Source organism: Erinaceus europaeus, chromosome 3 (genome assembly GCF_950295315.1).
Source record: "Erinaceus europaeus chromosome 3, mEriEur2.1, whole genome shotgun sequence".
Taxonomy (NCBI): Eukaryota; Metazoa; Chordata; class Mammalia; order Eulipotyphla; family Erinaceidae; genus Erinaceus; species Erinaceus europaeus.
Genome location: NC_080164.1, coordinates 179,014,996 through 179,087,084, shown reverse-complemented (window position 1 = coordinate 179,087,084; position 72,089 = coordinate 179,014,996). Strand labels below are relative to the sequence as shown.

The window sequence follows — 72,089 nt, the reverse complement described above, 5'->3', positions numbered from 1 at the left end:
CCATTCTGTTGAATGTCATATATACTAAAGTGCTTCATTTGTTTGTTTATTTATTTTTCATCTAGGCTTATTGTTGGAACTCTGTGCCAGCACTACAGAGCCACAACTCCTGGTATCCAATTTCCTTTTCTTTTCTTATCTCTTCTTTTTTTTTTCTTTATTGTATAGGACAGAGAGAAATTGAGAGGGGAGGGAGAGATAGAGAGGGAGACAGAGATACACCTGCAGACCTAATTAAGGCTTGTTAAATGACCCATCCCCCCCCCACACACACACCTTTTATTCTCCATACAAAGAGTTGTAGAATTTTGTACCTTGTAGAATGTGTGAACATTTTCAAAATAAAATCTCCCTGAACACTTGAGAAACTGGAGCACAGAAAAGTTAAAGATAACTTGGATGTGATACAGCTAATTGTGTCTAAACACAAGTAAGATAGACAGTGGAAAAACCTTCTAAACAGGCACTGAACTATTTCTTGGTGAGTTGTGATCTCTGGAAGGAGAAGGCTTTCAAACAGTGGTGAACTGTAGCTTGGGGAGTATGTGTGTGTGTGTGTGTGTGTGTGTGTGTGTGTGTGTGTGTAGCATTTGATGTTCAAATGTATAACAAGAGAGCTATATTTGACCTTCTTGCCATTTTCGACATATAATTTCTATTGATTTTCTCAAAGTTGAGAGTGATAGATCTTTTGTTATGTTAATGATGTGACTTCTGAAAGCACCTAAGGCTGAGGCCTGGTTGCCAGGGAAGCAACTAGGCTATTAGAGGATTGAAACTCTCAACCTCACTCCTAACTTTTGGAGATTCAATCTATTCTTCATGGTCAGTGAGGTAATTAGTCATGCCTTTGGAACCCAAAAGAACCCGATTTCCTGTGTAGTATCAGTTTGATCCTTGGATGCTATTTCAGTTCTTTAGAAGTGATATAATCTTTGTGCTGCTGAAAACTTGGCTCTTACTGAAATCTCTCTCTCATGCTGAAGAGTTCAATGCTCCATCTACTGCACCATCTCCTGGTCTCTCTCTCTCTCTCTCTCTGTCTTTCCTTCCCTCCCTCTCCATTTCTTCCTCTCTCCCTCTCTGTATTATGATATAGAGATAACTGACTTTTGGAACCAGACCTATAGGTTTACAGCTCTAATTTCTGCTACTTGAGCCTCATGTCCTTGAGGAACTTAGTTAACATTCTTGCGCTGCCCTACCTTTATTCCTTAAATGTGGAGGACCAGAGTGTGTCTGTCAAGTAACTACCTAGAACAACTCCATGTCTCACTGTTTATCTGCACAGTGAATCTTCGCAGTCTACTTCTGTGCTGTGTGCATGCGGCCTGTGTAATAAATTTCCATAGTTTGTGGGCCCCAGAAGCACAGTGTGAGAAGAAAGAAAGCTTAAAAATATAGTGAATAAATGTGTGGGACTATAACATATATTGATATCATGAGATGAAGACTGGGGTATGGGTAGATAGCATAATGGCCATGCAAAGATACTCTCCTGTCTGAGCCTCCAAAGTCCCAGATTCAATCCCCCTGCACTACCACTGTAAACCAGAGCTGAGCAGTACTCTGGTAAAACAAACCAAAAAAGATTGATGAAATAGAGACTGAATTAGGATCTTTGTTTGCAATGTGCTCATTCTTTTACTCATTCACCAGTAGATATTTCTGAGCATAAGTAGACTATGCTGGGTGGCACAGCAGAAAGAGAAAGACAAGTCATGAGTTAGTCCCTCGTTTTTGTCTGAGTTTGTGGTTCTCAACTTGGGGTGAACACTCCCACTCTTGCCGACTGTTTCTTTGTAAAATTTAGGCTTAAGAACACCATTCTTGGATGTTGTCTTTTAAACCCCTTTGGGCACTAGGCTGGAAGCAAGATATTAGATCAAGATGCTCAGGGAGTTAAAGCGAGAGGCTGCTTGGTGTGTGAATGGTGCTATTAGCCACACTCTGCTGGGGTTCTTTGGTGGACTTGGGAGTTGGCTCTAGTGCTGTGGTGGGCATAGTTGTCTTGGATCTCAAGGAACATCTTCGCATTCTGGGCTCTTATATTTGAAAAAATCTCCAGATCCCAAAATATGCAATTCATGTTTGAAATTGTCACCCAAGCTGCAAATAGCAGCCAGAAGCATCTTTAAATAATGACAAATTAGGGAGTCGGGCTGTAGCACAGCGGGTTAAGCACAGGTGGCGCAAAGCACAAGGACTGGCATAAGGATCCTGGTTCGAACCCCGGCTCCCCACCAGCAGGGGAGTCCCTTCACAGGCGGTGAAGCAGGTCTGCAGGTGTCTATCTTTCTCTCCTCCTCTCTGTCTTCCCCTCCTCTCTCCATTTCTCTCTGTCTTATCCAACAACAATAATAACTACAACAATAAAAAAAACAACAAGGACAACAAAAGGGAATAAATAAATAAAATAAATATTTTAAAAAAAATTTTAAAAAAATAATGACAAATTAGGAGCTAGAAATATAGTATTATTATTATGCAAATAAACAAAGAATAACTTCCATGCTTAAGACATCATAATTCCCTGGTTCAATCCCCAACACCACCATAAGTCAGAGCTGGGAATTTATTTAAAAAAATAATAATGATGCATCAAGATTGTGGTAAGACCCTTATTTAAAATCGTTCTCCAAGCACATGGTAGAGAGTCCAGTGTGAGTAGGAGGTGTGTCTCAGTGGGGGGAGCATGGAATTTTCATGAGTGTGGCCCCAAGTTCAACCTCTTACAGTGTGTATGCCAGAATGAAGCTCAAGTTCTTTATTTTACTTTCATAATAATTAATTCATTATTTTTGAAAAGAAAGTGCAAGATGATGTTTTCAATGGAAATATTTTGACAGCCATCTCTGAGACAAGAGCTGGAGTTATAATAGTCCATTTCACTGAAAGTGAGATAGGAAAGCATCCTGGTGAATGGATTATCACTCTGGGAAAGAGGATTTAGTTACAACTCTGGCACTCTGAAGAACCTTGTAGAATATGCCTCAGAAGTGTCCCATCTAGGGATGAAGAATCTGAAAATTGACTCCACATAAAGCACACGTGTTGGAAAGTACAACTTCCCAGGTTCAAATTCCCAGACCCCATCTGCAAAGGGGGATCCCATGAGCAGTGAAGCAGTGTTGCAAGTCTTTCACTCTCTCTCTCTCTCTTTCCTTATTAATTTCTCTTTGTCTATCCAATAAATAAAATAAAATATTATTACATTTTGAAGTGTAATATGCTTTCAATCAAAATCACACAGCCACTTAAAACAAACAAACAAAAAGAAAAGAAGAAGAAGAAGGAGGAGGAGGAGAAGGAGAAGGAGAAGGAGAAGGAGAAGGAGAAGGAGAAGGAGAAGGAGAAGGAGAAGGAGAAGGAGAAGGAGAAGAAGAAATCTCCACAGATAGAGGCTTCCATGCATATAGGTGAACCTTGTCTCTATCTAGGGCAACCCTTAGGTGAAAATCAGGCTTTTATGCTAAGGTTCTCCTTATAAGAATGTGAAGTCCATTGTGATAGCAGGTGGAAGCAGCCCTGGGCCAAAGGTATATGAGGAAGGTGAGTCAGGCTCCCTATGGATTACAAGGCCCGCCTCCTGAGACCTCTATTCTCCTACCCCTTTCTATTTCATGATCTTCAATGAAGATGCCAGATAAACCCTTGTATCAGATCCTTTGCTAGTATTTTACCTTTACCATACCAGAAACCAACTGAGATAATTGAACTGTGTGCTTTCACAACTCAGGTGTCCAAGAGGTCAAGATCAACATTTGGACAGGACTGGATCCTCAGAGAATTCTCTTCTTGTTCATAAATGACCATCTTATTCCTTTGTTCTAACATGGTCTTCCTTCCTACCAGTGACTGAAGTGACTGTTTCTTTCCCTCTTATTATAAAGAAATCATTTATATTGGACTAGAGCCTAGAATCATGATTTCATGCTAACTTGATTCTTGATTACTTTTTTTTTTTGTCTCTAGGCTTATTGCTTTGGTCCAGTACCTACACTACAGACTTTTACCTGATGGCCATTTTTGTTTTTGCTTTGTTTTGTTTTGTTATTTAGGACAGAGAAAAATTGAGAAATGGAGAGGTAGAGAGGGGGAAGAGGGCAAGATACCTGCAGACATACTTCACTGCTTATGAGGCATCCCAACAGCCAGGCACTTGAACCTGGTCCTTGCACTTAGTACTATGTGCTCTTAACTGGGTGCCCAACTGCCCAGTCTCCACTAATTACTTTTTAAAGATGATTTCTAAATATATTGCCACATTCTAAGATGCTAGGAATTTGGACTTCAACATGTGAAATTTGGGGGGAACAACTCAATCTGTAACTTTGTAGTATTTTTGAACACTAATTCTTCATATATTTCCATATCTCACTCCTTATATTATTGTGATTCATATATCCTTCTGGGGAGTAGTGGCTGGAATAACTTGACTTTGTTGTTAAAATAGCAATTATGAATAAAAAATTTCTTTGGGATTCAGAAGATCAAAATTCTCTTTGGGTGGGAGGTCTGGCTTCTGTAATTGCTTCTCCACTGGACATGGACTTTGGGAGGTCGATCCATATCCACAGCCTGTTTCTATCTTTCCCTTGCTGGGTAGGACTATGGAGAGGTGGGATTACAGGACACATTAGTGAGGTTATCTTCCCAGAGAAGTCAGGATAGAATCACAATAGCATCTGCAATTTGGTGGCTGAAAGGCAGTAAGATATAAAGCTTGACAGATTGTTTAATTACAGGAACCAGAAAGTAGGAATAGATCAGATGAAATTAAGTGTAAAGAAACTAAGAAGTCTATTTTAGATATGTTTCAAGGGGCCCATGGTTAAAGTAGATTTTTCTTGACCTTGATATTAGTATATGCAGGTGGACTAAAAGAATTGTCTGGGAATATGGTATCAGAGTTGAGAATAGGACTAGAAAGCTGGGTTAGGGCAGAAAGTAGCTCCAAAACTTGAAGAAAATATATAAATACATTAACTTATTTACCCCCTTGATCTGACCTAGAATCCATATATATTCATATTTAGCACAGAAGTCTGTGTATCCTGAGTTCCTGTCAGTTTCAGCTCATGGTATTTGGTCACAGCTAGGAACAATCGAGGCTGTACTCATTTCTGGACCAGTTTTCCTTGAGTGGCAGAGTAAGATGGCCCAACCTCCCTTTGAAAAGTGGGGCAGTCTCTCTACCATTGCTACTTTATAGTGAGAGCAAGCTCTGGAAGAGGCCCACAAGAGATTTTATGATGACATTCCTGATAGGAGTGACCAGTGATAGTGGAAAGAGGGATCCATTAGGGTCTCTTCTCTTTCTCCCTCTTTAGTCATTGATATCCGAGGCATTTATCCATATTGTCATACCTCTTTCTTTCTTAATATAAAGTGATATTTAATGAAACAAAAATTTTGTTTGTAGATGTATCCTAATGGCTTTGAGAATCTTTCTTAACTTTCCTCCTCTGTTCTTACTATTCTGAAACTTGCAATCAGCTCACAAACAGTTTTGATCACAAAATCCATGGAAGTTGAACTTCTTTGTTTCCACTCTGAATACCTATGAACCCAAAACCTTCCAGATACTTGATGTACATGCTGAAAATGTGAGTGCATAGAATTGTTAATATTCCAGCAAGATTACTTATTACCCTATGTTACTATTTTCATAAGAGCTCACATGAGAAATCTCTTTCAGAGTTTAGTAGCAGGATTAAAAATGTAATTTTATCCCATGAGGAATATATTCTTTGCTGTTATTCCTACAAAGGATGTTTTTACAGTCCTACAAAGAGGACTATGTTGAATTTTCTTCTGTTCCCTGACTATAAGGAATCACAAAGTTAAATCTGGCCCATAATTAAAACAGCAGATTCAAAGGTGGTTCAAAGTTTCCCCTTTTCATCTTTGTTTCATATTAAGTTTGTGTTTTGATGTTTTAGAATTCATTTATATTTTCTCACCTTTTCAAGTCATTTTCAATTTATTTCAGAAAGAAGCATTATATATACTATAAAATGTTGGATTCTATCTGCTTAATAGATACTGAACAGTTACAATGAAAAGGGAAGATGGATGGGGTGTAGAACCCACATAGGTATGTTGGGATTAGAACTCTCATAGATCCCTCACTCCACCATCACTGGTCACTTCCATCGGGAAAATCATTGTAAGTTCTCTTGTGGCCCTTTCTAAAACTTCTCTCTCACTGTATATCAGCAATGGTTGGGACTGCCTCATTAGGTAAACTTACTGTGCCACTGAAGAAAGACTGATCCTGAAAGGAGAGAAGTCTGAAATGCTCTTATTTGTGACCATAGACTGAGAGGAACTTGGTGGTTACATAGGCTTCTGTGCTCAATATGAATATACATGGACCCTCGATCAGATCGATGGAGATAGCAGTTGATAGTATTTATATACTTTCCTCATGTTTGGGAGCTACTCTCAGCCCTAATTCAGCTTTCTATTCCTATTTTTAACTCTGATACCATCTTCCCAGACAATCCTTTGCGTCTACGAGCATGTTATCTGTCAGGTTCAGGCAAAAGTTACTAAGGTCATGGGCCCCTTGGAACATTCCTAAATAGACTTCCTTCTTTTTTCCACCCCAAGATACCTAATCTCACCTGCTCTATTACCTACTTTCTGGCTCGTGTTCGTTAAACAATTTGTCCTGCTTTATATCTTACCACCTTTTAGACATCAAGTTGCAGATGCTACTGTGATTCCATCCTGACTTCTCTGGACAGAAAACCTCACCACTGTGTCCCAAAGTCTCACCTCTCCAGAGCTCTACCCAACTAAGGAAAGAGAAACAATCTGATTTATGGATGCCAATGTCCATGTCTAGTGGAGAAGTAATTATAGAAGCCAGACCTTCCACCTTCTCCACTCCACAAATAATTGTGTTCCATATTTCCAGAGGGATAAAGAATAGGGAAGCTTCCAATGGAGGGGATGGGTCATGGAGCTCTGATGGTGGGAACTGTGTGGAGTTGTACTCTTGCTATCTTACAATATTGTTTATTATTAAATGACTATTAAAAAAAACAAAACTAGAAGAAATGAGACAGATATATCTGCCCACAGCACTCAATTTCCATACTGTGCTGTGTAACAAGCAGAGCAGTGTAGGGTCAAAGCAGAACTTTGCAGTGAGCTTGGAAAGATAGACAGGCAGACACTGGAGTGGAGGATATCTCTGTCCATCATATCATTAAGAATCTAGTCTTTAGAAATCCATTTGTAAATCAAATGCAAATTAAGGCCAATCATCCCACTTGGAAGTCAGTCTTTTGAAAAATACAAATGTCTGCATCCTTCCTAGGCATTTGTTGTTATTGTTATTTCTTAATCTGTCTATATATCCCACCAGAGTAATACAATTTCATTGCCAGATGGAAGTCTAGCTCAGAAATTCTATACCTGGGATACCAGGAAATCTGTTCTACCACGGGAATTTCATCAAAATGTGCTCTTTTCAATAATTCCCAGTTTTCTCTGGATTTTTAAATGTGTATATGACACTGAATCTTCCACTTCTCACCCTTTCTCTGATTTAAATATTTGTGCTTGAACAGATCACTGCTAAACTCTGACTGTTGGTGGAACTAGGGACCGAACCTGGGACTTCTTCCTTACAGGTCATGAGCATTCTCATAGAGCTTCCTCATTATGTTTAGAAAGGTTCACAAGAACATATCTCCTTGTCCATAGGTGAGAAAGATGAAGTTCAAAGGAATAAAATGACCTTCCTAAAGTCAAAAGGTCAAGTTGGTGGTGAAGCTATTTCTAAGAAGCAGCCTAGTCTCCTGTCTCTGGGACAGGCACTTGTTGCTATTAAAGTACAAGACTATCTCCATGTATGAAGTTTGGCTCCTTCGGTTATAGTGAGATCTTGCCACTCTGTGAGATTCTGCTATTTAGGACAATGGATTAGCCCTTGTCCCAAGCCTTGAAACAGCTCAGAGGACCTCTGTCATCCAGAAATGTCTTAGCCATCATGAACTGTTCTCATGGTGACTTATAAACAGTATAATGCACTCATTATAAACATTACAGAATCTGAAAGTCTAAATCAGAATGCTAATGTGGATAGGTTAAGGTTTATCTCCTGAAAAAAAAAAAAAGAACTGAAGAAAAAAGAAAGCTCTCTGGGACTTTGATAATATCACCAATTCCATTCACAATGCTTTGCCTTAGTGACCGGGCATCTCCTAAAAGTACCCCCATCTCGTGTGTCTAGGGTTCTAACACATGAACTTTGCAGAGACAGAGATGTTAAGTCCATAGTAAGGAACTTCTTTGGGGATATTCTTTTATCTTTTTATTGGGTGCTCAGTGGTTTAAGACTCAGTTTTTGACATATGCATACAATTTTTACCTCTGATATGTAGTGGTCTAACTTCACCTGTCTGCTTGTTTCAATGTATTTGTTCTTACATTTGTTGAAGAAACTCTCCTGTGTCTTGGCTACAGTTGTTTGGGGATTTTTTTTTATTCAGAGAAATAAAATTTATGTTCATAGGATATTTGAGAAACAAATTATTTTCTCTACTTTGAAAGCTTATATTTCCTCTGACAACATCAGCTTGTCAAGATAGCAGGGGAAAGCTCAGTTATCAGCACCCGTGATAATGGAGATGTAATGACTAAAATAATAATACTAGTAATAATAATAATAAAAGTGTATTTCACCAAAGTAAAAGACTCTGCGGTGGGGGTGTTCAGGTCCTGAAGCATGATGACAAAGGACGACCTAGTGGGGGTTGAACCATCATGTGAAAAATTGAGAAATGTTACACATGTACAAACATTTATTTTACTGTTGACTGTAAACCATTAATTCTCCAATAAAGAACTTTAAGGAAAATGATGTTTTTACAGTCATAATTTGAACATGTTCAACAGAAGGAAATTTTTTCCATGAATTTCTGTTTAAGAGAGATACAATTTTTACAAATGAGAGTTTCCCCATGAGGAAGAGAACCATGTTTCTCTTTAAACTGGGTTTGAGTGACCCTCTTCCATATTTTCAGCTCAAGTGAGGTGAGGGACTTGGGGATACTATTGGATTAAAGGTGAAATCAAAATTCAGATTTTCTAAAACTCATATTCACTGTCAGCAGAAGCAAAGGCAGGTGGAGTTTTATGTCCTCTTATAGCTTTTCAACACAATGCCATGGTTGGAAAATTTAAGAGACATTATTTGAGCTTAATTTACATGCTTACCTTGGGGAATGATGAACTGCCTTGAGATGTTCTTAAGCTTCGATTTGCATTTGTGCCCCTGAGCTAACAGATATGACAAATGAAGAGGGATTTGGGACTTTTGCCAAGTTCTCTGGGGTATTAGTTTGAACACTGATGAGACGGTGTGATAGTTTTCAACTCAATAAGTTACGTGTTACCTACCTATCACCTATCTATCTATCTATCATCTATTTATCTATAATCTATCACTAAATCTTTCATCTATCTATAGATAGATCTATCGATCTATACCATCTATTATTTATGATGTACCTACCTACCTCTATCATTTCTCTTTCACCTATCATCTATCTTCTTTTACTCAGCTAATATTCTCCAAGTATCTATGAGGTAGATACAGTTATTATCTTTGAATTACCAATAAGAACCTGAAACACAGGAAGGTCAAACCTGACAAGGTCACTGAGAAGTATCACTGTCTGCATGCATGTTGGAAAATAGGTGATGAAATCAGGGTTTGTTTCTGACACTGTCTAAAAGATGAGGAAGTTACAAAGAGACTGTTATACCTGAGGCTCCCATATCCCAGGTTCAGTGCCAGAGCTAAGTAGTATTCTAGTAAAATAATAAAAATAAATAATAAAACAAAGCTATAAAGAAAATGTAGCATAGTCTGCCTCTACACACAGTGTCTATAATATACAGCTAATGATGTCTTGGGGTGTTATTTTTAAGAGGAATTTGTAGACCTTTTCTAGCATACATGATATGCTATAAGTCAGATAGGTGAACAGTAACCTTCATATTTTTTAAATTTTATTTATTCCCTTTTTTTGCCCTTGTTGTTTTATTGTTGTAGTTATTATTGTTGTTGTCGTTGTTGGATAGGACAAAGAGAAATGGAGAGAGGAGGGGAAGACAGAGGGGGGAGAGAAAGACAGACACCTGCAGACCTGCTTCACCACCTGTGAAGCGACTCCCCTGAAGGTGGGGTGCCGGGGTTCAAACTGGGATCCTTATGCTGGTCCTTGTGCTTTGCGCCACCTGCGCTTAACCCACTGTGCTACAGCCCAACTCCCATCCTTCATATTTTTTAAGGTCTTAGCAGAAGGAACAAGAAACAGATACCTTGGCTGCCTCATTGTCATTTGCTGCAGCCAAGGACTGGTCCTCTGTCATGTTCACCTGCCACTTCTGAGCTGAGACCATGCAGCACAGCCATCCTTTCTGAATTTTCTGGTCTGTGCCTTTGCAATCAGCTGCCCCAAGCAATTCCTTTTTTTCCAGCCTCCTTTCCCCAGACTCTATTAAGTTTCTGGAAGCGTAAAAGCAGCTAAACCATTACCTGAACTGAACTTGAACTCTAAACCTCAGGAGAATCACCCATCACTGAGTTGCAAGGCTCTCTGGGCTTCTAGCTGCAGCATCTCTGTGAAGTCAGCACTCTGAGCTCATAGGGGACACTATATTTTATTTTTCAATCAAGCATGGTGCCATCAAGTATTGCTTAAGTGGCTCAATATCAGCCCTCCCCACCCCCTGAAACACCACTACCCCACAGATAACTTATGAGCTCAATGTGCGGGCAGTTCCCTTGTGTGAAAATGTGTCAGTTATCACTATTTTCCAAAGTTCCATTTTTCTCATTCTGAGTGACTTTGGGAGTTTCTTCCAAGTATAATCCTCTGGGCTCCATCTGGCTGGCTAGTCAGTCTCTGTCCTTGAATTGAAAATGCACTTGCAGGGACAGTATATTAGCACACTGGGTAGGGCACATATGCTACCATGAGCATGAATGCAGGTTCAAGCCGCAAGCCCCCACCAGAAGGGGACATTTCATGAATGGTCAAACAGTGCAGTAAGTGTCTCTTGCCTCTCCTTTTGTCTTTTGAATTTTCTCTGTCCTATCAAATAATAGATAGAAAGAGAGAGAGAGAGACAGAAAGAGAGAGAGACAGAAAGAGAGAGAGAGTTAAAAATAGCCTTCAGAAGCAGAAGATTCATGGCTCAGACACTGAGAACCAGTGACAAGCCTGGTGGCAATAACAAAGAATGTATTGTAATTCAAGAGGGAAACAAAATCAACTGAATGGACATGAATCAGAGTGTTGGATGACATTTAGTGTTTTTTTTTTCAAGTTAGTCTTTTTTTTTTAATATTTATAAAAAGGAAACATTGACAAATCCATAGGATAAGAGGGATACAAATTCACAGAATTCCCACCACCAGAACTCTGTATCCCATCCCCTCCCTTGATAGCTTTCCTATTCTTTATCTCTTTAGGAGTATGAACCCAGGGTCATTGTGGGATGCAGAAGGTGGAAGGTGTGGCTTCTGTAATTGCTTCCCTGCTGAACATGGGCGTTGACAGTTTGATCCATACTCCCAGCCTGTCTCTTTCCATAGTGGGGAAGGGCTCTGGGGAATCGGAGCTCCAGGACACATTGGTGGGGTTGTCCAGGGAAGTCTAGTCGGCATCATTTGGAACCTGGTGGTTGAAAAGAAAATTAACATATATAAAGCCAAACAAATTGTTTACCAATTGACCAGTCATGGACTGCAATAGTGCAGATGAAGATTTGGGTGGGGATCTCTGTTTTGTAGATAGCTAGTAGGCATATTTTAGTTCTATTCCAAAGGGTCTGTGGCTATACTGGTGTTTTTTTGTTTTTTTTTTCCTTTTTTGCCTGAGCCTGAAATCTGATATGCAGGTGGATCCTATTTACTGTCGGGGAGATGATGTCATGGCTGGCAAAAGGACCAGAAAGCTGGATCGGGGAAAAAAGTAGCTCCCAAATATGGAAAAAAGTGCATAAATATTGTCGATTGTAAGACATCTAGTATTTAGATGGCAGAATTCAGGGCTTTGATTTTCTTTTTAAAACTATTTTATTTTAATGTGTTTATGTGAGAGAGAAATACAAAGAGAAAGGCCAGAACACCGCTCAGCTCTGGCATATGGAGATACTGGAAATTAAACCTGGAGCATTTGGTGACTCAGGAATACCATTATGCTATCTCCTCAGCTCTCCAGGGCCTGCCGGTGACTGGCAGCTGGAGGAATAATTCCATACTGCTTCCAGATTCAGTTGTGTGCAAGTTGCTAAGTGCCTGGGGAAAGGTAACACTTCTCATCAACTTGCTTCTCCATCTGGCTTCTCAAAAAGAGGACACTCTTAGTCAGATGTTCTTAATTCTTTACCACAAACCCTCCAGTCGTAAAGAAACCTGATTCTGGCAAAGGATGTCTTTTCATCTTCTGCGGCACTCCTTTTCACAATGAGATAGATCCTAACTGTAGGAACCTGCATTCTTTTCCCTTATTGCACTGACAGTTGTTCACAAGAAAGAATTTGCACATCTGTCTGCATGGGTTCCATTCCCCCTGTCACTCATCATAGCTGAGGAGAGTTTGACTTTCTGGGTTCTGCCACAGCTTTTGTGGGCTTAGTTCTTGGTTAAGTATACTGAATAACATCTTCTACATGCCAGGACATAAGGAGGGAAGGGGACATTTCTGTGACAGTGTTCTTATCTTTCATTTTTCATTTTTACCATAGTACCAGGAGATTTATTATCTATTAATTCAGCAAGGGTGGAAGTACAATCCAGAGTACCCTATAAACTGGGTATTTCAAGCCAGAATATAAGGATCAGGTTCTGCAAAATATAGCATCAGGGTTTTGGTTCTACACACCCCAAGGCACATTCATTCAGGTATGAAGACCAAGGCTGTAGGGGAGAAGTCAGAGGGAAGCACTTTGTAAACTAATATTTCACAAGCATGTTATGTGTAGAGCATAGTGCTTGTTTGAGGCACTGTTATTTAGATCACATGTAAGATATTACTCAAGGATTATGGCATTATTTGGGTGGGCACCTTAATCATCTACATGTTAGAAAATACAGGATGAACTGGATAATAGATTACTCAAGTGTAAACCTTAATCTCAGACACAGTTTAGTTCTTTGCAGTCTGTAGAGGCAGACTGAAAGAGGGTTCCCGATCACCATTCACAGTATTGACTCAGTATTCTCAAGCAACACCATTGCCATAGTTTTACTTTTGTTCAGAATCTTTCACTCATGAGATTGAGTTTTATAAGAGAAGGCATGCGACATGATCTGTTTAGTGCTGAGGTTTGGATGTACTTTATATATATAATATTCCATATATATGTATGTATGGAATACATGGATGAGATAGACAATGGGCATTTGTCCTAGGACCTACTTCTCTGCAAGTATGCAAAGGGAGACTTGGGAAATTCAGTCATTGTGACCCAAAGCTTGACAGTTTTGTTTCTTGTAAAATGTCTCACAGCACAATAGGCGTATCTCACTCTACCTAATGTAGCACAAGGTATACTTTTCTCATCTCTTCTAGGGAAACTGTTTTTATAATTCTTTAGGTCTGGTGAAACCAATGAATTAGAAGGTGCTACAATTGAAAAGACAGCTTGGCAGTCTGAAAGGTGGCATGGATAATTGACAGACAGACTTACAAGCTTAAAGTCCTGGGATCCCATCTGCCAGAGTGATGCTTTAGTTCTCTGCCTTATGGTGGTGCTGAGTACTGAACTTGAAACCTTGGAGCCTCAAGCATGAAAGTCTCTTTGTATAACCACCATGCTATCCCCATGCACCTCTACTTCTCAGTTTATTTCTCTGTTGTTAATAAGAATTATAAAAAAGAATAAAGGGAATCAGGAGATAGATCGATCGGAAGGGTGCATGTTTTACTATGCAAGAGGGCCTAGCTCTTACCTCATGGCCACCACATGGAAGTGACATGCAAAGTAGAAGTTTCATGAGTGTGTAACAGTGCTGCATTGCCTCTCTCTCTCCCCCCCCCCTCTCTCTCTCTCTGTGTATATGTGTCCCTCCACCTATTTTAAAAACTAAAGTCTCTTAGTAGAAAAGGAAAAATAAAAAGATGAACTAGCTATGCTTATCCTAAAGGACCAGTGTAGCCAAAATGTCCAAAGGGTTTAGAAATTGATCATTCCAACTAGTTTTTTTTTTTTTTTCATAGAAGAAATCTGAATTCTAAGAAAGATAAAAACTGTAACACTGTAATTCCAGCTGAATATATGGAAGGATTTTCTAGAAGTTGGATCACAAAAATAAAATAAGGTAGCATGTCAATATTCATGATTTAGAGAACACAATTCTGGGGAGTCGGGAAGTTCCCTTTCACTGTAAGGATTCAAGGACAGCTTGATCTCTTGTAGAACAATCAAAAAGTTTCTCTAGTATCATCTTGGTAGTTGGTTGGGAGGGACTTAAGGATTACAGCATTTTCATGAATCTGAGCAGATCTTTGGAAAAGGAGCCAATTGTGAGTATAGGATGTTGACATTTGTCTACATTTCTATCCCTCCAGGTTGCCGTCAGTGATAATCCTCTCTGAACTCAGGATTCATAATCTCAATTTCTGGATATTTTTATCAAATAAATAGATAATAAAAATTAAAATAAAATAAAACCTTGGAGATGAATATGTGGTTGAATATTTCATGTAACTGTACTTTTCTTGACCAAGCATAGCAGACAATAATAATTCAGTATTCATTTTTAAAAATATTTTTATATTTATTGATTTATTCCCTTTTGTTGTTCTTGTTGTTTTATTGTTGTGGTTATTATTGTTACTGATGTCGTTGTTGGATAGAACAGAGAGAAATGGAGAGAGAAGGGGAAGACAGAGAGGGGGAGAGAAAGACAAACACCTGCAGATCTGCTTCACCGCCTGTGAAGCGACTCCCCTGTGGGTGGGGAGCCGGGGGTTCGAACTGGGATCCTGATGCTGGACCTTGTGCTTAGTGCCACCTGCGCTTAACCTGACTCTCAATAAATATTTATTGTTAAACATTGTTGTTATGAGCTGAATTTTCTTTTACTAAGATGATGTAACTACTTAAATAAAAGACACACTAGAATATAATAAAAATACAGGTGTTCTAGAGTCAGTCAAAATGAATTTTAAATCTTGACTCAAACGTAAAAAACATCAATGGATCAAGGAGAGCTTAACTTTGTTGAGTTTCTGCATTTTCATCCAATGATGAAGTTATAAACTGTATCTCAGAATGGTGGTTGAAGGATTGAGCACAAGAGTGAACTCCTTATCCAGCTTTAGAACTGCCTTTTCCCAGACCCCACTCTTGTGTAGTTTAAATTGTTTAGAAGATCATTTTTTTGTCATATTGAGTAGCATTTGTTTACTTAACTTTCATTTCTGTTAATGGGTCTCTGATGCAGTACCTTTATTGTTTTTTTTTTGTACAATGCAATAAAACTGTGTATTTCTGTCCCAAACTCTTATATAGATTATTTATGTCAGAAGTATATAATAACTAATATTTGACCATGCCTGAAAATTAACAGTAGAGTCCTTTTATTTTGTATTTTTAGTGGAGACAGGCACTTAATAAGTACAAAGGAGAGTTACGTTCTATTACAAAGATGAATACCAGTTGGTCATATAAATGAATGTCTTCTATATTGCATTTCTTCAATTTGAGAATAGCAATGCAATGCATTATAAAAAGATCAATCATTTTGTCATTATGCTCTTCTTTGGCTCCAAACCAGTTTATTGGATTCCTCTAGGTTCAAGTAACAATAAAATAAATTGCCTCTTATATTGAAAGGGAAAAATATCATGTTTGAGACAGGATTGAGATTTTATGGCTGAGATAAAAATGAACCCATTGAAATAGTTTTTTTTTTATTAACAGGCCAGTGAATTATATGTGGATAAGATCTATTCTCCTCCATATTGAAGCCTGATATAATAATATTTGGGGTTTGATTTTTGTGACTAAAGATACCATGCTATAATTCAGATATTTCTTGCATTTTAGAGCCAGAATTTTTTTTAAAAGGCCATCTACTCTAATATTCTTGATTTATTTATAGAAAAACTGAGGTCCAATTTTACTCCTTAAAACAGTTTCTTCATACAATAGTCATCAAGTCCTAGTATTTCTCTCCTAACTTGCTCTAATAGTAAGAACATATAGGCTCATGAAGTTATAAAGCTATTTTGAAGCTTGATGTTTATCTGGTTATACTTATTCTACAGCAGAAGAAACCAAGAACTAAGTACTTATTGGAACTCTCATAGAGATTGACTGAAAATTGGGGCCAAGAATCTGCTGATCATTCTTTTCTAACTCATCTCATTCTCTCCAGTTATATGCAGTAATCTGTGCTATAGGTATGGTCAAATTCAGTAGAGAAATAAGCTATTGCTATTCCTCTAGAAAAAGCTGTAATCTCAAGAGGGAAGATATTTTGAGGGGCAATGCTGGAAGGATATTAATGGAGACAACACTGTCCACTTTTCTTTTCTTGCTAGCTCCCACTGAGCTACCATCATCCATGCCTTCTGCATCACCTGCTTTCTTCTCAGATCTAGCCTTCACCTCTTAGAATTGCAGTTGTTCAATTAACCTTTCTGCTTATCATTTGTTTTAGATCCTTGGCATTTGAAAAGTCAGTACCTTATATTTACAGCCTATAGGATTTAGGGTTTGGAGCTACTAAAAATACAAACACAATAAAAAGAAAGTCAGAACACTTCGAGTATAAATTAAGATTCTAGCACAACTTCTTACGTTCTAACCTTTGACCTTTCCTTCTCTCTTCAATTTGTGATGGCATTTTAATTAAAAATTTTATAAAACTCAAATATATATAATAGGCCCAGGACCACTTTAACATTTTAGATGGTGGGTGGATAGTTTTATTCAGAAGTCCCAGCCTGTATGACTCATCTGTGGGAGTCAATATGCAGAGTTAGTTGCTGGAGAAGATCATTTTATAAGAAAATGATTATTAAAGTGACTGTCTTGGGGGCATAAGAAGACTTGTTACTGGGATAAGGAGAAGGTGGTCCTCTCACCCCAGGAAGGGTCCCTTGAGTTCATAGGAGGAGGCAATAATCAGCAATGCTTTCAATGATCAGGTCTTTCTTGGGGGCCAGAGGAGCCATTCAGACAAATATAGGTATTAGTCTGACATTGTGTATATGAACCATCATTACTTAGTGTTTGTGCGCAATTTCTTCCCATGGTATCAATGTCACCCAGAAGTTATAAGAGGGATTTTTTGACTAGAGAACAGCTGATATTGTTAGTGGGAAGCAATTCTGATCATTGTGTGCTGTAGAATAAACTTTAGACTAGGGAAGGTTATGAGTTAGTGTGATGTAATAGTTTGTATCTAAGAGAGTTATAGGGAATATATACATATTTATGAGAGAGCCTGTAAACAATCAGCACCCATAACCTCATATCACATGTACAGAACGTGACAGAGAAACATCACAAATGTGTGTTGTCAGTATGGGAAGGATGAAAATGATCTAGAAGGGCTCTGCTGATACACAGTCTCCACTGACTAGCTCTTATCAGTCAAGAGTCTGAGCACCTTGTCAATACCAAGACGTGTGCAAGGTTCTATACTGGTTCAAATAACACCCTTCAAATGCAACAATTTGACTGCTCCCATAAAGAGATTGTCATATCATCAAAACCACATGGCTCAAACCAAGTATGTTTTGTTTTTTAAACCCCAGGATACTCCATCTCATTTTTTAAATATCTCTCTCTCTCTCTCTCTCTGTGTGTCTGTGTGTGTGTGTGTGTGTGTGTGTGTGTGTGTATGTGCGTGTATCTGATAGATAGATAGATAGATAGATAGACAGACAGCTAAATAGATAGGACATAAAGTATTTCTAAACAGCTACTAAGAATGATAGATTCACCTGCTTTACCTCATTTTGGATGGAACTTGATGGAATTGTGTTCAGTGAGAAAAGTCAGAAAGGGAAGGATGGGTATGGGATAACTTCACTCATAGACAAAAGTTGAGAAATAAAAACAGAAAGGAGAAACACAAAATAGAATTTGGATTGAGTTTGGTGTGTTGCACCAAAGTAAAGAACTCAGTGTGTGTGTGCATGTGTGTGTGGGGTGTGTGTGTGTGTGTGTGTGTGTGTGTGTGTGTGGTGTGTGGTGTGTGGTGTGTGCGTGTGCATGTGTGATTGGAGAAGCTTTCAATTCCTGGCGCATGATGGGAGAGGAGGTCCTAGGCCGGGGGTTAGAGTTTCTTTCAAAAGATGGTGACTTGCCAGTGGCAGCTGGCATGAGCGCCAACAAACAGCAGCTTGTGAAGGGATTCTCTGGATAAGGTAAGAAGATACTGGGCCTTCAGCAGGTGGGTGAATAAGGGATCCTAAGGGTGAGATCACTCTCAGGTTAGAAAATGGAGGCCAGGGGGAAAGAGAAAGGAAATCTTTTGATTATTTCTGAAGCTCCCCTCTCGCCCCCACCCAAGAACAGACTCCCTGGGCTTACAACCACTCCAAGCAGGATCCTCACTGAGCTTTTTTTTTTTTTTTTTTTTTTTTTACTAAGATTCCTGGCTCACCAGGGGGTGTTTTTCCTTTTCCTTCTCTCTCTCTTTTTTTTTTTTTCCTCCAAGAGGACTTTTTAATTTTTTAATTTTTTTTTTTCCTCCACGGTTATTGCTGGGCTTGGTGCCTGCACCATGAATCCACGCTCCTGGAGGCCATTTTTTCCCCCTTTTTGTTGCCGTCTCATTGTGGTTATTATTGCCATTGTTGAGTTGCTTTATTGTTGGATAGGACAGAGAGAAATGGAGAGAGGAGGGGAAGACAGAGAGGGGGGGGGAGAGAAAGACACCTGCAGACCTGCTTCACTGCTCGTGAAGCAACTCCCCTGCAGGTGGGGAGCCGGGGGCTTGAACCGGGATCCTTACGCCGGTCCCTGCGCTTTGCGCCACGTGCGCTTAACCCACTGCACTACCGCCCGACCCCCCCCCCCCCCCCTTCTCTTTTTTTTTTTAAGTGGTTGGAGCTCTAGTTGGGTGATAAAGAATCTTACCAATCAGAGCTTCACCCCACCCCTGCCTGGAAAAGACTACCTGTTTTTTTTTTTTGTTTTTTTTTGGGATACTTCTTTTGATTGGTGTCTTTGCTCAGGCTGCCTGAAGCCAATTTGGAACAGTCCAAGCTACAAATTGACTGTTAGGGTTTTTTACTCTACTCTATTTTATTATAACTATTATTATATACTTGTGTCCCTTTTATCCCCTCCTTATTCCAGTTGACCAAAATGAACTGTTATTGTTTTCCCCATTGCTAGGTGACTGGATGTCCTACCCTGTGTGAGAGGAAGTCCTTTATTTCTACCTCTTCCCTCCACTCTCCTTTTTTCCTCCTCCTAGCTTCCTTTCACTCCTTTTTTTTTTTTTTTTTAGTTCTTGATTTCTATTCTTCTTTCCTCCTTCTTTTGATTTCTTAATTCACTGATACTCATTTCTGAATTATTTTGGGGAATAAATATGACTCAGAGTGGACTCTCTGTGTGTGTGACTCTCTTCTATACTTCTCTTTCTCCTATTGCTATACCTAGAATTTATAATGGACAGTAGATTTGCATAATTGTCTATTCTTGCTTTCCCTTTTTCCCTTTCTCTTTTTTCCTTTGGATTTGGTTATTATTATTTCTTGGACTGGAGCTGTTGTTTGGCTAACTGCTATTGGTTGAACTGCATCAATCCTTGCTTAAGTTACTATTGTTGTAATTTCTGAGGTTGGGTGACTACATTTGTCATAAAGGTATTGAATATAGTGTGGCTTGTACTCAAAACACAACAATAGAAGAACAACAGAACAGAAAAATAAAAAAACACATCAATAAAAGAAAAATGGTTAAATCAAGAGCAAATAAAGCTGGTACCACAATGAATCAAGACAGAAGCCCAGAATAAACACCAAAACAGTCAGAAGTCATCATAGATAAGAAAAGCGTGCAAGCAATAATAAACCTAACAATCACAGAGATGAGAACAACTATGGAGGAAAGGGATATCAGAATTAGGGAAACAACAGATGAGACCCTCAATGAAAACACAAACTACCTCTAGGTAATTAGAGAACTGAAAGCTGAAATAGCTGAGCTAAAAGGCTAATTAGCAGAACAAGCTAATAACAACAGAACTGAAGAAAGAAGCTGAAGGAAGGGAAAGCAGGCTAACAGAAGCAGAAAACAGAATTAGGCAGACAGAGGATGAGCTAGAGAAAACAAAAAGAAGTAAAAGAAGTCAAAAAGAGGTTGAGAGACACTGAAAACAGCAGAGACATATGGGATCATATAAAAATCATATAAAAATAAGGAACATTTGTATAATTGGCCTGCCAGAGGAGGAAAGAGAGGAAGGAGAAGTAAATATTCTAGAGGAAATTATAGAAGAAAGCTTCCAAGACCTAAACAAAAGAAAGGACATTAAGATTCAAGAGGCCCAGATGTCCCAAACAAAATCAACCCAGACCTGAAGACATCAAGACACATCGTAGTTACAATGAAAAGAGGTAAGAATAAAGAAAGGACCCTAAAGGCTGCAAGACAAAACCAAAAAGTCACATACAGGGGAAGAGCCATAAGATTATGAGCAGACTTCTCCACTCAAACTCTAAAAGCCAGAAGAGAATGGCAAAATATCTATCCAGCCCTAAATGAAAAAGGGTTTCAACCAAGGATAATATATCCTGCTAGACTTTCATTCAAACTGGATGGAAGGATCAAAACTTTCTCAGACAGACAATAGTTAAGGAGGCAACCATTACCAAGCCTGCCTTGAAAGAGGTTCTAAAAGATCTCTTATAAACAAGAACATCACCATAATACTTGCCGTATATCAGAACAAATGAAGAATTGTTGAATAATGGCATTATAATACATTAAATCCATATTACCAATAAATGTCAATGGATTAAAATCACCAATTATAAGGCACAGAGTGAGAGGATTGGTCAGAAAACACAACCCAACCATATGCTGCTTGCAAGAATCCCACCTGACCCAACAAAATAAACACAGGCTTAAAGTGAAGGGATGAAAAACTAACATACAGGTTAATGGATCACAATAAAAGGCAGGAATAGCCATTATTATCTCAGACACAATAGACGTTAAATTAAATAAAGTAATAAAAGATAGGCAAGGCCATTACATAATGATTAGAGAATCAATAAACCAAGTAGAATTAACAATTAACATCTATGCAAACAATGAGGGGCCATCTAAATACATCAAACACCACTGAATGAACTACAAAAATACCTCAATAGTAAGACAATAATAGTGGGATATTTTAACACCCTACTCTCACACTTAGATCAACAAAGAAACAAGAGAACTAAATGAAGAGATGGATGAACTAGACCTCCTAGATATTTTCAGAATTCTACATCCCAAAAAACTGGAATATACATTCATTTCAAATCCACACAACACATATTCAAGGATAGACCACATGTTAGGCCACAAAGACAGTATCAACAAATTTAAGGGCATTGAAATCACCCCAAGTATCATCTAAGACCACAGTGGAGTAAAGCTAACATTTAACAACAAACAGAAAATTACTAAAAGATACAGAATTTGGAAACTCAACAACATGCTGCTTAAGAACCACTGGGTCAGAGAGACACTCAAGCAAGAAATTCAGAAGTTCCTGGAAACAAATGAAAATGAAGACACAGGCTATCAAAACATTTGGGACATAGCTAAAGCAGTACTGAGAGGGAAGTTCAAAGCCATACATCACACATTATATTATAAGAAAAATATAAAATAAACAACCTTACTCATGCTTAGAGAACTTAGCGAAAGAAGAACAAAGGAACCCTAAAGCAACCAGGACAGAAATCACTAAAATTAGAGCAGAAAAACAACATCAAAAATAAGAGAACCATACAAAAGATCAATGAAGCCAAATGTTCGTTCTTTGAAAAATTAAACAAGATTGGCAAACCCCTAGCCAGACTCACTAAAAAAAAAAAAAAAAAAAATGGAACAAGACTCAAATAAATAGAACTGTAAACAATAGAGGAGATATCACAACTAACATGACAGAAATCCAGAAAATCATGCAAAACTTCTATGAAGAACTATATGCCACCAAGATAGAGAATCTGGAAGAAATGGAAGAATTACTAGAAACATATGTCTTTCCAAAACTGAACCAAGAAGAACTACAAAACTTAAATCACCAATCACAGACAAAGAAATTGAAACAGTTATTAAGAATCTCCCCAACAACAAAAGTCCTGGACCAGATGGTTTTACAAACAAATTCTATAAAACCTTCAGGAAACAGTTCATACACATACTTCTAAAGCTTTTCCATAAGATCAAAGAAACAGGAACACTCCCTTCCACCTTCTATGAAGCCAACATCACCCTGATACCAATAGGAGACAGATAGGTGCACAGCAAAAAACGAAAACTACAGACAAATATCTCTGATGAACATAGATGCCAAAATAATAAACAAGATCATGGCCAACTGGATATAGCAGTATATCAAAAAGATTGTTCATCACGACCAAGTGGGATTTATCCCAGGAATGCAAGGCTTGTTAAAGATACGTAAGGCAATCAATGTCATTCACCACATCAATAAAAGCAAAACCAAACACTGCATGATTATCTCAATAGATGCAAAGAAAGCCTTTGACAAAATCCAACACCCATTTATGCTCAAAACACTTCAATAAATGGGAATAAATGGAAAATTCCTCAAGATAGTGGAGTCTATATATAGCAAGCCTACAGCCAAGATCATACTCAGTGGACGTAAACTGAAAGCATTCCCCCTCAGATCGGGGACTAGACAGGACTGTCCATTATCACCATTACTTTTCAACATAGTATTGGAAGTTCTTGCCATAGCAATCAGGCAAGAGAAAGAAATCAAAGGAATACAGATTGGAAGAGAAGAAGTCAAACTCTCACTATTAGATGATATGATAGTATACATAGAAAACCTAAAGAATACAACAGAAAACTACCGGAAGTTATTAGGCAATATAGCAAGGTGTCAGGCTACAAAATAAATGTACAAAAACCAGTGGCATTTCATTATGTATACACTGAATCTGAATAAGAAGACATCCAGAAATCTCTCCCATTCACTATTGCAGCAAATTCAATAAAATACCTAGGAATAAAGCTGACTGAAGAAGTGAAAGACTTTATACCGAAAACTATGAGTCACTATTGAAAATGATACCTGTAGGGAAATTGTGAAGATATGGTTGAGCATGGTGTGGGACCTCCTATTGAAAAGTGGGAGCCTGCATGGCATGACCTTTCTGTCAGTCTCTCTCTACTTGAGAGCAAGCATGGAAGAAAAGGACCACCAGCAAAAAGTTCCCTCTATCAGCCTCCCTACCTCACAATAGCCCACTCCCTTATTATCTACATAATCACTGTTTTGCCTGAAAGTCCCTTCCCTACCTCCATGCCCATTCCATTCCTTTGATCATATCTAATCTATCTTCTCTCTGCCCTCAGGACCCCCCTCTGCCTGCTGGTTACTAATAACCTTGCTTCCTTATTCCTTTAACTGATTAAACCTCTTGCTCAGCAATTACTGAAAAAGTCCCGAACCTCCCCCAGACCCTTTATACCAAGTGACATATGGTATACACATGTCACTTCCTCCTGCAACCCCTTATAAAGCCTGCTTTGCTGTTCAATAAAGGATTTTGTGCATGAAATATTCTCCTGGTGATCTCTGGTCTACTCTCTTGTTACATAGGTAAAGATCCAGTCTGCTCACTCCTGCTGCACTGGAACATTCCTTCCAGGCTCCTGCATCTGGTGTTCAACAGAGCTGGTAAGCCTGAAGTTTGTGCCTGGGATGAGGCCTCTCCATCAAACAGTCTGGCAGATACCAAGACATGGAAAGACATCCCATGATCATGGATTGGAAGAATTAATATAATAAAAATGAATATTCTCCCCAGGGCCATATACAAATTTAACACAATATCCATCAAAGTTCCACCAAGCTTCTTTAAGAGAACAGAGCAAAAACTACAATCATTTATCTGGAACCAGAAAACACCTAGAATTGCGGAAAAGAAACAAATGGAGGTATCCACTCCCATCTCTCAAACTATATTATAAGTCCATCATCATAAAACAGCCTGTTAATGGAAAAAAATAGGCACACAGACCAGTGGGATAGAACTGAAAGCCTAGAACTAAACCCCCACACCTATGGACATCTAATCTTTGATAAGGGGGCCCAAAGTATTACATGGAGGTAGGAGGCTCTCTTCCATAAATGGTGCTGGGAAAATTGGGTTGAAACATACAGAAGAATAAAACTTAACCACCTTATCTCATCAGTAACAAAATTCAACTCCAAATGGATCAAGCACATGTATGTTAGACCAGAAACTATCAAATACTTAGAGGAAAACACTGGTGGAACACTTTTCCACTTAACCTCAAGGACATCTTTGATGAAACAAACCCAATTGCAAGGAAGATAAACAGAAACAAACCAATGGGACTACATCAAATTGAATAGCTTCTGCACAGCCAAAGAAACTATCACACAAGCAAGGACATCCCTCACAGAATGGGAGAAGATCTTCACATACCATACATACATCAGACAAGATACTAATCACCAAATTATACAAAGAACTCAGAAAACTTAGCAACAAAAAAGCAAATGACCTCATCCAAAAGTGGGCAGAGGATATGAACAGAACATTCACTACAGAAGAGATCCAAAAGGCTACAAACACATGAAAAATTGCTTCAGGTCAATGCCCATGTTCAGCGGGGAAACAATTACAAAAGCCAGACCTTCCACCTTCTGCATCCCACAATTATATTGGTTCCATACTCCCAGAGGTTTAAAGAATAGCAAAGCTATTAAATAATAGGAGGGGATGGAATACCAGAGTTCTGGTGGTGAGAATTGGGAAAATGATGCTATATTGTCTAACTGTCAAATCTAATGGGTAGCTAGACATGTGTGAGCTCAAAACAGATGATGAATCATAATGGTCTTTGACCACAGAGAGTATCATGCTATAACAGTTTGAAACAGCTTTTAAGAAATGGACATCAGCTTAACAGATGTGTTAAGTAGATATTGGGTGGGACACACAGAAAGAGTCCTATTAAGAACTGAGTCTGCCAGATTTTCTTAGAGATTTTTTGCTCCTCTTTCAATGACCATACATGAAAGAGTCCTAATGTCAGTGCAGCTCAAACAGTACGTCATAATTTGTAAAGTGAAATCATATTAAACATATGATTTGGACTTTGCAAACCACCCTATGATATGTGAACCATTAATGTTCTATTTTTTTCAGGTCAAGTCATTGGAAAGCTCCATACTGGGTAATTTTTGAATGGCCACATTCCAGGGTCAACTAACAGAAAAACATCACAAATGAATTTAGCCTTATAGACTTGAAATTGTTTCAATATATTCACCATGCTGTGTCTGTTTTTCATCCTTGCTCTCTCATCCTGGGTGAGTTTAAATTTAGGTATTTTGGAATGTTCCTACCGATGACCACAGAATGAGAGGTCATATCTACAGGAATGCAGAGGTCACATTGGCTTCTAAGCTGAATATGGGCCCAAGATCAGATCAAATCAATGGGGTTTACAGTCAACAATATGTATACCCCTTTCCCATATTTGGGAGCTACTGTCTTCCCTGATCCAGCTTTCTGGTCCTTTTTCCAGCCATGATATAACCTCCCCAGACAATAACTTGAATTCACCTGCATTTTAGATTTCAAGCTTAGGGAAAAAAAAAAACAGTATAGCTGTAGACCCTTTGAAATATAACTGAAATATGTGTACTAGCTGTCTACAAAATAGAGACCCAGAGACCACTCTTCTAACTCTTCTAACACTCCCCAACACACACACTCCCCATCATACACACAGTACATAACACACACACACTCCCCAACACACACACAGTCCTCAACACACACACAATCCCCAACACAGACCGTCCCCAACACATACTCTCCCCAACACACACACTCCCCATCATACGCACAGAACATAACACACACACACTCCAGCCTTTAGGTGCATGATTAGTGAACAACTTGTTTGGCTTTATATATTAACTCTCCTTTTAGCCACTAGGTTCCTGATGCTAGGCTAGCTAAATAAAAAAGAAAAAAAAAGAATTTTCTTTCTTTCTTTCTTTCTTTTTTTTTGTTTCTTTTGTTTTGTTTTATCATCACAAGTATAATAGGATTGTGGTTTCTTCTATGAAAGCAGAAAATAGACAAAAGAGAGAAAAGGTTAAGACACAAAAAGCCAGGGGCATTAAGATAGAGGAAAGTAGCAAGAACTAGCATGTGTTTAGCATGCTGTGCATCTCTAACCATGTGTTGTCTAATGCCTTAGCTAATTCTGATGCAAGCTCTGGGAAATACTCATTACTATTCTCTTTACAGAAAGGTTTTGTTATGGTGACTTGACCATGCAGTGAAAGGAAAAAGAATGCAGATTTAAACTCAGTCTATCAGGTGTGGGGAATTTCATGCTAATGCATTCTATTTTACTAAGAGCAACAGAGGTAGAAGCATTCCTGGTGAGATGCCTGGATTTTCAGGTGTCAAGATGGTGAATGTCCTTCAATGCCCATGTTCAGCAGGGAAGTGATTACAGAAGCCAGACTTTCCACCTTCTGCATCTCACAATGACCTTGGGTCCATACTCCCAGAGAGTTAAAGAATAGGAAAGCTATCAAGGGAGGGGGATGGGATATGGAGTTCTGGTGGTAGGAATTGTGTGGAATTCTAACATTCTTATCCTATGATTTTGCCAGTGTTCTTTTTTATAAATAAATAAATAAAAACTGAAAAAAAAGAAATGCTCAAAGGTCAATCTGTCTGCTTAAATATAGAAGTGACATATGCACATATAAGTGACACATCTGCCAAATGTATCTTACTTGGAGACCTAAAAACTGTTATCTTTTAGAAAAAAAAAAAAAGAGGAATTCTAGTTTGCTAACATCTGCATATGAATTGTAGTATTACAATGGAGCGGTAGAAACATACTTTGAAATGATTTTTGAAACCCTAAATGTGTTTATTTATTAAAATGCTTCACATAGATTAATATAATAACCCCACAATGAAAGTAAAGATACTCTACCAATGGTCCAGAAAGTTATACTATAGGAAAGTTCTGGCTTGCAAACAAGAGAAATTCAGTGTGATCCCCAGCAACAAATGTTATATAGTAATACTTTGGTTCTCTGTTGCATTCTTTCTCATTAATAGATACAATTTAAAAATATTCCACCAAAACATTGTTATGTGCCTGACTCTGTAGAACCAACCTAGAAGAAGATGACCCAGAAGTCTTTGAGAATGACTTGTTCTTTACTCAACAAACACTGTCTTCTGGGATTGATAGGTTAAGCAAGTGGGAAATATCATTCCCTAGGGTTCCTCTGTAGCTTTCTGTGAATTACTGCAGGTAAGATTCTCAGATGGTACTACAGAAGTGGGTAGGGTATATGCCTTGCCATGTGTTTGACCCACTTTTGAGTCTTGACAGCATATGAGACTGTGGTGTCTCTCCCTTTTTATCTCTCTCTCTCCCTCTCTGTGTCTCTGTCTGAATAGAAAAGCAACCTAGAGTGGTGAAATCACTTATATACTAGGAGGAGTGAATTTCTTGAATGGTTAAGGTGAAGCAGGTCAGCTGGTGTCTTCCTCCCCATCTCCCCCTCCCCTCTCAATTTCTATTTGATCTAGTAAAAAAGAAACACAAAATAAAAGAAAAATAATGACTGCCAAGAGTCATGAATTCTTCATGCAGGTACAAAGTCCCAGTGATATATCTGGCAGCAATAAAAGCAAATTGCATAGCCATTACAATATCTCTGCAACCCCCCTTCTTTTATTTTCCTTTCCTTTTTTTTTTTTCTTTAACCCATCAAGTTTATCACTGGGCCTCAGTGCCAGCACTGGGACGCATTGGATCAACCTTCTCGTGGTGCATCCCGTGAGTACCCATTCATTGGGGAAACTGACGATCCTTCCTTAGCCGACTGAATCCACATGGATCCCAGTCACTTTCAAAGCCAGCAACAAGCAGCTCCTGACAGCTGTCAGCCTGACCTGTTGACTGGCTACAGAAGAAGGGCAAACGCTAGGAGAAGAAGAAGTGCCAGCACTATGAATCCACTGCTCCCAGCAGCCATTTTTTCCCTTTCTATTTATATTTGACAGGATAGAGTGAAAATGTGAGGGGAAGGGAGATAGAAAAGGGAAGAGAAAGACACCTGCAGACCTTCACCACTCGTGATGTGTTTCCCTTGCAGGTGGGGAGCGGAACTCTAACCTAAAACCCTGTGCATGGTGAAATGTGTGTTTAATCAGGTGTGTCATGCCCAGACCCTGACTTCTGGTTTCTGTTCTTTTTACAAAATATTTAATTAATATGAGAGAGAGAGAGAGAGAGAGAGAGAGAGAGAGAGAGGTGGAGGAGAGCCAGTGCATGATTCTGGCATATGAGGTGCCAGGGACTGAACTCGGGATCTTATTAGCAAGTTCTGAGCTGTGCTGATGGGACTCTTCCTGGGAAACGAGGCAAATGTTTTCTTTTTTTTTTCCCCACTATTTTACTTATTTATTTATTGAATGGAGACAAAAAAGAATCTAGAGAGAATGGTAAATAGAGAGGGATAGAGACAGAGAGATACCTGCAGCATTGCTTCACAGCTTGGGAGCTTTCCCAGTATAGATGGGGATTGGAACCTTGAACTCATATCCTTCCACACTGTAACGTGTGCACTCAATGAGTGTGCCACCACTTTTAAGACATTTATTTTCTATGGAAAAGTCTTTTCATTATATAGTCACATGGTTCAAAAACTGAGAGCCTCCTGAGGACTAAATTTTCCTGTATTAACTTCTAATCAAAGTGTCCATGAGATGATTATTAACTGAATATATTAACACCTTTCTCTGTATGTAAGAATCAGATTTAAACTACATAAGTAGGGGACTTCTGGTTTGGGATTTAGAGATGCTCTGCAACTGAAATATAATTGAAAAATTATTCTTTAGTGTATATGTTTTGTAAATATGTTTATAGGATTTAATAATGATCAACAAGATTGTGGGATGAGGGGTACAATTCCTCACAGTTTCCACCACCAGAGCTCCCTCTCCCATCCCATCTATTGGAAGCCTTCCTATTCTTTATCTCTCTGGGAGTATGGACCAAAGATCTTTATGAGGTGTAGAAGGTGGGAGGTCTGCTTTCTGTAATTGCTTCTCTGCTGAACATGGACATTGGCATGATGATTTATACCCTAGCCTGTTTTTCTCTTTCCCTAGTTGGGAAATTATTCTTAAGAATAAACTTTAGTTTTTCTTTGGTATAGTTCTTTTCCTGTAAATTAAAAAACATCTGTTTTTCTGTGAATATCCATAGCATATTTCCAAAAGAATTCCCTTCTACATAGTAACCAATACTGGAAGCTAGAAAAGCAGTTTGTGGAGTGGAAGCAGTGACTCTACTGTCTCCTCTGTTTTATCATTTTTGAAAGCCTGCAAGACTGAGGATATACATATGGTCTCTAGGATGCTTTTCAAGAGTTCCTTTCTCCAGATATTGACATTTTTGCTTCTGCTGCTTGAATAACACTGACCAAAGCTCAGAAGCAGACACAAATAGCTGTCTTCAGACATAACACGTCTCTACTAATAAAGGAAGTTGACCCCAGAGGGCAGTTTGATTTCCTTTCCAGGAGTCCAGGTACAGGGTGGGTCTATAGATATGAAGGAAAGGGACAGGGTGGTGGTGCACCCGGTTAAGCACACATATTACTCAATGCACATAGTATGGAACACAAGGATAGGGGTTCAGACCCCTGGTTCCCCACCTGCAGGGAGAAGCAAGTCTGTAGGTTTCTATCTTTCTTTATACCTCTATATTTTCCTCTCCTCTCTCAATTTTTCTCCATCTTATACAATAAAAAAAAAAAAAAACAGAAAAAATGGCGACCAGGAGCAGTAGATTCATTGGCAGGCACCTAGCCCCAGCAATAACCCTGGAGGCAAAACCAAAAACAAACACAGAAGGGAGAGGGAGCCTGAAGCAAAGTCCTTGACTAATATGGGAGATGAGACTTGGAACAGGGAGGGAGGGTAAAGGACAAATTGCCCAAGAACTTAAAGCCCACAGCTGTGTCTGTCTTCTCTCTGTTAAGCATGAAGGCATTTGGGGAGATGCCTCAGCCTTAGGAGAGATAGGCAAGCCACTTCACCTAGTTGTACAATCTGCAGATTTCTCAAGATTGTGCATATTCTTATATTCCCTGCTCAGTACCTTCTACTGTCACTTTAACTTGAGGGCATGCCAGCCCTTCATACTTCCACAATATTTCAGTTCTGTTCCTCTTGGTCATAGGATGTGACATCTCTTCTAGCTCCCTTGGTGGCTGGGCACAGATCCAGTGACTTGCTTTAGTCAATGATATGATGGCGACTGGGAAACACTCTAGAACCATTCACAATTGTTACATCACCTGACTCTCTGTAACAGCTTAGAAAGGTCAGTTTGGGAGTTGGGCTGTAGCCCAGGTGTTAAGGGCACGTGGCACAAAGTGCAAGGACTGGAGTAAGAAAGGTCAACTGATACCTGAGAAGAACCTCCAAGAGTCTCCAACTTATGCATGGTAGAATTCTAGAACAAACAGCAAATATATATTGTTGGGAGAAGCAGTGTCAGGCAGTGGCTTACTCTGTAGAGTGCACAAAGTGACCAACTGTGAGGACCTGGGTTCAAGCCCCTGGTCCCTACCTGCAACGGATAAAGTTTCAGGAATAGTGGAGTAGGTTTCTTTCCTCTCTGTCTCTCAACTTTAAAAAAAAGAAAGAAAGAAAGGATGGAAAAAAAGAATGAAAAAACATACACACACACACACGTGAGAGAGAGAGAAAGAGAAAGGACAAATTGCCACTGGGAATGATGCTGGAGTCATGTATTCACTGAGATCCAGTGATAAATAATCTTGGTGGGAAAAATTAGGAAAGATGCTTTTGTTATGTTAATCTACTGAGATGTGAGAAGTGTTTGTTGATGGAGCACAATCTAGATCATCCTGACAAATTCTGCGCCTGAATAAGGAACACCTGGTTTCCCAGTTCCAGACTGGTTGAATGGCTTCATGTCTAGGACAGATGCCAAAGAAAGATGCAAAATACAGAGACAACCACAGCAACAGCAGCCACAGGCACCTGAGCGCTGCTCCTTGCTCTCTTGGTATCTGTGAAAATTGCAGTTATTCTAAGTTCCAGTGTTGTAGCTTCTTTCCTTTCTTTCAAGAATTCAGCTTTCGGTCAAAGCAGGGACTGTCTGTCCATATTTATTGTATCATTGCTCTACAGCTTGTCCTTAGGGTGGAAGAACAAGGGATTTTATGACACATTCGGCTGGCTGGGTTTATGGCGTTCTGCCTCACTCCCTCTGCCCCAGAGTGAAGCTGAATTATAAACTAGGACCAGCCTTATCTGAGGCAGCCATGCAACAATGGTATCTGGAGGTGAGTGCTGAAATACATCTTGGGGCTTTGGGAAACGTTTTCATTTCAACATTCTGTGATCATTGTCCAAAGATTCTTGATAACGTCCTTTACGAGTCACTGGACACAAACAGGGGAAAGAAATAAAAAAGAAACACTGTGGTTTTCAGAGACCTTCAACGAACAAGCGCACAGGCAGATGTCTAGAATGAAATCTGTGGGTTTGTGGAGGAAGTTAATAGAATTATAAGTCTAGATCATATAAAATAGTAGCAATTAATATAGGCATATATTTACAATGTGTGAGGACTCAGAGTCATTTGGAAAATCTCTGCCTGAGTTTATGAAGATCTGAGATCATTGACCAGTCAAGAAATCTTATATTTCTCTGCCCTAGAAGACTTTGTATTCCAGAAACCAGAGACCTGAGGATTCCCACTTTCAGTTGACTATTTCACCACTTGTTCCATCTTATTAGTTCTCACCCTTTTTAAAAATATATTTCATTTATTTTAATGAGAGAGATACAGAAGGTGATAGATCAATATTAGGTAGGTAGATAGATGATAGACAAATGATGATAGAGAGATAGGTAGATGGATAGATAGATAATAGAACAGAGCACTCCTGATGAACATAGATGCTAAAATATTGAACAAAATTCTAGTCAACCAGATACAAAAGTATATTAAAAAGATGGTCCATCATGAACCAAGTGGGGTTTATCCCAGGCACACAAGGTTGGTTTAATATACTTAAATCAATCAAAGTGATCCATCACATAAACAAAAAGAAAACTAAAAACCACATGGTCATATCAATAGATGCAGAGAAAGCCTTTGACAAAACACAACATCCCTTTATGATCAAAACACTACAAAAAATGGGAATAGATGGAAAATTCCTGAAGATAGTGGAGTCTACATATAGCAAACCTAAAGCCAACATCATACTCAATGGTGAAAAACTGGAAGCATTTCCCCTCAGATCAGGTACTAGACAGGGATGCCCACTATCACCATTACTATTCAACACAGTGTTGGAAGTTCTTGCCATAGAAATCAGGCAGGAGCAAGGAATTCAAGGGATACAGACTGGAAGAGAAGTCAGGCTCTCACTATTTGCAGATGACATGATAGTATACATAGAAAAACCCAAGGAATCCAGCAAGAAGCTTTTGGAAATCATCAGGCAATACAGTAAGGTGTCAGGCTACAAAATTAACCTTCAAAAGTCAGTGGCATTCCTCTATGCAAACACTAAGTTAGAAGAAATTGATATCCAGAAATCAATTCCTTTTACTATAGCGACAAAGATAATAAAATATCTAGGAGTAAACCTAACCAAAGAAGTGAAAGACTTGTATACTGAAAATTATGAGTCACTACTCAAGGAAATTGAAAAAATACACGAAGAAGTGGAAAGGTATTCCATGTTCATGGGTTAGAAGAATTAACATCATCAAAATGAATATACTACCCAGAGCCATATACAAATTTAATGCTATCCCCATCAAGATCCCAACCACTTTTTTTTAGGAGAATAGAACAAATGGCACAAATGTTTATCTGGAACCAGAAAAGACCTAGAATTGCCAAAACAATCTTGAGAAGAAAGTACAGAACTGGAGGCATCACATTCCCAGATCTCAAATTGTATTATAGGGCTATTATCATCAAAACTGCTTGGTACTGGAACATGAATAGACATACTGACCAGTGGACTATAACTGAGATCCCCCACACCTATGGGCATCTAATCTTTGACAAAGGTGCACAGACTATTAAATGGGAAAGCAGAGTCTCTTCAACAAATGGTGTTGGAAAAAATGGGCTGAAACATGCAGAAGAATGAAACTGAACCACTATATTTCACAAAATACAAAAGTAAATTCCAAGTGGATCAAGGACTTGGATCTTAGACCAGAAACTATCAGATCCTTAGAGGAAAATATTGGCAGAACTCTTTTCTGCATAAATTTTAAAGACATCTTCAGTGAAACAAATCCAATTACAAAAGACTAAGACAAACTTAAACCTATGGGACTACATAAAATTCAAAAGCTTCTGCACAGCTAAAGAAACTACTACCCAAACCAAGAGACCCCTCACAGAATGGGAGAAGATCTTTACATGCCATACATCAGACAAGAGGCTAATAACCAGAATATATAAAGAACTTGCACATCTCAACAACAAGACAACAAATAACCCCATCCAAAAATGGGGGATGACATGGACAGAATATTCACCACAGAAGAGATCTAAAAGGCCAAGACACACATGAAAAAATGCTCCAAGTCTCTGATTGTCAGAGAAATGCAAATAAAGACAACAATGAGATACCACTTCACTCCTGTGAGAATGTCATAGATCAGAAAAGGTAACAGCAGCAAATGCTGGAGAGGTTGTGTGGTCAAAGGAACCCTCCTACACTGCTGGTGGGAATGTCAATTGGTCCAACCTCTGTGGAGAACAGTCTGGAGAACTCTCAGAAGGCTAGAAATGAACCTACCCTATGATCCTGCAATTCCTCTCCTGGGGATATATCTTAAGGAACCCAAAACACATATCTAAAAATATCTGTGTACACATATGTTCTTGGCAGCACAATTTGTTAAATAGCCAAAACCTGGAAGCAGCCCAGGTGTCCAACAACAGATGAGTGGCTGTGTAAGTTGTGGTATATATACACAATGGAATACTACTCAGCTATAAAAAGAAAACGGTGAATTCACCATTTTCAGCCGACCTTGGATGGACTTTGAAAAATTCATGTTAAGTGAAATAAGTCAGAAATAGAAGGCTGACTATGGGATGATCTCACTCTCAGGCAGAAGTTGAAAAACAAGATCAGAAAAGGAAACACAAGTAGAACCTGAACTTGAATTGGTGTATTGCACCAAAGTAAAAGACTCTGGTGCATGAAAGTAAAAGACTCTGGGGTGGGTGGGGGGAGAATACAGATCCAGGAAGGATGCCAGAGGACCTAGTGGGGGTTGTACTGTTATATGGAAAAATAGGGAATGTTAAGCATGTACAAACTATTGTATTTACTGTTGAATGTAAAACATTAATCCCCCAATAAAGAAATAAATAAAAAAAAGAAAGCAAAAGAAAAGAACAGAACACTCCTTAGCTCTGGCCTTATGGTAGTGCTAGGGATTGAACCTGGGACCTCAGAGTCTCTGCATTAAAGTCTTTTGCATAACCACTATGCTGTCTCTCCTGCCCAAATGTTGCTATACTTAAGGGTGTTTATTTTATTAATGATTTAATATTGATTTACAAAATTATAAGATAACAGGGGTATAATGATGCACCATTTCCTCCACCAGAGTTCTGTGTCACCATTCCCTCCATTGGAAACTGCAGTGGTTCTCCCAAAGTTGAAGACATGGGTGCCCATATATAAGGATTAATCTGTCTATTGTTATATATATTTATCCATTTTTTTCTATTATTCTACCTTAATTTCCAATCAAAGACACAGCTACACCTATTACCATTTCTGAATGCTCTTCCTTTTACCTCTTCTCTCTCCAGGTCCTGATGGAGTTAAAGTTCAGAGCCCTCTGGTCATCTTCCCCTAATATTTCTATCCTGCCAGGACAATGGACCAAAATTCTCTATAGAGTGCAGAAGGTGAGTGTGCTGGCTTCTGTAATTGCTTCTCTTATTGCATGGATGTTCGCAGGTGGATCCATACCCACAGCCTGTTTCTATCTTTCCTTAGTGGGGTAGGGCTCTGGAGAAGTGAGACTTTGGGACACATTGATGAGGTAGTCTGCCTAGGGAAATTAGAATGGAATTATCATAGTATTTACAACTTGGTGGCTGAAAGGCAGTAAGGAAGAAAACAGGACAAAATGATTAATGAACAAGAACCAAAAAGTAGGAATTGATCAGATGAGAATATGGATCTTAGGGTGAAAAGAAGTGAAAGTCTGTTCCATAGACATTTCTACCAAGTGCTACCACTGGCAGAAGCAAGAGAGACTGCTTCAGTGACTCCCTTGTCATAGTCCAAAGTAACCCCATACCTGTTTGCTATGTTACTGCATAACAAATTACACCAGTCACAGGGTGTCATGGACTTGAAGTATCTGTGATACTGAAAGCTAGGTTTAACTTAACAGGGGTCTTCTGCTTTCCTGCAATCAAAGGATCAGCTAGGCTTTCAGTAATCTCAAGGTGCAAGTGTCAAAGGATAGTTTTCCAAACTCACTCAAGGTTACTAGCAGGATTTTGTTCATTCTGGAATGGGATATTTAAGCTTTAGTTTGCTTCAGTATAGATATCTCAGTAGGGTAGCTGAGAACTCAGTGACCCATTTAATCAACTTTTGAAGTGAGGGGAGGCAAGGCAGACAGAAACAAGTCAAATGTCATTCCTTTGCTGTTGCTGCATTCTATTCATTAGTGGGAAATCATTAAATAATTAAGTATAATATCCACTCCAAAGGAGGACTCATGCAAAAATGTAAACACAAGGAGGTGGAGGTTATCTTTGGGAACTCTCATGAGTCTGCTTATCACACATTGCAAGAAACATGTGTTTCTGAAGTTTTGAGTTTTATCTTTAAAATGCATATGCATTTTGTTCCAAATGATAGCTGCTAATTTTAATAAAAGGCAAAGTTTTGAATTACTTTTTAAAAAATCAGGAATGAACAACTTATCTAGAAAGATGCCCTTGAGGTCAGACATGCAGAGATTTTCCTAACAATGCCCCTTCCCCCCAGGGAAGTTGTAACAAACTACCAGGCCAAATTAAATCCTTGTGACCTTTTGTACATTGTCTCTGTACAACTCTGGTGAATGACCTTGTCATTAGTCAAGTTGTGTTCCATTTTTTCCACCCAACTTTGGCAACCTTCACTTTTCCTAATTCAATTTAAGGACTGATTTAAAAGGACTCCAGGAGATTGGTGACTAGCCACAAAAATGAGTAACATGCAGAACTACTTTCCTGCTTGTCACCATGAAGTCATGATGGTTACTTTTGAAAGCCTCAGTGATCTGATTTCTGCATCTGGGTGTGTAGGAAGATTGGTTCTCAGGGAACAGGCAATGGTGCACCTGTCTGAGTGTATGTGCTATAATTCCTAAAGACCCAAGTTCAAGCCTCTGGTTGCCACCTGCAGGGGGAATGCTTCATGAGTGATGAAGCAGGTCTGCAAGTGTCTCTCTGTTTCTCTCCCTCTCTATCTGCTCTTCCCCTCTCAACTTCTCTATCCATTAAGAAACTGAAGCATTAAAAAATGGTTCTCAACTATTAGCATGCTTACTAGAATACATATTACATGGCTCTAAGAATTCAAACTCAATGGTCTGAGGTGGGTGTCTGAGAATTTGCACATCTAATATGTTCCCAAGTGCTGTTGTGGCATGTTCACCGAGCATGGGTCATCTGCTGAAGTCATATCTTCCAGAACTTGGCTGGAAAAGCAAAGGGAGAAAGCTGGCCTATGGTCCTGCCTTAGAGGAGGCTGAACTAGGGAGATGCCTCTTCAACTTGAAGAAAGTAAGGACCACTCTCAGTTCCCTTAACCACTGGCTTATTTACCGAGTAACTAAGATAATTGTATTCATTGCCTCACATTGTTTCTTTCTAAATCTGATGATATAAATTCTTAACAGAGATGACACATATCTGGGTGGTTTCACTCAGATTGAGATACTTGCTAACCCATCCCAATAGAAACAGGTATGCACATGAACTTCTGACAATCCCTACCTTCCATGGCCATGATGATGATTTTCTTTTTTCCTCTGACAGGATAGAGAGGGTAGGTACAATTCCTTGTTCGAGATGGATAATTTCCATAACCAAGTTGCAGTTCTTTTTTTTTTTAATTTATATTTATTTTTGTTGCCCTTGTTGTTTTATAGTTGTAGTTATTATCGTTGTAGTGATGACTGATGTTGTTGTTGGATAGTACAGAGAGAAATGGAGAGATGTGGGGAAGACAGAGAGGGAGAGAGAAAGATAGACACTTGCAGACCTGCTTCACCGCATGTGAAGAGACTTCCCTTCTTCTTCTTCTAGCGTTTGCCCTTCTTCCATAGCCAGTTAACAGCGTCAGGTTGAGCCTGATGTAAAGTTTCGAGACCTCCTTTGAATCTGGAGAGGTGGCAGTCATTGACTATGTGGGTCATAGTCTGTCTGTAGCTGCAGGGGCAGTTCGGGTCGTCTCTGGCTCCCCAGCGGTGGAACATAGCGGCGCACCGGCCATGGCCTGTTCGATAGCCATTGAGGAGGGCCCAATCATAACATGCTAGATCAAAGCCGGGTTGACGCTTGCAGGGGTCTGTGATGAGGTGTTTGTTCTTTACCTCAGTTGACTGCCAACTCTGTTTCCAAGAGTCTGGAACAGAGTTCAGTGTAGGCATAGGAGACCAGATTGGGTGACAAGACGTCAAGCGTTGGACAGGGTGGGCGAAGATATCAGAGTATATTGGCAGGTCCAGTCGAGCGTAGACGTGGGAAATGAACTTAGATGATGCCGCATCCCGAATATCTGGCGGGGCGATGTTGCTAAGAACTGGCAGCCATGGAACCGGGGTGGAATGGATGGTTCCAGAAATTATCCTCATGGAGGAATATAATTTGGAATCGACCAAGTGGACATGGGGGCTACGGAACCATACTGGGGCACAGTATTCTGCAGTGGAATAGCATAATGCCAAAGATGATGATCTGATCGTAGTGTGGAAGCGCTCGCACCCCATGAGGAGCTGGCCAGTCTTGCAATGATGTTATTCCTCACGCCCACCTTTGCTGCAGTTTTTATGAGATGTTCGTGAAATGACAGAGTGCGATCGAGAGTAACGCCAAGATAGACTGGCTGGGCTTCATGCCGGATTCTCGTATCGCCAAGCTGCACATTAAGTTCACGCGAGGCCGAGGCATGGTGTAGATGGAAAACAGATGATACCGTTTTTGCAGTGCTAGGGATTAGTCCCCATTTTTTACAGTAATCCAATATCAGAGACATGTCTTTCGTGAGTGTTTCCTCGAGGATGTTGAACTTGGATGCCTGAGTTGCACAGCAGATGTCATCGGCGTAGATGAACTTCCTTGAAGAAGTTTCTGGGAGGTCATTGATGTAAATATTAAATAGCACAGGAGCCAGAACAGAGCCCTGGGGGAGGCCACTTGAGACAAGTCATCTGCTAGACTTCCCTGTAGGTGGGGACCTAGGGATTGAACCGGGATCTTTATGCTGGTCCTTGTGCTTTGTGACACCTGTGCTTAACCTGCTGTGCTACTGCCTGACTCCCCCAAGTTGCAGTTCTTATCCCATCAATTAACCATCTTTGCTCTATGCTAGCAGTCTTGTTCTCTTTCCCATGCTACCTACAACATGTAAACATGATCATGTTTCTCACATCCTTGGAACAAAACCCTGAAAGTCTTTGCTTCTTAAACTATAAGAGAGGATGATAACTAGACTCTCTAAAGCCTGGGAATGGTTGGCATGTCTAAAGAAACACACAATCATTGGGAGAAGTTCCAGTAATTTTAGACACAGAGGCATTGACCTTTTTCTCCTGAAAACAACCCCCCAAAAGTGCCAGATTCACATACTGCACAAATAGCAAGAATGTATATTATTGATGGCTATATACCTAATACAGTATGCTTAAGAACTTTGCCAGGAATTTCATGAACAACATAAGCTCTAGGTAGGCTCAGTTTCCCCCAGTAGAAGTTATTATTATTTTTCTTTTTGTTGCTCCCTTTTTATTGTTGTTGTTGTTGTTATTGTTATTGATGTCATTGTTGTTGGGAAGGACAGAGAGAATTGGAGAGAGAAAGGCAAGATAGAGGGGGAGAGAAAGATAGACACCTGAAGACCTGCTTCACTGTTTGCCAGAAGTTCAAACCAAGATAGAGGTCATTGTGCTTTGTGCCATGTGCGCTTAATCTACTATGCTACTGCCTGACCCCTCTTTTTTTTTAATCTCTCTGAGGCCGGACAGTGGTACTCCTGGTTGAACACACACATTACAGGGTGCAGGGACCTGGGTTCAAGCCCCTAGTCCCCACCCACTGGGTGAAAGCTTCATGAGTGGTGCAGCAGGGCTGCCATTGTCTCTCTGTCTTTCTCCCTCTCTATGTTCCCTCCCTTATCAATTTCTTTCTGCTTTACATTTTAGTGCTTTTCAGCCACCATTTTGCCTATTCTACCATTATGCCAACCTGATTTCCTGGGCAGTGGGACTCACCAATGTGTCCTGGAACCTCACCCCACCAGAGCTCTACCCCACTAGGACAAGATAGAAATGGGCTGGGGAGTATGGATCCACCTGTCAACACCCATGTCAAGAAAGGAAGCAATTACAGAAGCCAGACCTTCCACCTTTTGCACCCCATAGAGATCTTTGGTCCATACTCCCAGAAGGATAAAGAATAGGGAAGCTTCCCATGCAGGGGATGGGATAGGAAACTCTGGTGGTGGGAACTGTATCCCTCTTATTCCACAATCTTGTCAATCATGACTAAGCCACTAATAAAAAGTAAATAAATAAAAGCAAACAAAAACTGTACCTGTAGGACTTGCCAAAAGCTCACCCTTGTCTCTGAAATTTATAGACATGGAAAAGCAAAGTATTTCTTGAAGGAAATGTGAAAGGATGTGAGTTAAAAGTCAGGCTTTCAATCCAATGAGCCATGTCAACTGCTATTCCCCTTCACCCTCCCTCTCATTTAGGTTTCTGGAAGAGTTGACACTGTGCTACTTTCAATTCTTGATGTCCAGTTTTAAATTGGCTGCGATAGATTCTCTACTCACAAAGGCAGCTCTGGCAGTTCTGAAACGAGCTCTTAATTTTCAAATCCAGTAGACTTGCATCAGACACTCACTGTACCGAATTTACTGACTCCATTTCACACTGCTGGCTATTGTCTTCCTTGGAAGACAACATTTTCTCTTTTCTTTTCCTCATCTCCTGTGAGTTTAGTTTTGGCTGTCCCATCTGTTCCCAGGCTTCTGTGAATTGCTTCTGACTGGCTCTTATTTATTAAATGTTTGTATTTCACTGGATATTGTCTTTGGTCCCTTATACACAGGACCTCTGTATGAACTCTCTGGGCAAACTCTTGTGACTTACACTCTATCAATAAACTTCTTCCCAGAAGCAGTCCCTCTTCAGGTCAGTGACTTACCTAGTAAAACAAGTTGAAGATTTGTCAGAATATTTTTGATTATCATGATGAATAGGAGAAGTGAGCTGTTAGTTTGTATAGAGGCAGAACCTGGGGAGGCTAGACTTTCCACAGTGAATTAGATAATATTCCCTGAACAATAAAAATTGTTCCTTGTTCTACATGATTTTCAATAACCACTATGAGATTTATGTAAGTAAAAAGGCTGAGTATAATTGTGGGAACTCAGAGTCTGTTTTTCATAAAATCCCAAAGTACTTTTGTTCATTTTTATTATACCTAGGTTTTCCAGGAATACAATAAATGTGCAAATCAATAAGCAATTGTATTTTTTCCCTAGGACTTTACAATAACTAGTTGATCTAATCGCCATTTTGAAAAAATCACATTAATGATGATAGTATTGTTCCTATGATTTGAATCTCCAATTTAGCAGACTTTCATTAGTCTGCTTTCAAATGGATTCTGCTTATTTATACCAGTGTAGCTTACTGTCTCTTATTTCAAGATACTATATATAAAAGGAGAAATAATCAACTCAAAATTATGTGAACATTCTCTCTCTCTCTTTCTCTCTCTGCCATCTAAACTCCTTTACATGACTAGCTCCAGACAACAGGGGAGACATGCATAATGAAAATTCATAAGCATTAAAGATACCTAAATAGCATTGTAAATTAACAGCTATTGTTTATAAACCGGGCATATGTTTAACACAACCCTAATGCCATCTCTAAAGAAAGTTGTTATCATAATTTTGATTGTAGAGTTACACACCACACAGACTCTCTGGGAAGATAATAGGTATGGATCTGTGATTTGAACTGAAAATTCCTGTTTTTATATCACCGTACTCTAACAATTATCAGAATGATAGCACCACCAGGAAGGAGGGCTGAGTATGGGAGAAGAGTAAAAATGTGGAGGAGGACACTATGTCAACGAAGTTAAAACTAAAAGTCCAGTTTATTCAAGATGGACATGTACTTTCAGAATCAGGGCATCATTAGAAATTCTTTTGCAAAACCAAAGTTCAATGTATCAGAGCATCTTTCCACATAGCCATGGATTTTGTCTAACATAAAATGTTTCATGCCATGTCTCACCCACTAAAGAAGGCGCCTGGGTCCAAGTAGCAGTGCACCTTACAGTATGTGCACATTATAGTGCATAAGGACCTGGGTTCCAGTTCCTGGTTTCCATCTGTAGGATGAAAGCTTCATAGGTAGTGCAGCCACCCTGAAAGTTTCTCTCTCTCTCTCTCTCTCAAACATACTCATTTTCTTCTCTACAACCCCCTCAATCTCTCTCTCTGTGTCTTTAGAATTATCACTGTGGCAGCCATTGTATTCCATATATATATATTTGAGAGGACAGAGAGAAATTGAGAGGGGAGGGTAAATAGAGAAAGAGGGAGAAAGATAAACAGCTGAAGACCTGCTTCACCCCTCATGAAGTATTCCCCTGTCAGGCAGGTGGAGAGTGGGTACTTGAATGCCAGTCCTTGTGTCCTTGAGCATGATGATATATATATATAGGATTCACAGATGCATTATTGCCCAGCCCCCATCTCACTCCTTATCTCTTCCATCTACTACTTCCCTTTAATTTTCTGTCCATCTCTAACCAAAATAAATAAATAAATAAATAAATAAATACAATTCCCCAGAGTCCTAGCATCTTCTACCTACTCTTTGTGTTAAAAATATTGTGTGTGTGTGTGTGTGTGTGTGTGTGTGTGTGTGTGTGTGTGTGTGTGTGTGTAAATAATAGCAACAACAAATACTGGAGAGGTTGAGGGGTAATGAATCTCTCCTACACAACAGGTGGATGTCAATTGGTCCAACCCCTGTTGTAGGGAAACTGTGAGGATATGGTTGAGTTTGGTGGAACCTCCCATTGAAAGATGGGTGCCTGAGGATCATGGTCTTCCTGTCAGCCTCTCTCTACAAGAGTCTGAGCATGGGAGAGACAACCTTCAGGTTCAGCTTCACCTGTCAGACTCTCTGCCTCAGAAGGACTCTGCATTCCCAATACAATAGCTTGTTTCCTTTCCTTTAAACTGTTGGTATGCTTCTGGTTCTGCTTCTGGGATCTCTTCTGTTACATTGCTTGACTTTGTGGTCTATTTACATGATCTTTCTGTTACATTGGCTTGGTCTCACTCCCCCCCCCCCCCACCTCCAGGAGATTTGGTTTAGCCCTTGCTAGTTTCGTGCTTCTTCCCTCTCCCCGCCCCCTACCCTAGGTACTTCCCAGATTCCTGATGCTCCCGCCAGAGGAGAAAGATGCAGGACAGATTTGGGTTGTGATTAGATTAGATTAGTTTTTTGAACCCTTCGCTTGTGAATAAAAAAATACAGCTTCTCCGCTCAGCCTTGCATCCCTGGTCTCTGTCTCCTGTCTGCGAAGCTAGCCTGGCATACTGGCGCCCCAAACTGTGACGACATTAAACCAAATGGTCTGCTTATTCAAAAGCTACCAGAAGTTATCATACCTGACCCATCTTCTCTCCACCCTCAGGACACCTCTCTGTCTGCTAGCCATTGATAACCCTACTTCCTCATTCCCAAAACAGCTCTCCTGCTCACACAGATGCTATCAGAGGCCCCTTTCTCACTTCTTTGTTCTTGCCCTTCTGAGTAAGACTATAACCAAACATCACCCTCCTGACACACAAGGACCCCTACACCCATGCACATCAAAGCCTAGATTCCTCATTCCTTAGATCACTTACCTGATATTTTTCCCAACCCCTTAACTCTCTCAGCCCCTTTTCTGCTTTAACCATATATGTGGTATAAACAAACTACCTCCTTCTGCAACCCCTTACAAGCCTTGCCTCTCTGATCAATAAATGGATCACTGCTATCAGCTTGGTCTCTGGGTCATCTCTTGTTGCAGACACAGAGTGAGCCCCATAAAGACTCAGCCCTGCTGCCTTGGGTGACATTCTCCTAGACACCCACATCTGGTGCACAACAGGGTCGGCATTCCAGGAGTCTGCGCCCAAGAAGAGGCCTCCCCACAAGAAGTATGGCACCCTGTGGAGTGCATTCTGGAGAACCCTCACAAGGCTAGAAATGAGTCTACCCTATGACCCTGCAATTCCTCTCCTGCATCTATATCCTAAGGAGTCAAATACACCCGTACATAAAGATCCACGCATAGCTATGTTCATAGCAGCACAATTTGGAATAGCCAAAACCTGGAAGCAAACCAGCTGTCCAACAACAGATGAATGGCTGAGCCAGCTGTGGTCTATGTACACAGTGGAATACTACTCAGATATTTAAAATGGTGAATCCACCTTCTTCACCTAATTTGGGATGAAGCTTGAAAGAATCATGTGAAGTGAGGATCAGTCAGAAAAAGAATGAGTAAGGGTTGATCCCATTGATAGAAGTTGAAAAATTAAGAACAGAAGGGAAAACACTAAGCAGAACTTGGAATGGAGTATTCTGGTGTATTGCACCAAAGTCAAGGACTCTGGGGTGGGAGGATTCTGGTTCTGGAACATGATGGCAGAGGAGGACCTATGTGGAGGGGTTAGAGGGTTTTGCTGAAAACTGAAAAATGTTACATATGTACCAACTACTGTATTTTACTGTCAAGTGTAAACAGTTAATTCTCCTAATAAAGAATAACAAACAAAAATCAAAACATTTCTGTGTATCATCCACATCCTGTGTGCGGTTGACTTGTATTCTCTTCCTTAACTCTAAAGCATTCATAATTTGATAGCCATTTCATCAGTGTTATTATTTTTTTCTCAAGGACTGTCCTCTCCCTCCAGGACATCTACAGCTGAGATGGACTGCTTTTTAGCTAGCATGTGGCAAAAAATAAAATAACAAAATAAAAACACTAGAATGTCTACTCTATCCAACAGAATGAGGACAGTGTCTCAGGAGGCCCCCTTGCTCTAATAATGAACACTTTACTTCTTTTTTTTTTTCAGCTCGCAAATGGTCCCATCACTTAATTTAATAGTGTTTGTGACAATATGTAATAAATACCGTAAAAAGTGTAAGTCGTTCTGGGTGTGTTAGCTCATTAAAATGAATGTTCGCTAGTTCCTGTGGCAAGCGTTGGAAACGTGGTGCTAACTCATGTAAATTGCCATGACAAATGTGTTTTACTACCAATAAAGTGTATCCTGCTTCATTAATAGTCAGATCCAACACCTCCCTGTCAGTTCCTCCAGAAAAGTTGAGTGGAGAAGGCTGGAAGAGAAATCAGCATTGCTGCCTGGATTCTGCTTGCCTGGAGGCATTATGAATAGCTTGTGTGATTCTGTGGCTCTCTTTTGTGATGCTTTGCACCAGAGATACTGCCCTTGTGTTTTTGATGCCCATGTTCTGGAAAAAAAGGCTCAGGGCTCAGGACATCCTTCTAACCAAAATCTGGTGTGAAATCTTTGGTTTAATGCAGACTCCCCAGACTCCTTCTGACTCAAAACCAAAATTGCCTTACGGGGCTAAGAAAAGGGCTGCCAGACTCAGACCAGAATAGGTGAGTGGTAGTGTAGTCAATCCAAACAGCCGACAAGCATATCTCCTGTCTCAAAAGCATGCAGCAGCCATGGGCATAAACATTCTCTAAAGCCATGCCAAGAGAAGGCAAGCTCATGCATTATAATGTACTTACACAACATCTGGAATTCCAGGCACAGTCCAGAGTGTGGCTGACAGAGTATTACAAGGAAAAAAAAATACTTCCATAAAAAATATGGTTTGGAATGATAGCAGTGGTTTTTGCAAGATTATGCTGAAATGAGCATTTGTTATTACATTGGCTCCTAAGCTTTAGTGTTTAGTTTTACCTTCATCAAAACTACTTCTAGAACAACAACAAAAAAAATAACGTGTCAGCTTGAGGGAACCATGTTTCCCTAGAAAATCACACATTTCTAGGCCTCAGCCAGTGGGAACTCTCCCACTTTTTACACTTTTGCAATTTATATAGCTTGCCTTCCTGTGTGGATATTGACTAAGGCCTTGGACCTTATTAAAGTGTAACACCAAAATGCCTATGCATTTTTTGATTGAATCCTCATGAAAAGCCACTAAGAAGGTCTATTTCCAAGCCTAGTAGAAAAGCCAAATTCAGAAAAAACTTAGGGAGTTGGGTGGCAATGCAGCGGGTTAAGCATAGGTGGTGCAAAGCTCCAGAACCAGATAAAAGATCCCAGTTCAAGCCCCCGGCTCCCCACCTGCAGGGGAGTCGCTTCACAGTTGATGAAGCAGGTCCACAGGTATCTAACTTTCTCTCAACCTCTCTTTCTTCCCCTCCTCTCTCTATTTCTCTCTGTTCTATCTAACAGTGAAACCAATAATAACTACAACAGCAATAAAAAAAAAACAAGGGCAACAAAAGGGAAAATAAATAAATATTTAAAAAACAGAAAAACTTAGAAGGGCTGGACGCTGGCACACCTAGTAGAGTTCACTCATTACCACCTGTGAAAACCCTTATTCAAGCCCCTAGGCCCCACCTGTGAGAGGGGATTTATGTGTGGTAAAGCAGTGCTGCAGGTCTCTCTCTTTCTGTCTCCTATCTCTCCCATTCCCTCCCAATTTCTCTCTGTCTCTATTAAAATAAGTTATTTTTTTGGTTTTTAAAGAAATAAAATGTCTACCAAGAGCAGTAGACTTCTATTGCTGGTACATTAAGCTTCAGTGATAACCCTGGTGACAAAGGAGAAGGAGAAGGAGAAGGAGAAGGAGAAGGAGAAGGAGAAGGAGAAGGAGAAGGAGAAGGAGAAGGAGAAGGAGAAGGAGAAGGAGAAGGAGAAGGAGGAGACGGAGACAGAGACAGAGACTGAGACGGAGACAGAGACAGAGACAGAGAAGGGGAAGAAGAAGAAGAAGGAGGAGGAGGAGGAGGAGGAGGAGGAAGAGGAGGAGGAGGAGGAGGAGAGACACTGGGAAAATTGGTCAGTAGTTTAAAGGAAGTATGTGAAGAGCTTGAACATTTAACTCTTGTCTTTTCATTTAAAATTCCAGGCTGAGAAAGTGCTTTTTAGGGGCTGGATGGACACTCTTTTAATTGAATTATCCTATTATTATTCCTGAGGACCTGGGTTCAAGTCCCTGGCCCCCAACTGCCAGGGGAATCTTCATGACTGTTGAATCAGTGCTGCAGGGGTCTCTCTCCTACCCCCACCCAGCCTCTAACTCTCTCTCTCATCCTGTTTAAAACTAAACAGACAAAACAATAGAGGGGAAAAATGGTGATTGGAAATAGTGGAGTCATGTAAGGCACTGAGTCATGGTGACAAAATAAAACATAGCTTTTGTTGAGAAGGAGGGTATTTATCTTCTATCTATCATCTATGTATCATCTGTTTTTTCTGCCTTCAGAATTGTCACTTCTTGATGAATAGACTCTGCTCACCCTGGATGACTTGGTTTGTGTCATTTTGTCTTTGCATAAGATATAAAGTCAGATAAAAGCCAGATGACAATTAGCAAGAAACCAAAATTGATGCCTATTTAGTGCAGAAATAACTTTGTATCTGGAAGGATAAAGGAATCTCTAAGATTTAGTCAGTAAGATTATTCTAGTGAATACCTACTACCTGCCAAGCTTCAGGATATTAATCGCCAGTTAGAACATTTGGAGAATTCAGTTTTCATGAACACACACACATTCATGTGTCGGTGATTCTTTGGTTGAATCCTCATGAAAAAGTCACTCAGATCTAGTGGTAGTGGCCACAGGTAAGTTGTATGCATACCTTGGATCATTTTACTTTTCTTCTGTCCTGTATTCCATGCTAACAAATAGAGCAATATCTATATAAATATATATACCTATATGAATACTATATGTCTTAGAGAGTTCCAATTTTCCTTTCTAAGATGTAGACTCTCAGACTGTAAAGAAAATGCTTCAGTAGTCACTTTAGAAGATTTCTTGAATACAGATTTATTGTTATTTCTAGTTACCAGTCTGACCTGGCACACCTATTCAGTGCAATTGAATGCCTGAAATATGAAATATGCTTGATAGCATGTTGGTGTATATTAAATTGCATCAAGACACATTTTTTTAAAAGAAGCATTTCACCATGATTTATTGGGTATTGATTTTATTTATTTTCCATTAGATTTATACTGTTATTCACCTACCTCAATTTCTTGTTACACAACTGCATGAAATAAGTCTCTATGCAAAGTTCCCAGTTAAAGAAAGAGGGGTCATAACTTCATGAAGTCATTACTGTAAAAATGAGATATTTGCCAAAACTCTAGGAGGCAGTAGGAAAAGTTAGTGCTGGGGCCAGGTAGTGGTACATTTGGTTGAGTGCACAGGTTACAATGTAGAAGGACCCACATTTGGGTTCCTTGTCCTCATATGCAGGGGGAAAGCTTTGCATGTGGTGAAGCAGGGCTGCAGCTGTCTCTATGTCTCTCTCCCTCTTCATTTCTGACTATAACAAATAAATAATGATGATAAACATAGAAGATGAAGGAGGAGGAGAAGGAGGAGGAAGAAACGAGTGCTTAATGTGCCCTGTGCTAAGTAACGGTTATGATATGTGTGTGTGTGTTTGTGTGTATGTTCAATTAATTCCTTTAAATTTTTTTTTCGGTGACTACTTAACTGACACTTTGATCTATCTAATAGTGGGTCATTTTAGGCATATGAGAATAATTTAATCCATGTCAGAGAACTGAATCAATCCAAGACAAGTCAGGAATTCAAAATCAGGTTGTCAGAGCCCTACCACTGCCATTGTTAGAAGGAATCCTGAACTCATCAAAGCACTTCCTTTACCTAACGAGATAAATAAGCTTTCAACTCTTTCTTTTTTTCTTCTCTTGGCTTCTTTGTTCAGCAAGTCTTAATTAAAACATAGTAGGTGTTAAAGCAAACTGCTGCCTATATCTAGAAAAGTAGGTCTGTAAGCAATAACTGAAATATGGGAGTAGATGAAACCCTGGCACGCCATTGGAGGATGATGGGCAATGTGTGACTGAGTTCTTAGTTATATTAGTAACCTATCTGTGCCCAAGCTAATCTAGAGTTACATAATACTACGTAAATCTGGCAAAGTATGGCTGATATTACAGGTGGATTGAAAACAGTAAAAAAAAAAAAAAGGGGGGTAGCTGCAAGGTGGCACACTTAGGTGATCACAGACATTACTGTGCAAGAACGTAGGTTCAAGTTCCTGTTCTCCAACCTGGAGGGGGGAGGCTACGTAAGTGGTGAAGAAACACTTCAGGTGTCTGTCATTCTCTCTAGTTTCCCCCCTCACTCTCAATTTCTTTTTCTCTGTCCTGTTAAATTAAAAAAGAAAAAAAAAGGCCACCGGGAGTGATGGATTTGTCATGCAGACACCGAAGCTCAGAGACAACAGGGTTCCAGACCCAGCTCTATACTTGCAACAGGAATAACACTTCACAAGAATTGAAGCAGGTGTCTGCACATGTCTATTTTTCTCTCTCCCTCTGTATCTCCTCCTGTCTCCTTTCAACTTCTCTCTGTCATATTCAATAAAATGCACAAAAAAAGAAAAAAACTGTGCACCAGAAGTGGTGGATTTGTAGTGCCAACACTGGGCCCCAGTGACAAAAATGGAGGCAAAAAAAAAAAAGTAAGAAAAGAAAGTTGTAAGACAAAAAGGCCCAACTATGAAGATATCCCTGCCTATTGAAAAAGGGAGTTGGTGGTGGTTCACCTAGCAGAGTACGCATAGTGCAATGCATGAGGACCTAGCTGTGTTCCCAGTCTGCATCTATGGTGGAGGTGGAGGTGTGTGTGTGTGTCTAAGGGGGATTCATAATCAGTAGAGAAGTGATATAGTTGTCTCTTTCTTTTTCCTGTACCCTCTCTCAACTCTAATTGAATCCTTTCTAGTTCATTTTTACCTCCCAAAATAATTATGAGTCTAGGTCTTCATAGCTAAAGGGGACTCATAATTATGAGTCCTAGGTCTTCATAGCTAAAGGGGTGGCTGTTGGGGTAATTGCATCAAAACAAACAAACAAACAAAACCTCCCAGTGGAATGCATTTCAGTTTCACTTAAGAGATTTTAAATAGTTCATGAAAATACTTTCCTTTTGCATTTATCTACCTACCCAAGTTTATCTTCCTACTCTATCTATCTATCTATCTATCAACCATATATTTATCATCCATATATCTCTCCTTCCCACTCTCTCTTTCTCCCTCCCCCCATCTGCAGTGATCAAAGTGGATAAAGCAGCATGAGAACTCACTTAAAGTAATTATCAGGCAGGAACATGGTGATAGAAAGCAGATATCCAAATTAATAAGCAGGTAGAAAATACATCCTAGTGAGTGTTGATGAAAAAGTCACAGAAATAAGGAGAACCTTCTAGAAGAGAAGTTTCTGCTCCAGCTTCTCTGATGTCCTGAAATTTACAAAAGAAGGTCTCAAAGCCTCATGTCTTACATAGTATCCCCAAAATCTTCCCAAGAACCCTAGTTCCAATAGCTAGTTATCCTCTAGTTACCCATCTAACCATCTTGGAAAGATGGTCTATAGATTATAGATGTGTGTGTGTGTGTGTGTGTGTGTGTGTGTGTGTGTATGTGTGTGTACCTAAGGATGCTGTGACTCATTTTAATTTTCAGTAATCTATAGTATATGAACCTCCTGCAAGGAAGCAAGTTTGGAGTTTGAATAATAACAAATTGAACTCAGTGATTACAGGGCAATCAAGAGTGAAAGAGAATGTTTATGAAATGATGAGAGTTCTAGAAATGCACTAGGAGACCTAGTTTTTATTCTGACAGACTTCAGGAGAAGTAGACCTCTAAATTTCATGTCAGGTTTATTGAAGGTTTTTATGCAGAAATTGATTAAGACTGAAATTTCTGCATGCTTGGCCCCTTTTATTTGAAAAGAAGTTAAGGCAGTTTTGTTTATTTAGTAGAGAAGAATGACTACATCAGGAAAAAAATGAAAGAGGCTTCTTGATCTGTTTTTGCAAGATTAAGGAATATGGGAACTCTGAGGATTTTGCACTACTCAAATACTCACACGCCCAAGCTGAAATTTTAGCCTGCTATAGTAGAGACATGAGTTCACCAACTTGATATGGGAAGGAATAATTCTGTATTTCAGAGCTGATGATTAGTTTGAAGAAATTCAGACACTCAGAAGCAAACAGGACATATGGATTGAGCAGTCAGAGACTAGAAACCACACCCAATTCTTCTGCCCAAACTATCCTGAAGTCAATAGAATCACAGTTGTCAGAGAGCTATAGAGCTATGCAGTGGAAATGAAATCCTAATTTCAGAAATAAGTCATAGTTTTGATGGACATGAATGAATCCTTTCTTGTGTTTCTCTTTAGATTCCAGCTCTCAAGGTGAATCTCAGCCATTTAGCATCTGCCCTATTTTAAGCTTCTGATACCAAAGAAGAAATCATGAGGCCAAAAGTAAGACTTGGCGGCCAAGAAGATGGCAAAGCACAAGATGTTGAGCGAAAGTATGTGCACAAATGTCAGAGACAACCAGCAGTTTGTAGATACTTAACATATTCTGGACACTTGGATCTATTGAGCTATGTGAGAATGTATTAAATTACTTTCTTAAAATAAGACTGTGTGTCTGTTTGATGCCATTTGGTGATACATATTTGAATTCACATCCAATAATGGTATCTGTATAAATTTGGTCAATGACTATTTTTATTCTTACAGCATCACACTCTTTTCAGAATAAAATTGGTTAATCTTGGGAAGATCATTTTTGTTATAAAATTCATTTATTTATCCAAATAATTTCCATTTATATTGCTTATACTTGAACGAAGATTTTCAATCAAGAGAGTGATCACTGAAAATGGAATACAGATTAAAGATAAATCCCTACAACTTTTTGAATTGTGAAGATTTTTTTCTTTTTCATTTTTTTCTCTCTCTCCATATATATATACGTTTGTCTCCTTCTTTCTTTTTTGTTTTAACCTCCAGAGCTATCTCTAGGGCTCAGTATCAGCACTTCTTCTAGCGTTTGCCCTTCTTTCGTAGCCAGTCAACAGCGTCAGGTTGAAAGCTGTCAGGAGCTGCTTGTTGCTGGCTTTGAAAGTGACTGGGATCCATGTGGATTCAGTCAGCTAGGAAGGATCGTCAGTTTCCCCAATGAATGGGTACTCACGGGATGCACCACGAGAAGGAAGATCCAATGCAACCCCAAGAACACACAACTCGTGATCCAGGAGGTAGCATAGTGGATAAAGCATTGGACTCTCAAGCATGAGGTACCAAGTTAAACCCTGGCAGCACATGCACCAGACTGATGTCTGGTTCTTTCTCTCTCTCCTCCTATCTTTCTTATTTAAAAAAAACACACACACACAACTCTTGGAGGTCATTTTTTCCCATTTTATTTGATAAATCAAAGGGGTATTGAAAGGAGGGAGAATTAGGGAGAAAGAAAGACACCTGCAGACCTGTTTCGCTGCTTGTGAAGCATTCTCCCTGCAAGTGGAGAGCAGGGGCTCACAACTAGATCCATGTGCTTAGTGCTCTGTGGGCTTAACCAGGTGTGCCATCTCCTGGCCCCCAATTGTGGAGATTTTTGACCTTCACTGTGAAACTGTGAAGGGATTTCTCAGTGGTGATTTCTGTCTTTCTCTGTTTCCTTTTATTCTCAGATGTTCTGTGGTTTTAGGCTACCAGGATGCTGCAAGTGAGTTTGGTTATTGACTTCACCTCTTTCTTCTGAATAGCAAACTCTGAATATGAATCCATTTTCCTTTTCTATTGTTCCTTGCTCTAAATCTAAGCGAGCTCTGGATCTCCTATCTAGTGTGCTCCCTTAGTCATAGACACACTTTTTTTTTAATTCCAAATAATACTAGAGAGCTCAAAACAAAAACCATTCAAAGACCATCATCAGATTCTTAGAAGAGGCCATTGTGTAACAGAGCAGAGTGTTGCCCTGGAGATAAGGCATCCTAAAGTGAAGAGTCACCAGGATCTTACATAGTGCTTCATTCTTTTATCAGGAGTGTTATTCAAACAACAGTGACAGCAACACAGTGAGATACCCAGGCTTCTTTGATGTAAATATCTTTCCTTTCTTCCAAGTTGTGGAAGTCAATGCTCACATTCCATCTCTGGCCCCCCAATGAGGTTTAAATTGCACAAGCAAGAAATATTTCTCACTCCAAATGCAGGAGATTGTTGGGGGTAAGGCATGCTCATTGAGAAGCAGTACTAATGACAGTATGAAATTAGATACAGGGAGATGAAATGTTAAGCCCCTGATGTGTTCTGAAAAGTTTAATAACCTTCTTTGCATCAGTCGATGCCTATTTTTTGTGGGTTAGGGATGGATGGCTGAGGAATAAATAAATGGAAATCATTTTTCAAATTAATACAAGACAGGACTGAAAAAGGAAGAAAAGAGAAGTAAGCAATATATTCTTCTGAAGATTGAAATCAAGCCAGGAGGTATACTTAGTGTCTAGGGCTTTGCTCCTCATCTGTCAGAATGATCACAGATACAGGATTTTCTTTAATGAGAGTGGTGCTTAAGACCAGTTATGCACAAGACTCAGAAGCTAAGAGTTTAAAAATAAATCAGTATACGTTACATCTTTAGGATTGCAATTAAACTAAGTCTTAGTAAAATAATGTGGACAGTATCCCACCATAACTTGAATTACTAAATACTTTTAAAATCTTTAGGATGAAAGGATATTTGTGCTACATCTTACAAGAGGATGTACGAAACCCCAGACACATTTCTTTTAATCCTTTTTGATGTTTATTGTGAGGAAAATTATTAGGAAAATAGAATCAAAGCAATCCAATCAATACTCACTAATTACCTACCACACAGAAAGCATGGTCTAAAGTGGGATAAAATCGCGTTTTTATTCATATAAATATTTTCATTGATGACATCATTAATGACACAAGATAAGGACATAAAATGGTTTCTACGGTTAGTGTACTGCACCAAACTAAAATACTGGGCTGGGAGTGGTGGTTCAGGTTCTGGAACATGATGGCAGAAGAGGACTTAGTGAGGGTTGTATTGTTATGTGGAAATATTATACATGTACAAATTATTGTATTTTACTGTTGACTGTAAGTCATTAATCTCCCAATAAAGAAATAAAAAATAATAATTGCCATGGATAAATAGCCAGGTGAGTTATTTGACCAACCTATGAAAATAAAAATAGAGGATGAAACAAACAAAAAATCTTAGTTGTGCAAAAAAAATAATTAAAAAATATCCAAAGATGTGTGTGTGTGTAATTTTCTAACTTCTAAATAGTTCATGTTTTTTTCTGGGAAAAAGAAAGAAAATTCATATGCTAGTCAACCAGTCAAGAACATGAACAAGTTAAAAGACTGTTTTCAGACAGACTGCAAGGTTCATGAAACTATATATTTCCTATAAGTAGTCTAAGGGACTTGTTATGCAAGAAAGGAAAACAGTGGTAAGTTATGGACAAAAGCACCAGCTTTTATGAGAATTGTACATCTTTAAATTTGCTTTCCCCTTTCCCCTTGCAAAACCAAATCTCATAAAGGAATTTTCACAACTAACTAGAGTGAGGTATGTATGCAGCTTTTTAAAAAACAAACAAATGTATGACATTACATATGCTGGGGACTGAGCGCAGGGTCTCCTGCAGGTGACAAGCCTGCATTATACCATTACCATTAACATTCAGTGCCACCTTTTCAGAAAAACACACAAGGAAATTAGGCTTACTTTCACTTGATATGCAAAATAATGTGCAAAACTCAAGAGTGCATAGATTGAGAACAGATCACTATATTCAACTTCTCTGGGATAGATTTACCAAAACCTAATGTACCTAGCAGAACATGAAGGTGATAAAGCCAAATGACCTCTAGAGGGCACCCTGCAGACTAGATCCGGTTCATGAAGGAAATCAGAGATCACACTGAGAGTCCATTTCCTCTGAATGGTTTATGCAGATTAAAAAAGATTTTATCAGCAGGAAGTGGTGAAGTCCTAGAGGCAACAGCAGCAGCAACAACAAATGATAATAATTTTTATTTGGAGAGGCAAATAACCAGAGTGCTTTTTCAAATGTAACAGGTGCATCTTCACCAATCTTCATTGTTCAAAATGTCCCAAATCTTACTATGAGTTGTTCACCCACTCTCTAGTGCCAAAGAAACAGGAAGTTTCTTCACTGACTCCGTGGACAGTACACATCATCAAGCACAGTGTGGCACAGAGAAATTGGTGAGCAAACAATGTGTGTTGTTTTGGATAGAGTTTCCCCTAAACCCTTTTGATTTACATGGCATTTGGCATTTGGCAGTGTGATTACCATGAGATGAAGCTAAAAGGTAATAAAAACACATTTGACATTTTAATTATCTCATAATAATTAGAACACACTTGCATCCCATTATCTTACTGTAGACTTCAAATCTGGGTGAGTCAGTTTTCATTATTGTTTATACAGATGGGATGATTGAGTAGAAGGGTCTTGATGTAATAAAGAGATTCAAATTTAGTTCTTTTGATTGTATTCTTCCTCATAGTTCCACTGCTTCTGATTATTCAGATTATAAAATGGCAAATAAGTAACTTTTTAATAGGCTTCCCTCAGTTTGGGGAGAGAGAGTCGGAGGACACATCAGCCATGATTTCTGTTAACATGTCATATCCATGAAAAGCCAGTTAACTTAGAAGGGGATCTAGTTGTGGCAGTGCTGGGATCTCAGTTGTCAGTTACTGGAGAGACCTCTAAGCTTAGGGTTCAACTAAATAGGTGCCATAAGCAAAAAATATAGTGAGAAAAGAGAGTTTTTTTGGTAGATAGAAAGGTAATAAAACTTTCTGGAATGACACTGAAATTCTAGGATGAACCAGAACTGTGTATCCAGTTTGAAACAAGATGTCATTAGAGAGGAGCACAGGAGGAAGTGAATTTCTGAGATGGTGGATGTGGGCCCAGAGCGAGCAGTTTAACTGCAAAATCCTACTTGTTACACCCTTGCTGTTCTACTCTGTATTGTGTATTCAGGAAAGGGGGAAGAAGAAGATATATGAATTGCTTTTATAAGACTTCATTATTTTATGAAAGAGATCAAAGAAAAGATTGTGGAGCACCATTCTTCTCTGGAATATGTTGGTGGTGGGGATTGAACATGTGACCTCTGGGGCCTCAGGCATGAAAGTCTGGTGTGCTTCAGTTTTGCTCTCTCCCAATACTGGAGTGATTAATTGTTCACATAAATATAGGGTGACTCACAAAGTCACAAATTATGCAAAGCAAGATCAATGGATGAATAATTACTTAAGTTGCAAATAATTACTTAAGTTGCAAATTTGGACTTAAAAGGCTCAGTATGAGTCACAATAATTTACTCTCCTCAAGATGGAGGGTAAGTAGTGAAGCCCTGCTCATTGTATCATCTGCATTTTATAAATTACTTTCAAGGTCAACCAAAGCATATTTTTTATAAAAAGGAAACACTGACAAAATTACAGGATAACTCCACACAATTCCCACACAATTTCCATGCTGAGGTATCTATTTTTGATGTTCCCCCAAACCCAAAGAGTGAATCCATTTCACTCCCTCCCCCACCACATTTTTCAGCTGATAACTTGGAGTAAACCTTAGGAATCCTAACTCAGAGAAAGTTATGCTTTACTAAGAGGCATATATCTCACCATTTGGAAACACGTGTAGTTTAGGGGAACTCTTTCTAGACAAAGACCCAAAAGGTTAAAGAATAATATGGGTGTCAGTATACAGAAGACCAAAAAGAGAGGTTGGATCATTAAAGGTATATGATGTTAACCCTGCAATTCTAGAATAGGGTCATCTTCTATGCGTTGGAAGACAATACAATAAAAATATTAGGTGCCTAGACTGAACCATATCTCTGCCACTCCTAGCTGAGAGCTTTGAAAAGTATTTGTGAATAACAAGATGGTGGCTCACCAGGTAGAAGATAGTTCTTACCATGCATGGAGACACAGGTACATGCCTCCAGCCCACACCAACAGGAGTGTAGCTTCATGAGCAGTGAAGAAGTACTGCAGTTGTCTATCTTCTCTCCATCTCACTCCCTCTTCATATCCCTTTCTCTCTCACTTTTTTTTCACTTTCTATCAAAAAAAAAAAAAAGGTCTCCAGGAATGTAGACACACAAACATCAAATCCCAGTGGTAAACCTTGAGACAGTGAATGAATAAATACATAGGTAAACAATTATGAAGATATCTAAATTTATTTTCTGTAAAATGAAGCAGTAAAATAGTAACTTCACACAAGTCTGTAAAATAGAAAGTCTATCTCTAAACTTGGTCTTGTATTTTCATATTTTGCTGGGAAATAAACCAAGGCCAGAACCACTTCCTGGTTATTTTTTTGTATGAGAGAGAGAGAGAGAGAGAGAGAGAGGAAGAGAGAGAGAGAGAGAGAGAGAAGGAGAGAGAGAGAGAAGGAGAGAGAGAGAAGGAGAGAGAGAGAGAAGGAGAGAGAGAGAGAAGGAGAGAGAAGGAGAGAGAGAGAGAAGGAGAGAGAAGGAGAGAGAGAAGGAGAGAGAGAGAGAGAAGGAGAGAGAGAGGAGAGAGAGAGAGAGAGAGAAGGAGAGAGAGAGAGAAGGAGAGAGAGAGAGAGAAGGAGAGAGAGAGAGAGAGATCTTAGTTCCAGAATGCACAAAGCTCTTCCTGTGGTATCCATTGCACTTCCATGTGGAGCCAGAGTTGGGAACCCATCTCAGGGTTTCATGTGCTTCCATCCAGGTGAGCCAGCTCACATTCCTTCAAGTACTCCATTTTGACCTTGAAGTAAGATGTGTTCAAAAATTTGAAGTAATTATGTAATATATGTGTCTCCCATATTACATGCAGCAATCATCAAATTACCTCATTCATTTTTATAGGAGAGGGAGGGTCTTTGTTTATTGAAGCATTCTGAGAATGTATGGTAACAAGTTTAAAATTAGAAAAGAGATTGAGCTACACACCCTGAGAGTTAGGCTATCTCTTCAGTGTCTATACAAAGTCTGAACTTTTAGGTACGACACTGAGCATTTACCATAAACTAGCATGCCTGCTATCTATATCTCTTCTTTCTAACTTTGGTTTTTTCTCCCCATGGAAGGGAGGCACCTGTTCTAATTCATGCAGTAATCCAACAAATATTCCTTGAGCATCTATTCCAGATCACAAACTGTTCCAAACACTAAGATACAAGAGTTCCCTACTGCCAGGCTAGCTTTGCGGGCAGGAGAGAGACGACCAGGGACTCATGGCTGAGCTGGGAATGCAGTTCAATCTCTATTGACGAATGGAGATGCAGTTCAACAATCTAATCTCTATTCATTAGAAAATCCTGTCCTTTTATATCACCTAAGGCGGAAGTGTCAGGAAGAGGAAATACGTAGGATAGGGGGTGGGGAGAAGGAAAAAACACTCAAACCAGTGGGGATTAAACCAATGAAAACAATGATTGTGTAAACAGACCACAGTGGCAAGCAATGTAACAGAAGGGGTCTTAGAAGCAGAATTTAGAAGCAGACCAACACCCTGCCCTTGTAGATGCTCCATTCTGGTGAGACTCACTTAAACAGTTGCTGATTGTCTTCTCTTTTCTTTCTTGATGTGTCACTACTGGAGGATGGAGAAAGGCTTCCCTCTTTTTCCTCTAAATCTTGAGGGTCTTAAGCATTTCCACACATTTCTTTCCTCTGTGCATGCTCTTTATGTTCACTGCTGCTCATCCAGTTTCTAGAGGGGAATTTCGAGAGAGGATTCATATCTCTGTGCCCATCATGACCCTATCTTCTCCCAGTCAGGGGCATATGATACTGGTCTGCATCTTACTTTTGGTGTATGGTGCCCTGTTCTGAAGGTCCTCAGCCTATCATCACTCAGACTATGACACCCTCTTTTAGTCTCCATGAAAACTGACTACATCATAGAGCAGCTGTGCTCTATGACATTTTTCTTGGGCTCATTAAGAAACATCTGTAGAATATGTGGTTCTTTGGGAGTGAGGCGGTAGTGCAGTGAATTAAGCGCAGGTGGTGCAAAGCACAAGGACTGGTGTAAGGATCCAGGTGGGAACCCCCGGATCCCCACCTGCAGAGGAGTCGCTTCACAGGCGATGAAGCAGGTCTCCAGGTGTCTTTCTCTCCTTCTCTCTGTCTTCCCCTCCTCTCTCCATTTCTCTCTGTCCTATCCAACAATGATGACATCAATAATAACTACAACAATAAAACACCAAGGGCAACAAAAAAGAATAAAATAAATTTAAAAAAATTTTTTAAAAAGGATATGTGGTTCTTTGACAGTCATACATTTCTCTAAAGAACAATAACTTTCTGGTTTTCTTGTTATGTGCTACACCTGATACACTAGCAAAAATTTAAAATGTATTTCTCTAATAAGTCTAAAAGGGGTGTACAAGGTCATCTTTAGTGGCACATGGATCAATAGTCTATAGTCGATCAATTAATGTTTGTTATTTTAGGAACAATGAGATTTAAAAGATGATTAATAATTTCTTTTTTACTTTAGAGTAGTACAAAGCTTAACAAACTCTGGGAAACACTGGTTTATAGTGATCCATAACACAATCTCTATAGTTTATATAGCTAGGTTTATAGCTTGATTCAGACACAAAATAGTTGAGTGACCTTGGGATGAGCTGTCTAGATGTCAGATCCCTTATTTGAAACTAAAGCTAACAGCAATATCAGTATCAATATCAAAGAGTTTCTGTGGTAGGTAAATGGAGCATGTAGTGTTAAACACATGTTGTGAGAAACACAGGGGATTGCTCAGGGAATGATTGCTGTTAATTATCACACTAAGAATGTGAGGGGCAAGTTATAGTCAGAGGGAAGCCCTGCAGGAAGAGTCTCCTGAAGGAAGAGACATACTAGACAGGAAGTCCACATACTATTGAGTAGAAAAACAACTACTATGGGATGGATTACAATATGCTTCTATGCAAAGGAGGCATCCTGGGGGGAAAAATTGCTGCTGGTCAACTGCAGGGGGCAGTAGCAGAAGAGACAGCTACTCCCACTCAAATCTGCCAGCAGCCTATATATAAGCCCTATGCTGTGGAAAGACAGGGTCACTATTTGTGTTGTTACTGATAGCTATGCTTCTCACCTGCTTTCTTCCCTGTGAAAGAAAATCATCTTTCCTGACTCATGGGAGGGATTTCATCAATTCTTTATGGCAACTACTATAATGGACCCAGAACTGGGGAGCCCACTAGCATTTCCCTAAGAGCTGTGACACCACTGGAGCTGATAACCACCTTCCCTTGGTGCTAAGAAGCCCATTTCCTAAGAGCTGCAGCACTGGATCTGGGTACTTGCTTCCCCTTGGAGTCCAGTGGGGTTCACAAAAAGAGTAGGGATTTTCTCCTCCTGTGACAATAAAACAGCTGTCTGTGTGTCAACTTCTGCTTTGTATTTTAAAAACTTTTGAATGGAGAACTTAGATGGATTCTATGCCCAAGAATTTGCAGAGGAGTTGAGGTAGATCCAGTGTATGTCGTTGAATCTTATCACAGCACACGATGAGAATTCAGACAGGAAGACAGAGCAAGGCACAGGCCCAAAGAGAAATCAAAGTTGGGGAAGATATTTTGTGTCTTGACTATCGAGGACCTCTTTCAGACACCAGAATGAGAAAATTTCAATCTCTCCTGATAGCCTCAAGACAATTTTATTTAAACTGGCTCACTTACATCCCTTTTTAAAAAACTGAGCTGACTTTCCTCAGTCTGAGTTAGATGAGTGTTCAGTGCATATCCAAGACTTTGAAGCAGAAAATTCTGCAGACCAGTAAGGGGAAGAAACACATAAATAAGATGAAGCTTTGTTTAACCATAAAACCTGAAGTTGGTTAGTCATTACTTTGTAGTCTAACCTGACCTAAACAAGGCGGTGCTCATATGCTACATTAGCCTTTTCTCTTCTAAAAATGCCCCATTATCATTCCCAGGAACAGTTAAATACAGATATTTTGCTTTTATGGCCTTTCTTTCTGAAACATAAAAGTTTTTATGTTTCTAATCCCAAGGCACTTTTTCACAGTATTACTGTTTATCCTGCATTCTATTTTCAATCCAGTTTGTGTGTGTGTGTGTGTGTGTGTGTGTGTGTGTGTGTGTGTGTGTGTGTGTGTGTGTGGTGGAAATGTAACGATTTTAGAAATGCATGAAGTGCATTTCAATGATTGTGAGTGAATTCAGGGACTTGGGAGTCATTTAACTCCTCTGATCTTAGACAAATATTTTCTGTGACAGAAGTGACTCTGGTTGGGTGTTTTTTTTCCACTGAAGTGCTATGAATCTTTTGTGGTTGCTGTCATTTTCTTTTGTTTCTGGCACTGGCATAAGTCCCAGTGGGTTGTATCTAGACAACTTTTGTAACAGTGAGGAGGTCTTGAAGACTTTCCAACATCAGAGTTGCATTATGCAGAAAAAAACAGTAGTCCTGTTTTAGCCACTTCCACGGACCCTGGGTGGGTGGGGGGATTTGGACAAAGAATTTCAAGGTAAAGAAATGCCAGGGTGAACTTCATATACATTTCTCCCTAAGTGGATGACATTGTTTTTGTTTTTGTTTGTTTTGTTTTACCTCCAGGGTTATTGTTGTGGCTTGGTGTTGGCACTACAAATGGTGTGTATGTTTGTGTGTGTGTGTGTGTGTGTGTGTGTGTGTGTCCCTATCTGCTTTTGGTATCAGGGTGATGTTGGCTTCATAGAAGGTGGAAGGGAGTGTTCCTGTTTCTTCGATCTTGTGGAACAGTTTTACATGTATAGGTATTAACTGTTTCCTGAAGGCTTTGTAGAATTTATTTGTAAAGCCACCTGGTCCTTGATTTTTGTTTTTGGGAAGATTCTTAATAACGGTTTCAATTTCTTTGTCTCTGATTGGTGCACTTAGGTTCTGTACTTCTTTCTGGTTCAGTTTTGGAAGGATATATGTTTTTAGGAATTCTTCCATTTTTTCCAGATTATCTAACTTGGTGGCATATAGTTGTTCATAGAAGCTTCACATGATTTTCATTATTTACAATTCTATTTATTTGAGTCTTCACATCCTCTCTCCCCTTTTTTTAGTGAGACTGGCTAAGGGTTTGGCAATCTTATTTAATTTTTCAAAGAACCAACATTTGGCTTCACTGATCTTTTGCATGGTTCTCTTATTTTTTATGTTGTTTTATTCCAGTCTAATTTCAGTGCAACAAGAACCACCTTGGCATGTTTCACTTCAGACTGTGTCCAGAGTCATCAGGTGTGGAATGTCAACCCTTCAGCTTCATTACTCAGGTGAGACCTTTCTTTTTCTCATAGGACTCCTTAATTCCATTTCAGGTAGTTCCCTTCCTAACAAAGCACCAAAACCTAGATATAGACCAGGTCCCATGAGATAGGGCATACATACACATGCATATATAAATTAGGGCAAAATATATACCTGAAAGAAAAAGTGCACTATAGTTTGCAGTGGATCAATAAATGAAGTAAGCATGTAGAAAGAACTAGAAATACACCATAAAGTACCTAATAAAATTGTGTCTATTTAGACCTAGATGCCCTCTTCACTTACTTCCTATTATACTTCCCTCAGTCACTCCAAAGCTAACCTTATCAAAGTAAGGACTGCAGAAGCTGATTAAGGGTAATGGATTGGCACACTTTAATGAGGACTCTTTAGTCATTTTCAGGCCACCCCATCATCTGGGGCCCTAGTCCAGTCCGGGAGGGGGTCCTGAGATTCCAAAACACACATGATGGTCCTAGACCCTGAATAGATCCCTCTCTCCATTTTCACGGGTCATCTTCATCAGGAACAACAATATATGACCTTACCCTCAATGTGGATCAACAATGGTAGAGAAAATTCCATCCTCCAAATGGGGGTTGGGTAAAATACTCTATCTACCACCTGAGGAAGATAGGTCTTTAAATTGGTGAAACTCATGACCACAGAAATTGAGCCCAGACCTACATGGATTCAGAGGTTAAATAGGCTCCTAAGCTGAATATGGGCCCCAGATCAAATCATTGGTATTCACAGTCAACAATATTTATACATTTTCCCCATATTAGGGAGCTACCCTCCTCCCTGATCCAGATTTCTAGTCCTTTTCCCAGCCATGACACCATCTCCCCAAACAATAAATTGGGTCCACCTGAATATCAGATGTCAGGCTCAAAAAAAAGCTAGTAAAGTCATGGGCCCCTTGGAATATACCTAAAATAGACCAAGAGCTTTTTCCAAAATAGAGACCATGAATCATCATCTGCAATATTCTTGTCTTTAGGTTCATGATTAGTCAATGATTTGTTTGGCTTTATGTTAACTCTTTTTTCAGCCACCAGGTTCCAGACTCTACCATGATGCCAACTGGACCTCCCTGGACAGAAGACCCCACCAATGTGTCGAGAATCCCTGATTCCCCAGAGCTGTCCTCCACTAGGGAAAGAAAAAGATAGTCTGGGAGTATGGGTGGACCTGTCAATGCCCATGTTCAATGGGGAAGCAATTGCAGAAGCCAGACCTTGCACCTTCTGCACCCAATAATGACTCTGGGTCTATACTCCCAGAGGGATAAATAATAGGAAAACTATCAGGGAAGTAGATGGAATAATGAGCTATGCTGGTTGGAACTGTGTGGATTTGTATCACTCTTATCCCATGGTCTTGTCAGTGATATATATGGCAAAACAGTAAGTTAGGAAAAGATATTTGCTCTTCACACCTCTGAGAAGGAAATGTTACCACACCTACATAAAGAAATCATACTAATTAGTAACAACAACATGAATAACTAGCCTAATAAAGAAGTGGGCACAAGATCTGAGTGAATGATTGTCTAAAAAAGAAATATCAATGGCCTAGCACACAGACATACTAAAACATTCTCCACTTTGTTTTTTACTTGCTCAGTTTCTTTGGTTATTCAGGTTCTTTTGTGGTAGCATCTCAATTTTAGTATTGTTTTTCCTATTTTTTTTGGAAAGTAATGTTATCATATTGTTTCAAAACATCAGTTTAAGGTTAAACCCCCAACATCACTGTATGCTAGAACTTGATAGTGCTCTGCATGTCTCTGTCTCTCTTCCTCTCAGGAACATAAAGAAATAATTGGTAAAATGATTCATTTTTTAAATCAAAACTTAAAGTTTCACTTCTTGCATTTTCCATATTTAATATTTAATAGTATTATCCATAATTAATATTTAATGGTCAGAGGTATCCCTTTGACCATTTTCTGGTACACAAAGTTGAACTTGAGAAAAATGTATATCATTTTCTTTTTACTTTTTTATTATTTATTTATAATTTATTTTTATTTTTTGCTTTTTTGCTGTTCTTTGCTTATTGTTATTATTGTTATTGTTGTTGTTGGATAGGACAGAGAGAAATGGAGAGAGGAGGGGAAGGCAGAGAGGGAGAAAGAAATACAGCCACCTGCAGACCTGTTTTACCACCTGCGAAGAGACCCCCCCCTGCAGGTGGGGAGCTGGGGGCTCCAACTAGGATCATTCTGCCAGTCATTGTGCTTCATGCCACCTGTGCTTAACCCACTGCGCTATGCGCCCAACTCCCTTATTTCTTGTTTTTAACTCTTTTTAATAGTCTCTTTAAAAAAAGATTGGACAGAAACAGTCAGAAATCAAGAGAAAAGGGTGGTGAAGTGGGCATGTTGCTGTGCGTGGGCCGCAGAGAAGAGAGAGAAGGGGTCCGGAGTGAAGAAGAAACACTAATCTTTATTTGCACTGGCACCTCAGAGTTGGGTGCTAGAGAAGCAGGTTGGGCCACGTGGAGGTAGCGAAAATGGCCGCCTCACACAGTAACCTTTCCTGCGTCTGAACACTGGAGTGAAGCGCTGGCAAGAGAGCGAGGTGCGGAAGAAGAAAGGCTTTTATAGGAGTAGCTTTCGCGAGAATGGGAAGGGGGAGGAGTAACCATAGCACTCCAGGATAGGATAATAACTCTCGTGAGAATGGGAGGGGGGAGGAGTAACCAAAGCACTCCAAATATCGTGGGGATATAGACAATGCCCTGCGGGCACAACATGGCTGAACAGGCACTCTAAGAATGTCCCAACTCTCATGGGAACTAGCAGTAGCCTGAGGGGGACAACATGGCAGATGTAACTGCATCAGCATAATTTCCCAGCATGGGAGGAGGGAGAAAGACAGAGAGACACCTGCAACACAGCTTCAACATTTTCAAAGGTTTTCCTCCTGCAGATGGGGCCTGGAGGCTCAAATCTGGGTCCTTGCACATGGTAACAGCAGGTGGCACCACTTCCTGTCCCCCTGAAGATCATTTTCAAAAGTATTTAGTTGGTGGAGAGGGTTAGAACCCAACAAATATATATTTCCATACACACATGATTTTGAGTTTTGTGGCTGGATGTGAGATTGTATGTTATTTTAGCTAATCATCAGGCTCATTTTATTTTTTTAATATTTTTTTATTTTATTTTTGAGAGAAATGCAGAGAGAGAGAGACAGAAACACCAGAGTACTGCTCAGCTCTGGCTTATGGTGGCGTGGGGGATTGAACCTGGGACTTAGTAACCTCAGGGAGGAGAGTCTGTTTGCATAACCATTATGCTATCTCCCCACCTCATTTCATTTTTTAATTTGAACAACAAAAGTCTATTCCCCATTAACAGCTGCTGCGTAATTCCAGTAAAGATACTATGCAAATCTTTGCTTCCTAGAAATAGTTAACTGTTTAGTGGCACTCACATTTAACAAAGCCATAACATCACTATCACATGAATTATACATGGCTTATAAAATGATTATTTAGTCAGTGGAAAATTAAATCTGTCAGTGTTTTCCAAATATGAGCTAGGACATTCATCAGAAAATCTGTTAAATTTTTAATCAATGGTATGATGTGTTCGATGGAGCTATGGGCCCAAATTGCTCTTTCTCTTGTTGGTTGCCTTGCTGTAGATTATGGAGTAGAATTACCAACTCTCAGATGCTAATTGATTTTTTCTTCTTGCAGAGATTTAAGATGGAGTGGCACGCCATCTGACATTGAAATAATAATTAGTACTTATAATAATAATAATAACAAAAAGTTGCATAAGCTTCAAGCACTTCAGTCACATAAAAGAAGTGGTGATATAATCTTTTAGTTGTTTGAGCAATTTTCTTTCTCTGACCTGACACTTCAAACTGGAATTCAGCTAATACTGTAGTCACACTCAATGTATGTAGGTGCATCAGGAAAATGAAGAGACTGTATTAGTGTTAAAAGACAGTAAGATGTATGAAAAAAAGTGCCACAAGGGAGAGCTGCCACTTACAGGTCCACATTGCAATGTAATAATGGGGTAGATTATCTAAATGAACAAGAATGGCCAACTTCACACAAAGAGATCATTGCTGGGTGTTTCTTGCAGATATGTAAGCATTCAGATCATGTCTCACTTTTTTACAAATCAATTTCCTGATTATGGCACATTCAGAGTTTCTCTGCTAACAAGCAGGACTACTTTTTTTTTATTTTATGGAAACTCATCCACTTATTAACCTGCTAGATTTTTGTTTGTTCCTGTTGCAGCAAACATATTCACAGGTGGAAACAGGCAGAGAAGAGAAGGCTGAGCCCTGGAACACATCTCAGCCTTGTCTTGAGTCAAGAGACAATTCACTTTTGTCCAGCCTGTAGAAGAGAGCTACCAACCTCAGGCTCTGAATATACTCACATCCTGAAATTTCACACAGTCCCAGGCCCTCTCTGACTGTCTTGGAGTTAAGATTTACTATTGGAATCTTTGCCTAGGCCAGTGTTTCTGAGACTTGTCTGGTAATCTTATTGAAATGGGTGTTCAAAGCTTTGGGCAATTGCTCAAAAATTGAGTGTTAGACTTACATGTCTGAGTTCTCAGAATCCCCAAGTCCAATTCCCAGTACCAGCATATGCCAGAGAGGAACAGTGGTCTGGTCTCTATCTTTTTCCCATTTTCTGTATGTCTCATAAAAATAAATAAAATCCTAATTAAATGCAAAACAGTTATTAAAGCCTAGGTTTTGATTCAATTGATCTAGGGTAGAGACTCAAAGTCTGCATTTTTTGGAAAGTAATTTATTTTTTAAGAACATATTTCTTTTTATGGTTATTTTTTTCTTCTTTCTTCTATTTGATAGGACAGAGATAAATTGAGAGGAATCCTCATAAAGCTTTCCACCTGCAGGTGGGGGACTGGGAGTTTCAACCTGGATCCTTGAACATGGTAGCCTGTGCAGTCAGCCGGATATCCCACCACCCAAAACCCCCATTAAAAAGTATTTCTATAGAGGTACAGGTAGAGGAACACCCAGTTAAGCACACATTGTACTAAGCATAAGAACCCACACAAGGATCTGGATTTGAGACCCTGATTTTTTACTTGCAGGAGAGACACTTCACAAATGGCAAAGCAGATCTGAAGTTGTATATCGTTCTCTCTCCCTTTCTACCTCCCTCTTCCCTTTTGATTTCTCTTTGTCCTATTCAGTAAAATAGAAATGGATGGTTACCAGGAACATTGGATTTTTAGTGCTGGCACCAAGCCCTAGTGATCACTCTGGAGGCAAGAAAAAAAAAAACTATCAAATTAGCATTGGCTTCAAATATTCTAAAGGTTTAGGAGAATAATTCTACCATTTGTCTGTCTGTCTGTCTATTCATCCATCCATCCATCCATCCATCCATCCATCCATCCATCCATCCATCCATCTACCTACCTCTCAGCATGCACACATCTCACTACACACACCACCAGAGTCCCTGTGCAATCTCATCAAATAGAATCCTCCACCAATCTGCCATCCCTCCATTTCTCTTCCCACAGTCACTATTGTTGAAATCCTACATTCCTAGCATCCACCCATACAGTAATGCTGACATTGTTCCTCGACTTACGCTGTGAAGAGCATGTATCCATGTCATGGATGGCCAAGGACCACCAAGATGGAAACCTCAGTATCAGTCTCAGGAGTATATTGCCTTCTCCTGAGCGGGGTCCATATCATCCCCAGTAGCCTTGTCTCAGCACAGCACTCAGGGAACCCTGGGAATGGGAAAACACAGTGAAAGAAGAGGGTAAAACATAAGAACTGAGAATTTCTGCACATTGCTCCAGATGCCACATGGGTTGGTCTTAGTCTGCACATTTCCTCCCCAGGCATATTGTTGGGGTCTCTGTCCAGCTAGAAGAATGGATGCCTTTTGGCCATTTGCAGAGAGGACATATTAGAGGCAGGCAGGCGTTGCTTACATTCCTTAGTCTGTTCCCAACATTTCCGTGCCCATCCCACCCTCGAGCTAAATAGTCTTCGTCTCTTCAACACACGTGCACAGGGAAACCTTCACACATTTGCAATTACTCTACCTTCTGACAGGATTGTCCTTCCTTCTCTCCCAAACTGGTGATATCTTGATTTGGTTTGTTTACTTGTTTTTAATCAAAGCACTGCTCTAGGTTATAGTGGTGTGGAGGGTTGAACCTTGGATTTTGGGGCCTCAAGCATGAGATTATCTTTGCATAACCATTATACTATATACCCCCAAGGTCCTCATGTATCTTTTTGACCGGAAATAAGAGGATGCTCTGTCCTTAGTCCTTAGTCCTCTGGCCTCTGTCTGGCTGTGCCCCCTTCTCCAGGCACCAGCCTGCTGCTACCAAACTAACTCTGGGTAGGTTTTCCTGTTTGGCCCCTCACCAATCCCATCCCACCTTGCCTTGCATTCTGAGTTCTGGAAACTATCAATCAAATCATGGAAGTCTTTACTGGTAGAATATTGGACTTGTATGTGTGAGTTCCAGTTCAATGCCTGGTGCCCATGAACCAGAATGATGCTCTGGGTTCTTTTTCTCTGCCTTATGTGAAACTCTCTCTTATATATAATACATAGACTAACACACACACACACACACACACACACACACACACACACACACACACACACACACTTAAACACACCTGTTCCAGTTGGAGTATTCACTTACGCCTGCCACACTACTTGCCCTAATAACTAGCCTCAGGGTCAATGGTACAGCTCACTTGTTGCTTTACCATACTGAAGGAAGCTTCAGTGCTGTGATCTCTTTCAGGCAGGCAATATAGCTTACCTATGTATCTTGCCTGCTTTGTTGGGAGTGCCACCAAATTTCAAGACTGGCCCCCACTACAGTGGAAAAAGACTTGGTGCTATAGAATCTCTGTTTCTCTATCAAAAAGATAGATGGGAGCAGTGACACAATACTTAAATCAATCAATCAATAAAAGAAAAAGAGGTTTTTCTACTGTGGTCTACAAATGCCCAGAGGGCAGTCACATCCTACCCCAGGGACTCCTGTCCTTCCTAGGTCCCCACCTGCATCTGTTCCCACCAGCCTTCCCTTTGAGCTTGTGGGAAACCCACTCCTTCCCTCCCTAGCTGTGAGCTCCCTTGGCCTGGGAGCCTCATGACCAACAGCTATTGCCTCAAGGTCACTCCTCATTCCAGCCTGGATTCCATGCACCAAACTTGAAATCCAAGGAGTCGCAACACTCTCCCTCCACACTGCCCAGCATGGCTGCCATCTCAGCCTTCTGGGCAAGCTTCTATTTCCATATTTGTTCGTTGTCTGTTCTCTTCCACCAAATTTAACTAACCCCATGGGAGAGGACACACTGTCTTCTCTGTGGAGTGCAGTATTGCAGTATTCCCAGGGTTGAAAGCAGTATTTGGTACTTGGAAGACTTTTAGAAAATAATGCTTGAATGTTGCAGATATCCAACCACATGACCAACAGAGAGAAAGAAAGAGACAAAGAGAGAGAGAGATTGAGAGCTAGACTTGGATTTGAACCAGCTCCACCCATTCCTAGCTACTTTTCTTCTCTAAACCCCACTTTCTGTATGTGTGACATGGATCTGAATAGTTCCACCCTTTGGAGCTGTGTGAGAAACAAAATTGGGTAAGACACTGCTTGTGCATCACAGCATGCAGGTATTATGGGAGCTCGCCAACTGTGGTTTGCATTTTCATCCACAACTTCTTTATTCACAGAAGAATAGCAGTGGGGGTTTGGGGGAGGCAGGGTGGAGAAGTGGCTCTAAAATGAGTAATTATCTGATTAATGGCCATCCCACCCAGGGTTTAAGTTCCAGGATGAGGCAGGTCTGCAAGCACCTGGAATCAAGGGAGAGCTTCTAGCTTGCTGTGCTAGGAATGTGGAGATATTTTAAATGGGATGTGTGAAGCAGCGAGGTAATTATGTGTGCAGCAAACATATGGCAGAGGCTATATTTCTCCTCCTGCAAGAAACAAGTCCAAATATGTAACGTACACACATTCCCCTTCCTATAAATACACAGATTGGATGGTGCTGTGGCAACATGTTGTTAAGTACCCAAATCCCAGAGAAATCACTCGAAGCATGTTATCAGAGGAACAGATGGTCGGTGTCCCTCCTGGTTTGAAGGTATTTCTGGCTGTCATGTGGTTCTTCTATAAATAAACCCCACGGAGAGGCAGTGGAAGACAAGCAGTCCTGACTTTCACAAAAGAAAGCTCTGGGGAAAAGCAAGCACTGGCTATTTGAAAGATGTCTCGAGCATAGAACCAGAGGGCTGGATAGGACCTTGAAAGACACCAAGGCCATCTGTGTGTTTTTTGTTCTTTTTACTCCAGGGTTATTGCTGGGGCTTGGTGCTGGCAATGTAAATCTATTGGATAGGACAGAGAGAAATTGAGAGAGGAACGGGTAGATAGAAAGGGAAGGAGAAACAGAAATACCTGCAAGCCTGCTTCACTGCTTCTAAAGAGTCAACCTGCAGATGGGGAGACAGGGCCTCAATCCAGGATGCTTGCTTAGGTGCTTGAGCTTTGTGCTATGTTTGCTTCTTCCAGGGTGCCATCCCCACCCCTTTTTTTTCTCTAGGTGAAACTTTTCTGGATGAGATTCAATATGCCTTTTGAAGACCTTCGGTGGATGACTGAGAAATTCAGTCCTGGCATTTGTGGCATTGATTAAAATTCCCCACCATGTGGATCTGCCCACCCGGGTCCTGCTCTCAGAGCTCCTGTGCTGTCTGCTTTCCCTGAGAACTTGTCCCAATCTTATGGCCACCTGTTTGTCTCAAGTCATGCAGAACCACAGTGAAGTCTATGTTACTGTAGTTCCTGCTCTGCCCTGATGGAGGCCCATGAAGGGAGTGAACCAAGTGCCAACTCCCTCCCAGACAACTTGCATCCGGTCTGCCTGGTTTCTCTGACACTTGTGTTCTAAGACTCCGTGCCAGTTAATACCACTCCACAGGTGAGGTTTTGCAGTACAAAACTGCAACCTACTCAACCAGGGCCATGAAGATAAGATACCGAAACAAAGGAGGGATAGAGTGTATGCTTCATTCTCTTTCCCACATTATAAGAGTTGTGCAGGGATAGAGTGTATGCTTCATTCTCTTTCCCACATTATAAGAGTTGTGCAGGGATAGAATGTATGCTTCATTCTCTTTCCCACATTATAAGAGTTGTGCACACTTTTTACCCTTCCTTTTCTAGTTTCTTTTTTTTTTTTTAAATTTATTTTTATTTATTTATTCCTTTTTTTGTTGCCTTTGCTGTTTTATTGTTGTAGTCATTAATGATGTCATTGTTGTTGGATAGAACAGAGAGAAATGGAGAGATGAGGGGAAGACAAAGAGGGGGAGAGAAAGACAGACACCTGCAGACCTGCTTCACTGCCTCTGAAGCGACTCCCCTGCAGGTGGTGGCATACTACCCAACAGGTGGGGAGCAGGGGGCTTGAACCAGGATCCTTTAGCCGGTCCTTGCGCTTTGCGCCATGTGGGCTTAACCCACTGCACTAACGGCTGACTCCCTTCTAGTTTCTTAAGACTAACACTCATACAGTTGGACTAGAACATGGTATGGGGTTAATTAAAATAGATCTTCCTTTATTTTCTAAAATGAGATGTACCCCCATTTCAACAACTGTAATGCAAAACAGTGGCCTCCAGTAAAATGATTCGGAAAATAAAAATGCAAGTGGAAGAACTTATGTCATTCTTAACCCTTTTTAATAAAAACACTGCTAGAATGAATAACCTTTCGCATATGTGTATTTCTTGCTATAAAATCATAGATGTGGAGGGTCTGGCAGTGGTGCACCTAGTTAAGTGCATATAGTATTAATTGCAAAGACCCACATAAGAATCTGGGTTCAATTCATACTTGCAAGGGGGATGCTTCACAAGCAATGAAGGAGGT

The 72,089-nt window shown here is 39.8% G+C and overlaps 1 long non-coding RNA gene across 1 annotated transcript; it reads left to right on the top strand.

Moving 5' to 3' along the window:
- Nucleotides 1–31,551: 31,551 nt before the first annotated feature.
- Nucleotides 31,552–51,367, top strand: LOC132537732 (uncharacterized). The gene is made up of 3 exons (XR_009549188.1): nt 31,552–31,672; nt 35,197–35,295; nt 51,165–51,367. It is a non-coding gene; the product is annotated as an uncharacterized LOC132537732 (long non-coding RNA).
- The last annotated feature ends 20,722 nt before the right edge of the window (nt 51,368–72,089 follow it).